The 72,089-nt window shown below is 36.2% G+C and overlaps 2 protein-coding genes and 1 pseudogene across 5 annotated transcripts; 2 read left to right on the top strand and 1 right to left on the bottom strand.

The window, feature by feature from the left end:
* The first annotated feature begins 2,668 nt into the window (after positions 1–2,668).
* LOC111450512 (beta-amyrin synthase-like) lies at positions 2,669–56,745 on the top strand. Of its 4 annotated transcripts, XM_023090693.1 has the most exons (16): positions 2,671–2,938; positions 3,744–3,950; positions 4,019–4,297; positions 4,387–4,638; positions 4,828–5,016; positions 5,111–5,224; positions 5,394–5,513; positions 5,578–5,700; positions 5,780–5,878; positions 5,969–6,028; positions 6,124–6,170; positions 6,266–6,668; positions 6,767–6,850; positions 6,924–7,019; positions 30,729–30,774; positions 56,611–56,745. In XM_023090693.1, the coding sequence occupies exons 1-15, from the start codon at positions 2,738–2,740 to the stop codon at positions 30,741–30,743; spliced, it is 2,289 nt and encodes a 762-aa protein (XP_022946461.1). In that variant the 5' UTR covers positions 2,671–2,737; the 3' UTR covers positions 30,744–30,774; positions 56,611–56,745. The 4 variants fall into 4 exon arrangements, with proteins under 4 accessions (XP_022946462.1, XP_022946464.1, XP_022946461.1 ...); XM_023090692.1 differs by lacking the exon at positions 56,611–56,745 and having other exon boundaries at positions 2,672–2,938; positions 6,924–7,034; positions 30,744–30,796; XM_023090694.1 differs by lacking the exons at positions 6,924–7,019; positions 56,611–56,745 and having other exon boundaries at positions 2,669–2,938; positions 30,633–30,781.
* On the bottom strand, positions 43,944–44,527 carry LOC111450831 (uncharacterized mitochondrial protein AtMg00810-like). Its single transcript, XM_023091122.1, has 2 exons — positions 44,200–44,527; positions 43,944–44,119 (listed from the first exon to the last, which is right to left on the bottom strand). Exons 1-2 carry the CDS (start codon positions 44,525–44,527, stop codon positions 43,944–43,946), a joined length of 504 nt encoding a protein of 167 aa, XP_022946890.1.
* LOC111450513 lies at positions 52,764–56,760 on the top strand (annotated as a pseudogene).
* Positions 56,761–72,089: the final 15,329 nt, after the last annotated feature.

A 72,089-nucleotide genomic window follows, 5' to 3' on the forward strand; every position in this document is an offset into this window, starting at 1 on the left:
AGCGACCTTAAATTAAGTAGAAAATTTCGGGTTGTTACAAATAAACTTCAGGATCGAACTAGAACTAGGGATGTAACACCTAAAATAAGAATAAGCTGCCCATGTAACACCTAAAAATAAGAATAAACCAACCATATAACACCCCAAGGATCCAAGGAAATGAAATAATGGATTTAAAAAAGTCATTTCAAAGACATAATCAATAATTAAAGGAGTTAAAAAGGCCTTTGGAGATGGATTAGAAAAGAAAAGGCAAGGAAAATGTCATTTTTCTCATTTTTAAGAAACTTTTAGAATCTTTTAATTCTTTGTAGAAGTAATTTCAAGATGCTTGAAGAGAAGAAATGACCAATGAGAGTTAAATTTAAAAAAAAAAAAAGTTCAGATTCTTTTAGAAAAAATATTAAAATAATAAAAAGTAGCATATTACAAAAATGCCTATAAAGTTCTACTTAATTACATAATTGCCATTGAGGAAAATCAGTTTGGATTCTATAACGTTCATTATTATCTGTATCATCCCATTCAACCCATTAGATTGAGCTGAAATTTGAATATGTTTGAGAAAACTCGTAGTTTCTTAGACAGATAAATGCATTCAAAAGATGTGTTTCTTATATTCTTAGGTTCTTAAACCTTAATTAAAACAATTTCGAACCATAGAGAGTGTATTCTTAGATTATAAATCCATAATCATTCCCTAATCATTCCCTAAAATTAGCGGATGTGGGACTTCCATCATCCAACACTTTCGAACCATGGAGAAGATGTGTTTCTTACATTCTTAGGTTCTTAAACCTTAATTAAAAAAAAAATTCGAACCATGGAAAGGGTATTCTTAAATTATAAACCCATGATCATTCTCTAAATTAGCCAATGTGAGACTTCCATCATTCAACACATAAATCATACCTTCAATTTCTGACCGATTTAGGCGATTCAAAAGCTTATAGCAAGAAAACAATAACGTTTTGAGCAACTTTTTCTAAAGGACGCAGGACCGAAAAATGCCCCAAACTTGTCGTATTTGAAGATTGAAATCGATTTTCTATACTTTTTTCCAAGAAACCTCAAGCCCTTTCTTTCCTTTTCTTTTCCTTCTTTTATTTTTCCCTCTTAGCTTCTAGAATGGTAACCCATTAATTATCTATTTAGGTTAAGCATAGAAAAGTACTAAAATACCCCTCGACCATTGACTTTTCCTTTTTTATTATTTTATTTTTATGTTTTTCATGAGTCCTTGGACATATTTTAAGAGCTTTTCTCTTCTACTGCATCATAAAATTCATCAATTTGAAAAATGAATGGAAAAGTTAGGAAAACTCATACTTTCATAGCCTCCGTGTTACATCTAACATGTAAATTTTTGAGAGCATGATAAAGAGCCTTAGCCTTATAGTTACTACACCTTAGTCCAGGATCTGACGTTTGGTGTCAGTGAGGTGGTATGGGTTGACTATTACTACATGGAGACAGTTGGGGAACAAACTCTTAATTGTGAACTTTACTCAATTGATAAGGCTCTACTTATTATAGAGAGATGTGTTGTCACCATCTATGACGATTGACATAATAAACAATACTATTGTGGGAGCTTTGATTGTGCTTAATGGCAAGTCCGTTTGGTATTATTGTGAGAGCTTTAAATAATGTATAGTAGCAAACTTGTTAGTTACTATTGAGGGAGCACCGCTTAACACTCAATAGTAGACATTATGGAGCCTGTTGAAATTGAAAAGATTAGGGTTTTAAAGACTTAATGCTCAATAGTAGGCATTACGTGAACCGATATCATAAAAATATTCAATTCTATGGTTGTGCAAACTAATTGTTGGGATATGGAGCATGCTCCCTAATTATATTAAAAAGCTGAGATATATACTGTAGATATTTATATATATTAGGTAGTATATCTGTTAAAACTATATATAGTAAATTGAAACCAATATATATCCTTAGGCACAACTTTAAACGTACTTTCTGCATTCTCTGTATTCTCCCTTGCAATACATACATGAAGTATCAATATAAACCTTTAGCCAATATTTCTCATTGCATTTTTTCTCTCCTATTTTTTTGTGTTCATCTAGATCGAGTGTGTGCATTATTATACGATCCTAACAACTGATACGAGGCGAAATTCACCACGATCTGTGAACTCATATGAAAAGCTCAAATATTGGAATTGAAAAGTTTGATAGATCCAATTTCAGTTTTTAGAAAATGCAGATTACATATTAAAGACTATCCACACCAAAAAGATCTACACCAAAAAGATCTTCACGTATTTAATAAATTATTTTGGAAAGTAATAGAAGCATGCAACTAATTTGTGGACTAATAATTGAGGGCTACAGACCAATTCTGTCGATTCAACATAAATGATGGTTGTGTTGGACATTGAATTTATTAGGAGTAGGTGGCAGTTATAATTAAACCTTCCACTTTTGAAAATAAAAAATAAAAAATAAAAATGCATCATTTTAATAATGTATGCAAACGGAACCAACATAGAACATTAGAACTGTTTAGAGACTAAATTCTTTTTTTTTTTATAATTTTTCTAATAATTCATTGATTTTTTTTTTTTGAATTATAATGAAAATATTGATTATTTTCTCTTGATTTTATTTATATGTGAAAATATTGACGTTGATACAGAGGCACATAAAAGTAATCTACTCGTCTCTATAACAAAAAGACATTTGTGTGGAAAGGCTCAATTTCGAGAGTGAAAATGTGGAGACTTAAGCTGGGGGAAGGAGCAAACGATCCATACTTATTCAGCTCCAATAACTTCGTGGGAAGACAAACATGGGACTTCGAAGTTGATGAAGGCACTCCAAAAAAGCGAGCTGAAGTGGAACAAGCCCGCCAAAATTTTTATAAGAATCGCTTCAAAGTTCAATGCAGCAGTAACTTTTTTTGGAAATTTCAGGTTTTCTTTAATGATTGCATAACTCATTTAAGTATTTATCTATTTTAAGTTTTAAACCTTTTTTAATCGTGTTTTACTTTCCTAAGTTTAAATCTAAATGGGAATAACTACCGTGTTTAATTATTTAATATTTTTTTTCCGACATCAAATATAGATTCATAGGTTTAAAAAATATGAAACTTAATTGATTGTACCTCCTCTATCTTCCTACCCTCTGCATATTCCTTCAGCTGACCAACTGCTTACTATCTTCCTACCCTCTGCATATTCCTTCAGCTGACCAACTGCTTACTCACCACTCGTTGCATCAGCTAGAGAGGAGAATGAAGCAATTTTTATAAGGATATGGAAACTTTTTCCTAACATACGCGTTTTAAAAACTTTGAGGGGAAACCTAGAAGGAAAATCTCAAAGAAGATAATATCTGCTAGCGGTAGACTTGAATTGTTATAAATCGTATTAGAGGCAAATACGGGGCGATGTGCCAGCGAGGAGACTGACCCCATAAGGGGTGGACACGAGGTGGTGTGCCAGCAAGAACGCTGGACCTTGAAGGGGGTAGATTGGTGGGAGTCCCACGTTGTTTGAAAAGGGGAATGAGTGTCAGCGAGGACGCTGGCCCCGAAGTAAGGTGGATTGTGAGATCCCGCATTCGTTGGAGAGGAGAATAAAATATTCTTTATAACTGTATGGAAATCTTTCCATAGTATACGCGTTTTAAAAACCTTAAAGAAAAGTTCGAAAAAGAAAATTTAAAGGTCGGAAATGAAGTTATAATAAGTTATTGAATATTACGAGAATGCAGGTTCTAAGAGAGAGAAATTTCAAGCAAACAATTCCAGTAGTGAAAGTGGAGGAAGGAATAGATGGGGACGAGAAAGTAGCATTAATTAAGAAGGAAACAGTGACCATTGCACTGAGAAGAGCCACCAAGTTCTTTGCAGCCTTACAAAGCCACCATGGCCATTGGCCCGCTGAAAACTCTGGCCCTATGTTTTACTTCCCTCCACTGGTACTCTTCCTTTTTCTATTCATTTTATCTAATATAATTCTATCACAATATTACCCTTTTCTTTTCAGGTATTTTCGTTGTATATTACGGGACATCTCGGCATTATATTCTCAGAAGAGCACCGAAAGGAAATCCTTCGCTATGCATATTGTCATCAGAATGAAGATGGTGGATGGGGATTGCACATTGAGGGACAAAGTTGTATGCTTTGCACTGTTTTTAACTATATTCAACTCCGTTTGTTGGGGGAAGAACCTGACAAGGATGAGTGTTTTAGAGCTCGAAAATGGATTCTAGATCATGGAGGTGCTATTTATATACCTTCCTGGGGAAAAATTTGGCTCTCGGTTAGTACTATTTATATACGTCTATACTATTTTATTTGAAACGGCGTATCTCAAATTTAACGAACTAAACTTGTAATTTAACTATGTAGATTCTGGGAGTTTACGAGTGGGAGGGAGCAAACCCTATGCCTCCAGAGTTTTGGCTCTTAGGAAAATTACTTCCGTTCATTCCTCAAAGTTTGTTTTGCTATTCGAGATTGACACTTCTTCCCATGTCGTATTTATTTGGGAAGCGATTCGTTGGAACTCTCACCCCTCTCATTCTTCAGTTACGCCAAGAAATCTATACTCAACCTTACAATCACATTAAATGGAGTCCAACACGCCATTATTGTGCAAAGGTACGTTCCTAAACCATTCAATCCTCCCTACAAAAATGCTGAGTAAAGAGATTATAGAATTTCTACACACAAATCAATATTCATCATTTCAAAAGGTTTGAGATTTCTATGGGTAGAAATTGATTATTTCCATTTCAAGTACGGTATGAGACTTTGATTATTTTGATTGAATTGGATATGATCATGTAGGAAGACAAATGCTTTGAACGTTCATTGTTTCAGAAGCTCACATGGGATGCTATTCAATACTTTGGAGAACCCATTCTTAATAGCTCGGCCTTTAAAACGATAAGAAATAGAGCTCTTCAAGTAGCTAAATGCCATATTGATTATGAAGATCATAATAGTCATTACATTACCATTGGATGCGTTGAAAAGGTTAATTTCATACTTCTTTTTTCTTTTATAGTTAATAACATTATATGAATAAATGTAATTGAGCTAATATGGTGGAGGGGTATTGAACATGCAGCCATTGTTTACACTTGCTTGTTGGGTTGATGATCCTAATGGAGAAGCTTATAAGAAACATCTTGCTAGAATCAAAGATTACTTATGGATTGCTGAAGATGGAATGAAGATGCAAGTAAGCATTAATTAAATACTTCGCTAATTATAAATAAATAAATATAATCTTTGGTCTTAAAATGTCAATTTCAATCCAACATTTAAATCGATTTATGACACATTGTTATAAATATACATAGCAAATAATAAGAGAAATATATAAAGGACTAATATATGTATATGAGCAGAGTTTTGGTAGTCAATCATGGGATGTTGCTTTTGCCATTCAAGCAATTCTTGCAACAAATCTCCATCATGAATTCTCGGAGACCCTTAAGAAAGGGCATGACTTCGTTAAACAATCACAGGTACTAAATTTTTTTAATTTGAATAAATATTTTTTATATTATTTTAATGTATTCTAATATAAAGGTTAGAGAGAATCCTTGCGGTGATTTTCGAAGTATGTATCGTCACATATCAAAAGGTAGTTGGACATTCTCTGATCAAGATCATGGATGGCAACTTTCTGACTGTACCGGAGAAAATTTACTGGTATTTTATTTTGTTTTCATAGTTTTCAAAAAAGATATTAAAATACTAATCTCTCATATGTATATAAATGACGTGTCAGTGTTGTTTGAAATTTTCGACGATGCCTTCCAACATCGTAGGAGATCCAATGGAACCACAATGGTTTTTTGAAGCTGTGAATGTCCTACTATCCCTCCAAGTAAGGGTTGTAATTTCGAATTTGAGTTAGAATTATCTTTTTCTTGTCAACTTAGGGATGAATTGCCGAATTTTGTTGTCAAATAAATAGGCAAAAAATGGTGGAGTTCCAGCTTGGGAGCCTACCGGAGTTGTACCATCGTGGTTTGAGGTAGCTGAAGCCTTATTCCATATATAACAATTTTGTGAAGCAATACTTAAATACATAATAAGTCATCACAACTAATTAATATAATTATTTTTCAGCTATTGAATCCAGTGGAATTTTTAGAATACACGGTATTGGAGCTCGAGTAAGTAGACAATTTAAGAATATTACTTGAAACATATTACATACGGATAAATGACATTAAACTGATTATTATTTGTTTTGTTTTGGTAAAATTAGATACGTAGAATGCACGTCATCGTCGGTACAAGCACTTGTTCTGTTTACGAAACTATTTCCAAATCACAGAAAAAAAGAGATAGAAACGTTTTTAAGTAAAGCAGTGATATATATGGAAGAAACGCAGAAAGAAGATGGATCGTGGTATGGTAATTGGGGAATTTGTCACATTTATGCAACATACTTCGCTATAAAAGGATTAGTGGCAACTGGAAACACTTACCATAATTCCTCAACCATACGAAAAGGTGTGGATTTTCTTCTTAAAATTCAATGTCCAGATGGTGGATGGGGAGAGAGTCACATTTCATGTACGCAGAAGAAATACATTCCTCTTCCAGAAAATTCTTCCAATCTCGTTCAAACTTCCTTTGCTTTAATGGCTTTGATTCATTCTCAGCAGGTTTGTTTTACTCTCTTTTACTTTATAATTTTACTCTCTTTTACTTTATAATTATGTAAAGCATATATATAAAATAAAGAAATGATGTATGTATGTAGGAAAAGAGAGACCCAACTCCTCTTCACCGTGCAGCAAAGCTATTGATTAATTCTCAACTGGAGGATGGTGATTACCCTCAACAGGTATGCTATTGTAATGTGTATTTTGGTTAAACTATAACTTTTATGATACTAAAAGAGAGTTATTTGTATGCAGGAGATAGGTGGAGTATTTCTGAACAGATGCATGCTACACTATGGACTGTATAGGAACGTATTCCCATTGTGGGCACTTGCAGAGTTTTGTAATATGGTTTCATTGCCATAGTTTCATTGCCATAGTTTCAACGAAATTAAGGGCGAGACCAATCGATTATACAATGAAAGCTTGTAATAAGAGATAAACAATGTTCATGTGGTATATGAAATTTCATAAGAGAATTTTATGGGGTACAAAATGTATGATATAGCTATGCATTACTGTACGAATTTGTAAATGCCCCAGGTCACTTCTCTGTGGCTTCATGACTCCCGTACACCCTCTTGCCTATATTAGCGACATCATTCACCTAAAAAAATGTAGAGAGATGATTATAAGAATACTCTGTAATCACCTCTGGTAGACTATTTTCATATCCTTAACCTGGTAAGTATCTATGGCCTTTACTTTGGGTTCTAGGGAGTACATACTAGGTCCTAAATCATTATTTTATACAACGTAGGTGGCTTACATTACTTATGCAGTGAATGATCAGTGTTCTAAATTGAGGTACGACCTCATATGTAAAACTGAGGGGTCAATAGGGTTGGATCTAAATCTGTAAAGCTCTCTAAACATCATTCGTGGAGGGTAGCTAACAACCCTTCCATGGGATCATACCACCAATAAAATTTGGGGGTTGCGATCCCCTGTGTGTCGGTCAGTTACGAGGTTAACTTATGTGGTCCACGCTCTCCAGCTCAGGAGCGAATTTACGACTTAGAGGTCCTGTTTAGGAGACCCTTAGTTATCTCCACTAGGTCGGGCACGAGTCACACTACCCTGTTCGACTAAGCCTAGCTCGATTGTAACAAAAAAAAAAAAAAATTGTTGTAACATTCCTCAATCCCGCACTCATAAAACTTCCTCCTCATTCCTCCCCTAAAAAAAAAAAATCAAATTTCTTCTTATATACCATAAAAGTTTTCCACACATCTTAGCACCATAGAAATTCTCCATGAGTTCTGATTAGTAATGGAATGATTGTCTTTAAGAAGAGATCGTCACAGTTGAAGCACCACGGTACAAGTGGAAAAGAATTCAAGGGACAAAGGCAAGCTAGTTCAGAATTAGATAGAAACTTTGGATAAGGCCAACCAAGTAAGTGATCTTACAATCAGCTCGGGTGGAAGACTTGTCTTATATATGACGACACGTGCCTAGTGGTCCTTGCACGTGTCATTTATGCTTTATATGTTGATGTTTGATATTATGATGACGGTATTTGATGATGATATGATGACGATGACATAATGATAAGGATGTATGATATTATAATGACATTATTTGATGAAGATATGATGATGATATTATGATGATGTTGTATGATGATGACATGATGACGATGTCATGAGGATGATGTATGATATTATGATGACGTACATGATGATGATGACGACATAATGATGATGATGTGTGTTAATATGATGACGTAAGATTGTATGATGATGAGATGGTCTAGCATGATATTATTCCATATCAAGATGATGTGATGTATTGAATGTCATGATGCATTATGACGATGATATATTTTTCTAAAGATACAGCCCTAGTTGAAGTTAATGATGATGAGCGTATGAAGACCAACACCTACATGTTACTTAGAGTAATATATGAACGGTGTATAGGGTTGTGTTACGAAGATGATTTAAAGATGAAAACTATAGGAACCTCATGCATTTTGTATATATATATACATTGGGATACTTCCCCATTTATGATGATGAGTATGAATGCGTACGCTATGATGATGATGATCATCATCATACCTCGCATGACTCTCAAGGGTCTGCTGACCTCTGAACGTTGCTACGGTCAACTAACTCGATTATGATGGGTCTAGGGGGTGCGAACCGCCAAGAGATCCACGCTTGCATGTGTGGTTCGTGTGTAGAGAAGTACTATATATCCAATTTTTTTTCAGACTGGAGATCACCCTTATCATGGTTTTTAAATGATAGGTCCCTACATCATGAGTTTTTTGTGTTTTCATTTCCCAACCCCAATAATGGGGTCACTTGCTGAGTATTTTTTAAAATACTCAAGCCGTGTGCTACTTCTATTTCAAGTAAAGGCAATACATCCTTGTAAGGCTGACGATGACATCACAATTAGAGACCATGTCACATGCATAGGGTTGTTGTACTTATTTTCTTACGCTTAGGTTAGAATATGGTGTTTTGAAGTTTAACGGTTATTTATTTTATTTAGTATTAAGTTGGATCATTTAAAAGATGTTTTCGAACACATAAGTCCATAGTAGCATTTTAAGATGAAGTTTATGTTTTATGATGAAGTTTTAAACGTTTAATTTCGCATATGAGTATAGATGATGACGACGGTAGAGACTCTTGGTAAGTGAAAATCTAGGGTCGTTACAGTATTGTGAGATCTCACATCTATTGGGAAGGATAACGAATCATTCTTTATATGGGTATAGAAACATTTCCCTAGCGTTTTAAAAACCTTGAGGGAAAGCCCAAAAGTGATGGTGTTACTATAACACGTACGGAAGCAATTTGGATCTCACGCACTTTAAGTACATCAATTATAGTAAATTAGCTAGCATGTTTAAAAGCATTAAAACTCAATGAGTTTGAATACTAACATTTCGTAGTTCAAAATTCCTTTTTCCTCACGAACCAGTTTCGAATCACCACTAGTGTCTTCCCAACTATTCTCCGGCCTTAGAACGGGATTGTGGAATCCGACGAGTGACTAAACTTGATAGAAATTTAGTATATGTAAAGAGAGAGTTTTGAGAGATTTTCTCAAAGTTTTTCAAGCAGAATTTAATTGTACCTTAGTCACTCTATTTATAGAGTCATATTTGCATGTTCATGCAAACTTGAGATTACCAAATTTTGACACTCAAAATTCCATTTAAATTTGTGGGATTACGTGGCAAGCATGCAAGTTTGAGTTAACTAAATTTTAACACTCAAAATTCCACTGAAATTTGTGGGGTTTATTTGGCAAACATGCATATGTTTCGTTAAACCAAATTTTGACACTCAAAATTCCACTCAAATTTGTGGGATTATGTGGCAAACATGCAAGTTTGGTTAAACCATATATTCACACTCAATATTCCACTAACTCAAACATAGACTTTTCTATTAAGCGAAGTCAAAATGCTTTATTTTAATTCAACAATTAATTTAAATAATTAATTTCAAATCAAAATAATATTAAAGGGTTAATTAAACAATTTAATTAATATTTAACATTAAATCAAATGTCAATCCCAATCAACTCCGGCACATATTGATTATGAATCCCTCTTCATAATTAAAATATTTAAATCTTATTTAAATATCTCCAATTCTCTCTTTTTGTTTAATTCCTAATTAAAACAAAATGCGTTAAATATATCGTATATCTTTAGCCCATATTTCTTAATTTGAATTCAAACACTTCGAATTCACTCGTCACACTATTCTAAGGTTTAGTCCGATATGAGCTAGTAGGGGGGCCTAATGGACCTACAGATCATGGGCTCCAACGATCCGAGATTAACCGGCTAAACTCATTAACCTTGTTAACCAGCATTCGTTAACTACTAGGACACTTCACTATAGTCTAGTAGTTGCACTGCCCTCACTATAGCTATATTTATGTCTATTTGATATAACCATGATTAGTAAGTCGATCCTTCACAGGTTGTTCGTAACTAGAGCTGGGTCATTTTACCGTTTTTACCCCTAAAGTTACTTCTTGTTCCTTAAATCCCACTGATCCTCTAATGAACAATTGGTTTGTGGTCCAACCACTAAACCAAATCCCTCTCGGGCCAATGAGAGGGTGGGACCCCTTGTTCAAGACCTCGAATCAGTATTTAAGGGAACAACTGTTAGGATCGCACAACAACGCACACACTTGATCTAGATGAACACTAAAGAACAGGATAGAGAAAATGCAAGGAGAACTCTAGCTAAAGAATTTATATTGATGACTTCAAGTATGTACAGTAGGAGAGAATACAGAGAATACAGAAAGTACATTTTTAAAGCTCGGACCGGATATATATATATATATAGAGTTCAATTTGCTATATATAGCTTTACCAGATTTAACCATCTATTATATATAGCTATTTACCATATATAGCTTTACCAGATATAGCTTTACCAAATATAGTTTTACCGGATATAACCCATGACCAAGCTATAAATAAGCAGCAGGCTCCATAACCTAACAACAACCTCCCTACTATCCCTACAAGCGCATAGGAGTGAATTCTATCTTGCACCCTATGTCCCCAGCTATTCACCCAGTCTTACTCCTGAAATGGGAGGCTTATTGAGTCGGAGAACTCGGGCTACTCTCACCCATGCAAATCTAAGGATAATTTTGAATAAATAGGAGTTCATAGTTAGCTCAGGATTAAGATCGAGTTACGTGGGTCATCGAATGAAAAAATCAGTCTCAACAGTAAACGACATTATAAAGTGAGAGTGGTTTTCTTCATGATCCGATCTTATGCAGTACTCATTGCATAGGATGCCCCCACTCACATGTCTCCACATGTACAATTTAGTGATCACATTGTTTATATCATATACAAAAGTGGGCCGCATCCATAATGTCCCTAGGATAAGGTACTCAGGCTTATCCCTGTACTATAGATCATTTTAACTATATACTTGAACTTGATTCATTCTTATGTCTCTACATATAGTTCAAGTACATACTATAGCTAGAGTGTTCTTAGTTTATTGGATTTAGATTAATGATCGTAAAATTAACTTTATTCAATAACAATCTTTACTGAATAAAACATCAATAATAACTTTATTGAAAAATAGAATATGTTTTTGTTTACAAACTATGAGTTTTAGGACATAAAATCCAACAAAAGGGATATCACAAAAAGGACAATATTTGCCAATGGTGGGCTTGGGTCGTTACATTGACGATCCCCGAATCGGAGTGGAGCCTCGACGATACGGTATCGAAGTAGAGAGAAAAGTGAAGGTTCTGGTGACACTAATCACACTACTCAAGCTCAGAGGGCTACCTTGTTCATGGTTATCATGGTGTCCTACTAGGTTTTCTAGGGTAGGTCTTGATGGCTTAGACATGGATTCACTCATCAATAGGATTTTCATGCAAGACCTCTCAAACTTGTCATGGTCTAGATACACCGTCTTCTAGAGATATCTTTTTCTAGGTGTTTTTCTAGTCGATTAGTCTCTAGTGCCCTAGTCTAAGTTCGTTGTTCCTCCCGTTCTCAAGAAAGAAAATACAGGAAATCACTTGGTAGAATTAACATGCAATAGTTCATGCAACATTAACACACATGTTCGATGGGAAGATAATGTACATCTTCACCCGGAGCGCAGATTTCACAAAATCCCCTTCCTTCTTTCATGTACATACAATATCATAATCTCAACCTAAAGTAAATTTCATAACCGATCGATTCAAAGTAAATTTAATTTTCTTATTTTAATCTCTTTCCATAACATGTAATATATTCCATTAGGTCCAGCTTCCAGGATAGTGGTTTAATAGCATGCGGTTGAGGATTGTTGGAAGAGTCCCACGTGGCTAATTTAGGGCATGATCATGGGTTTATAAATAAGGAATACATCTCCATTGGTATGAAGTCTTTTGGGGAAGCCGAAAGCAAATCCATGAGAGCTTATTCTCAAAGTGGACAATATTATACCATTGTGGAGAGTTGTGATTTCTAACATGGTATCAGAGCCCCCTTAACTTAGCCATGTCAATAGTATCCTCAAATGTCGAACAAAGAAGTTGTGAGCCTCGAATGTGTAGTCAAAAGTGACTCAAATGTCAAACAAATGGTGTACTTTGTTCGAGGACTCTAAAGAAAGAGTCGAGCCTCGATTGAGGGGAGGTTGTTTGAGGGCTTCATAGACCTCACAGGAGGCTCTATAGTGTACTTTGTTCGAGGGGAGAATTGTTGAGGATTGTTGGCAGGGAGTCCCACATTGGCTAATTTAGGAAATGGTCATGAGTTTATAAGTAAGAAGTACGTCTCCATTGTTATGAGGCATTTGGGGGAAGCCTAGAGCAAAGTCATAATAGCATGTGCTCAAAGTAGACAATATCATATCAATTTTGAGATCAGTGGTTCCAAAAATTATGAAATTTCCTTGGTGGGTAGGAGGTTCGCCACACGCATTTTTCACACTTGAGTAGAACGCGCAGAAATGTTGCACAATCGTGGGTCACGGCATCGGGTCGAAGTGGATGGGTTAGATGCGGGCGGTCGGATGTGGTTCTTATCGCTTGAGTATCGGTCGCCCTTTTGCCACGTGTTGTCCGCCGCGCTCCTCTCTACGTTGGGTGATGCATGGTTGTGTTTTTCTCTCCGTGCGATACAACATTTTTCATAAGGTGTTAAGATTTCGTGTTTAAACCATTTTCTTTGGATTTTTGTGAATTAATGCACACAACTCGGATCGATTTCGCTTCTTCACCAAAGTCATAGAGTTTTAGTTCACCTACGCCGACATACTTTTCTTATAATTTTTACGTGAACTCAAGATGAAATAAGGATTTCCAAAGTTACGAAAGAGCTCACGTTTCTTGTTTTTGATTGGTACACCCGTTCTTCGATTGGACTCTGATTTTCGTCTTGAGTTTTCTTCAAAAACCTATATAGATCCGCTTTTACTTCATCACTTCATAGATTCAAGGTCTATCACTCCAGAAATGCTTCATATCTACATAAAATCAAAATGAAAAGGTCATAACAGTAACTTGATGTGTTTTTGGGTTTCTTGCCTGAATGAGTGAATCCACCACCCAAACTTTTCTTCTAGCATCAAGAATAGTCTCGATTCGAAGTTCTCTTGCCTTGGATCAATCTCCAATGACAGACTTGGGGGCAGTTCTTCACTTCCCCGCTTCTTCTCCCTTCCAAAACCTTAATATCTTTCTTCTTCTCTCCTTTTTTTCTCTTTCTTGTTATGTCCAAACCCTACAAAGGAACAGGTGCATAATGACCTTTTTTTTTTTTTTTCACAACTATCCCGAGCATGTTTTCCTTCTTCAACGACTTGAGTTTCGGTCTTTTCGGCCTACAATAAAATCTTATAATTCTAATTATACATTTTTTTAATTTTTAGAAAGGGAAGCAACGAGTCATTCGTACCTACTAAACTCGGGTGTTACAAAATATACACACACACATACACATACATACATATATATTCTTTTAAATTAGACATAAATGTTTCAACTTTTGCTTCTCTTCTTATCGTTTTCATTAGTTATTTGAATTGATATTCACATGCAATAATTTAAAATAAAGTTTAAACGTATAATTTTTCTCAAAACGTAAAACACCTGTAAAAGGACAAGGAACTAAGCAGTTTCAAAGCCCTAACAACTTTCTAACAACTTTCTATTATAAGGATCAACACCTTTGAATAAGGTTTAGAAAAGAAAAAGTAAGCAAAAAGGTCATCTTTTTAAGAATTTTTTCAGATTTGAGGCACAAAGAAGAGAAAAGTGACCAAAAAGTGGTAGAAAAAATTTAACAAAAGTTTTGATTTTTTTAGAAAAAATAATCAAATATTTGAAAAATAAATTAGAAACTATACTTGGAAGTTCAAGGTATTTACAAAAATGCTATTGCCTTATCTAGAAAGTTTAAGAATGACCCATTTAGAGTCGATCCAACTTTTAGGGAGAACTGCCCGTCCACGTCACCCAAAATTTGAACTACAACAAATAGACATGTGGAACTTAAGATCCAACGGTTGGAATTAAGAATGATGTAGATAAAGGGCTTTTCAGTATCTTTGATTCAAAACCAACTCGATTCTAGAGATTTCCATGAGAACCAACGCTTGGGCTATAAATAAGGAAGCGTGGAGGAACATCTTGGAGAAGAATAGAAGCTTGAGAGTGTCTAAATCAACATAATTGAGCTTCTACTTTATGGGTATTTAGGAAAGATTCGAGAGCTAAAAAAAATTGTCCAAATATATTTGTCAATTCGAGTTCCATGGTCGATGTAGGAAGTTCTTGTTTTTTTTTTTTTTTTTTTGAAATCCAATTGAAAGTTATAAGAAAATTCATGAAAAGCGAAAAGCTCATGATCGAGGGTAATCAAAGAAACACTTATCAAGTCTGATTTATTTATGTATTTGGGGGAAACTCCAAATTCTTAACACACGGTCCATCAAGCTTCAATCAAAGGATACCATAATTTTCATGACATTGAGAGGAGAAGGATTCGTGAAGAATTCGAGGAGTGAGGAGCTCTCTATCAGGTTGCTCAATAAGTCCTAAAATTTGTAGAGAAAGATGTATGGATATGTGAGGTTCAAATGAGAAATTGGAGGTATCCACTAAAATTCATTCTTCCAAAATGATTTCTTAAGCTTGACAAGATAAGGAAGAGGTTTCATGAAAAAATCGAATCCTAAATACGTCTCGTTCGTCCCACTACATAAAGTTATTCGACAAACTTTAACTACTTTTATCTTGAGTTTTGGTTCACAAAAATGTATGAAACCAAATTAAAATTGGTCTACGATCCTACTGAGAGAATCAAAAGAAATAGAGAGAGAATATCGAGAATATTGATGACAGAATCAAAAGAAAAAAAAATACAGGCAGAAAATGAAGGAAGATTTGGGAGTAAAAATCCATTAAATATTGGCTAAGAATATCTATAAACTCAATTAAAACACAGGAATAGAATAAAATGAAAAACATAGAGGGAGATCTCGAAAATAAATGGTTGATATCCGTGAATATAATAACAAACCTATATTCTCATTTATAAAATAATTCTCAAATATATTATGAAATTATAGTATCAAATAGTATGTAAGTAGAAATAGGAATATTAAATCTAAATTGAAAGATTAAGAATTTTTTTAAATACTTAATAAAATTTAGGAATTAAAATTAGGGAAAGTAATTTGGTAAACCTGTTGAATTAGATGAAGCATCTTGAATTGGATGAAGCAACTTGACATAAGTGGGAACGAATTCGAGGAACGAATGCAAGCTAATTTGGAGTTAGATAGAACTTAGACTAAGGTCATCCAAGTAAGTGATTGTACGGTTGGCATGGTTAAATTTCATGTTGACACGTGGCCCGTTGTTTCGTATGTGTCATATGTATATTGATATGTGTATATACATGATAAATCATAACAATTAATTAATTTGATTATTTTGTTGTATCTTAACCTTTTCGGCTATTGAATCCAATGGAATTCTTAAAACACACGACATTGGAGCTCGAGTAAGTAGACAATCTAAAAACATTGCTTAAAAAATATTACATGGAGATAAATTGTATTGGACTGATTATTATTATTTGTTTTGTTTCCCTTGTGATGAATAATGAAATGGGTGAAATTAAATGTGTAGAATGCACATCATTATGGATGCAATGATGCAAGCACAGAAACTGTTTCCAAATTACCGAAAGAAAGAGATAAAGACATTTTTAAGGAAAGTAGTGAAGTATTTGGAAGAAACACAGAAAGATGATGGATCGTGGTATATAGAAATTGGAGGATTTATCACACTTACGTACCATAATTCCTCAACCCTACCAAGAGGGGTAGAGTTTCTTCTTAAAATTCAATGTCCAGATGGAAAGTTGGGGAGAATCACGTCTTTAAAGAAAAGAAATACATCCGCTTTTCTTAATAATTCTTTCAATTTTATTCAAACTTCCTTGGCCTTAAATGAGTTTGATCCATTCTAGGAAGTTTGTTTTACTCTTTCATTTCAATTATTACTTAAAGCTTTTATATATATATAATCAACAAATGGTGTAGGTAAGAAAAGAGAGACCCAACTCCTAGTGATCGTGTGATTAATTCTCAATTGGGGAATGATGAGTACCCTTAACAAATTGGTTATTGTAATGGTTAAACTATAACTTTTATTATATTCATAATTTGTTAAATTAAAAAAGAGAGTTATTTATATGGCAGGAGATAACTAGGGTATTTATGAACACATACATGCAACACTATGGACTATACAGAAACGTATTCTTATTGTGGGTACTTGCTGAATTTTGTAATAAGGTTTAACCCAATTTATGTAAACCATTAATTTTTCATGCTTTTAGCTTTTGTACCATTACATCTCCCTCTACTCTTTAAGTTTTAATGGGACATATGTGTTTCAACTTGTAATTCTTTTTTATCTTATAGTTTCTATTAATGAAAATATATATAAAAAAAAAAAGTTAAAGGTTTGACTTTCCACCTCCCATTTGTTCCACTTAAATAATAGAATCTCACCCCTCAAGTAGTTATTTATGCTTCAATTATTTGTTTTGGTGTACTTGGATCAAAGGTCATATCCAATATTTGATATCAGAATTAGGTTCTAGATAGATGCCATCATCATACAAAGTCACCAGAAGAGATATTACGACGATAAAGAGCGAAAAGGAGGAGACTGCAATGCTCCAATACCCATTACTCACAAAGAGTAACTACGCAACATTGACAATAAAGATGCGAAACTTAGCACAAGGCGAGTGACACACAATCAAGCATGGTGACTATGAAATAATTCTAGTGTATTTGTGAAAGAGATGTCGAGAGTGGAGAGACAAAAAACACCGAATTTATCTGTAAAAAACCCTCTTCTATGACTTCTCTCTTTTTTCTTTTTGTTCTGGTCTGACTTTACAATAAAAAAAATAATTATTTAGAAGCTTTTCTAAATCTAATTATAGCTACTTATAAAAAGCCATCCTAGCCAGACTATTAGCCTTTTCTTTGACAGTTAACTTTTTCAATTTAAAATCTACTTAACTAAATGACATTGAATGTTTATCAACAAAACTCTTCCATAAACTTAAATGCTCCTTTCATCTGTCATGTCAATCATCTTTTTGTATTTGTCGAAAAGTACTATTGGTAGCGGTTTTGTAAAGATGTCCGCAACTTGATCCTGACTTGCCACATGCAGCAATTCCACACTTCCTTCCTTCACATGATCTCGAATAAAGTGAAAACGAACGTCAATGTGTTTGCTTCTTTCATGGTTCACTAGGTTCTTTGCCAACTCAATCGTTGATTTGTTTTCAACTTGAATCACAGTTGCACCTCGTTGCTTTAGCTCCATCTTCCTCAACAAATTTCTAAGTCATATCGCGTGACACACACACCAAGATGCTGCCACATACTCAGATTCACATGTCAAGAGTGTCACTATCGGTTGTTTCTTTGAAAGTCAAGTAAATGTTGTGTTGCCCATAAAGAATACATAACCCGATGTACTTTTTCGATCGTCTATGTCTCCGTACCAATCACTGTCAGAGTATAACCAACTAACTTGTAATTATCTGTTTTCGAGTAGAATAACCCAAGTGATATCGTTCCTTGGATGTACCGTAGGACTTGCTTCAACGCCTTCCAATGTGAATAAATCGGCTCCTCCATGAATCGGCTTATAATGTCGACATTTAACGAAAGATCTGGCCTTATGCATGTAAGATAGCGAAGGCTTCCTACCAGACTCCGGTACCTATTTGCATCTACTCGTTCTCCTTCATTGTACTTTGAGAGTTTTGTACCTGGTTCCATTAGTATTGATACCGGGTTGCAATTTTCCATCTTGTACTTCTTCGAGATCTCCTTTGCATATGTCTCCTATGATATAAAAATATTTGTCTCTCCTTGTTTAACCTCCAAACCAAGGAAAAACTTCAACAAGCCCAAATATGTCATCTCAAATTCTCGTGTCATTGTGCTTTTAAACTCTTCTATCATCTCATCATTGTTGCCTGAAAAAATGAGGTCATCGACATAAAGAACAACAAGTATTACATTTCCTCCACTCTTCTTTGTGTAAAGTGCATGCTCGTGGGGACATTGCTTGTACCCATTCTCCTTGAAGTATGTATCAATACAAGTATTCCATGCTCACAGTGCTTGCTTTAACCCGTAAAGCGCATTTTTCAATTTTAGTACCTTCTTCTCTTCTCCAACTTTCATGTACCTGGGTGGTTGTTCGAGGTAGAATTCTTCTTCAAGCACACCATTCAAGAATGCCGACTTGACATTCATTTAAAAAATCGGCCATTTGAATTGAGCCGCTTGGGAAATGGAGCAATCGGATTGTCTCCATTCTTGCAACGGGAGCAAACACTTTGTCATAGTCGATTCCCACCTTTTGCTTGTATCCCTTCGCAACAAGTCACGCCTTGTACCCCTCTATCTTGCCTTGAGCATTCATCTTTTTCTTGAACACCCACTTCACACCAATGAGCTGACTTCCTACCAGTAATTCTGTTAACTCTCATGTATTGTTGCGATGAATCGCTTTAATCTCCTCATCCATGGCAGTTTGCCACTTCTTGTCTCGCACTGCCTCTTCAAAGCTAATATTTTCAGCATCTGCCAGAAGACATACAAGGTATACCTCATTTGTTGAATCATACTAGTCTCACAAACTTCACATTTTGGGTTGTCGTGGTTCATCTTCATCATCGGAAATTTCTGAGTTTGTTGCTATACTTGTTGGTGCAACGACTGATGATTCTCCAACTTCGATATTAACTTCCGTTGAATTATTCCAGTCTCATTCGCTTGCTTCATTTACTTGCACATCACGACTCACCATCACCGTCTTACTTATCGGGTCAAGTAGCTTGTATTCTTTTGTCTTCTCATCATACCCAATAAAAATATACCTTTTGCTTTTGTCTTCGAGTTTCGTTCTTCGTTGATCCGGTATGTGAGCATAAGTCACACTACTGAACACTTTGAGATGAGAAACTGTAGGCTTTTGTCCGCTCCAGGCCTCTTGTGGTGTTTGACCATCTAACTTCGCATGTGGACATCAATTTTGCACATAGATGGTGCATTGCACGACTTCTACCCAAAATTCGTTTGGCATTCTTTTGCTCTTGAGCATTGACCGAACCATGTCTAGAATGGTCCGGTTTTTTTCTCTCGGCCACACCATTTTATTGAGGGGTGTACAGTGCGGTTAGAAATCGCCTTATGCCTTGCTCCTCGCAATATTCCATGAAAGTCGTCGAAGTATACTCATCGCCTCTATCGGATCGTACAGCTTTGATGTGTCTACCAGTTGCCTTCTTCACCATCACTTTGAACTTTTTGAACACCTTGAATGCCTCAAATTTTTCTTTCAGAAAATAAACCCAAGTTTTTCGTGAGTAATCATCGATGAAGGAAATGAAATACTTTTTACCGCTGAAAGACTCATGGGTAATTGGTTCACATATATCTGTATGAATCAACTTGAGAGATTGTTTAGCCCAAAATTCAGCTTTCTTTTGAATTGAGGTTCTCGCATGCTTGCCGAGCATGCATTCTTCACAAAATTTTCGTTCGTAGTCCATGTTGGGTAGCCCATGCACCATATTCTTCTTTGCTAACTCTTTTAGGCTGCCATGATGTAGGTGACCAAAGCAAAGATGCCATAGTGATGCCTTGTCTTCTACGTCGACTCGCAAACAATTTTCTCGTATGCTTCTTAAATGCAGTTTGTACATCCAATTTCTTCCTATTTCGACTCGAGCAACCAAGCGCCTTTGCTTGTTCTTCAGGTGTAGCAGGCAGTCTTTTAAGAATATCGAGTAACCTTTCTCTGTGAGTTGCCCCATACTCAATATGTTGGTCTTGAGGTCTGGTACGTAATAAACATCTTGGATTGACCCCATTAAACCATCCTTTTGAAAGAAATGTATCGTACCTCGACCTTTGACCTCCACTTTTGACGCATCTTCAAATGACACATGACCATCTTCAATCTTTTGCATCTCTTTGAATAGATACTCGCGACCACACATATGGTTGCTTGCCCTTGAGTCGAGGTACCACAGCGTGTCGTTGTTGATGTTGTCTTCATTTTGAGCCATCAAGAAAAGATCTTCATTTGTTATGTCTTCCAAGGCTAGGTTGGTTGTTCCTTCCACCTTTCTATCGGCTCGACATCTTTTGCGAAATGCCCCACTCTACCACAACTATAACAATTGTCGAAGTTACAATCATTCACATAGTGACCATATTTGTGACATTTGTAGCACTGAATGTTGGAATAAATTGACCGGTCGCCTCTTCCTCGACTACGTCCTCTTTCACGCCAATTTGCTTGGCTCGACTATCCCTTCTCCTTATAGTATCCTTCATGACTTCTGCCTTGACCATCGCGACCATTTCGATGACTTCTACGGCCACAACCTCTACCTTGAAAATTTTGAGAGTAGAGTACCTTTTCATCTTTGATTGACGCCTTGGTTTGAAGTATTTAATCGAGTGTTTCCTCCTTCTTCTTACGTTGCTCGTGTGCCTCAAGAGAACCGGCGAGCTCATCGACCGTGAACGTCGCTAGGTCCTTCGACTCTTCTATCGCACATACAATATTCTCAAAGTTGTTGATTAATGACCTCAAAATCTTCTCCACAACACGCGTCTCGGCTAACATTTCTCCGTTTTGGTTGAGTTGGATTACCACGGTCTGTACACGTGATGTAGTCAGATACACTTTTTAACTCCATCTTCATGCTCTCCAACTCACCACGAAGAGTTTGGAGACACACTTGCTTGACTCGGTAGTAGTTGCACTGGCAATCTTCTCAAAGCTCGACTCGTCAACGGCTCGGAACAACATGTATAATGTCGCCTTATCCTTTCATCGCACCTCTTTTAACGCTTTGTTTTGTGCCACCGTATAACCCGTGGTATCTTTTGGTTATTCGAAACCTTCTCCGACCACCTCTCATGCATCTTGAGAGCCGAGAAGAGCTTTCATTTGAATGCTCCAATTCTCGTAGTTTGTCTTCGTTAGTTGCGGTAGCGGCATTTGACCCGTCATACGCCATTGGCTCTGATACCAATTTGTGAAATAATTCTCGCATATTTGTGAAAGAGATGTCGTCTCTACTTTGACTTTACAACATAAAAAACAACGCCATATTCCTGTAAAGGCTTGAAAGAGATGTGGGTGTGGATCAAGTCAACGACAACTCAACGCTTGTCATCAGGGCGTCGGCCAGGGCGTCGGCCACGGCCTCTTTGTGGAGGAGTGAGCGAAGTCTGCTCGAGATGGACCCTACGATGTGTTTATTTTTGCACTTTGCATTTTCTTCTACTCGAACCTGAGACCTGTGTGTTGTTAGGTCGACGCTCTAACCACTTGAGCTATTCAACTTGATTGTTGAAAGGTTGGCTCCTTCGCAATGATATACACCAATGGCTTCAACCGGGCTCTGATACCACTTGTTGTATTTTGATAATCGGCCAGGGAAATCCTTCCTTTTCGGTGAGAGGAAATTGTCGACAGGAGGTTGTTGGAAGAAAAATAAAATGCATAAAATAACAAGGAGAGAGAATGACTGAAATTTTGACTGAAATCCGGTTGTGAAATCTTCTGAACAGATTTCCTATTTAAATATAACCTATCCTAAAAATGGCCGGAGAGTGAACTGAATCGGTGCCACTTCCTACAAAATTGCCGTCTAAAACTTCATTAATCCATTCGACGTGTTTGTCAAATGGTCAAACGGAGAATCAATGTAATCGTGTGAATCTAAATAAGGAAAAACTCAGGTTTTATCTAACAAAGGAAGCAAAGGTGTAGATCTTGAAGAGTGAGTTCGAGATTATCTATATAAAGAATAGTAAGCCAATAGACGACTTTGCCATGAACTTGACGACAATCGTCATCGGTATTTGTTCATTAGGTGACAAGGTGGAGGAGATCTTCGTCGTTAAGAATTTCATTTAAGTTTTGCCTCCAAAATTCATGCAGATTGTTACCTCCATTGTGTAGTTCGACGACCTCAAGAACATGTTGGTTGAGGAGGTCGTTGGTTATGTTAAGTACAAGAGTAGATACTTCGTGGCTAGACGATAGATAGAAGAAGAAGCATATCTTACTTACACACGAGGAATGACTCGCACGGAAGAAAAAGAAAGATGTGGTTTATTCTTCTTTTTCAAGTACGAAAAGAACACGACAAGCACAACAAGGAAAGTAAAGGTTGTAGTCGTAGCAGAGGAAGTCGTGACAATACCTCAAAAATCCATGACGATGCCAACCCCTAGAAGGATAAGATCATGATCAAGTATTATGCTTATGAAAAATACTGGCATTATACGACAGAGTGCTGCAACAAGGAGCAAATTGAGGAGGCAAACCTCACAATCACTGATGATGAAGAGCTCGCGTTGATGTTGGCTGAGAAAACCCCCAACCTTTTGATGCTCAATGAAGAAAAGGTTATGGAAAACCTCCTTGCAAATGGAGAAGAACAACATGTGGTACCCAGACAACGAAATGAGCAACCACGTGGCCAAAGATCGAACAAAGTTCAAGAACTTGATGAGAAGTTCATCAAAAAAAAATGAAGCTTTATGACAAATCAATTATATAGATCCAATGCAAATGATCCATGTTGTTCCAATGTGTAATACCAAGCGGTTAATGTTGTATTTCGATAATCGGCCAAGAAAATCTTTTTTTCGGTGAGAGAAAATCGTTGACTGGAAGTTGTTGGAAGAAAATAAAACACTTCAAATAACACAGAGAGAATTGTTGAAATATTGAATGTGCTTAAGATCAGGTGTTGGAATCTTCTGAACAGATTTAACTATTTAAATATAATTTATCTTAAAAATTGTTTTGGGAGGGGCCAACTAAATCTGGGACATTTTCTACAAAAATTTCCATCTAAAACTTTGGTAATCCATTCGAGGTGTTTGTCAAATGGTCAAACGGATGTACTCAATCAACTAATGAAATCGTGTGAATGTAAATAAGGAAAAACTTTTTATCTAACCATTAAAGGAATAAATAATGATATTAATAAAAAAAACACGTTTCGTTGCAGCTTCGTACACTGCTCGCAGCTGAAAAGTACAAACGAGTTAGACGGCGAAAGACAACGCTGACCAGTGTGGTTTCGAAGCCATCTTCGAAGAAGAGAGGGATGTGGGTTGATTGCGTGAAGGGGTTAAAACGCTCAGGGTTGTGGAAGAAGATGCTGTCGGAGTGAGACCAAAACCCACGTTCGCCGGAGAAAACTCGTACCTAATCCAAAACCCAAAATCTCGTTTCTGATGAAGAGGGACGTTGATAAGGCTTGAAAACTTACCTCGTGTATGTGCAGTCGCCGGTGGTCCCTTTCGTGGTGTGGGTTGGTGTTTTTGATGTCGGGTTTGTGGGATTGCTCTCACCGAAAAAGCTTTCAAATTCTCTCTCTCTCTCTATCATTTCTCCCTGTGTTTCACCCTTGCAGTGGATCTAGAGCGTGTTGCCGAAGGTGTGAGGGTGTGAGGGTGTTTGGTGTTTTGTGGGGGTTGAGAGGGCGTGTGTCTGAGTGAGGTGCGATAATTCTAGCGTTCGCTTAAATTCTTGCGAGTCACCGGCGATCGTGCTGATATTCCTTTTATACGACCATTACATTCATAGTTGTATGTACGTTGATGACTTGATTATCACTTGTACAAGTGTGGAAGACATCAAATAGTTCAAGCAGCAAATGATGAAAGAATTTAAGAGGATTGATCTCGATTATTCACGTACTACCTCGGTATTAAAGTAGACCAAAGGAAAGATTGTATCTTACTAAAGCCATTGACTTATGCTAAGAAGGTGTTGTAGCAATTTAAGTTGACAGAGTGCAACCTGACCAAGTATCCTATGGAAGCAAAGTTATAACTTGGAAAAGATGTTGAAGGAAGCTCGATGAATTCTATTAAGTACAGAAGTTTGAGGTACTTGACTCGTGCTTATCTAGACCTTTCATATGTTATTGGAATGGTGAGTAGGCACATGGAAAAGCCTACAATGATGCATCATCAAATGGTTAAGCCGCAGATGATTAAGCCTTTTTTCTGTTGTGTGAAGGGAACCACAAACTACAGGCTCGGCCAGGTTCGAAAGAACTATGATTTATTTAGAGTGATTTAGCTAGAGACATTGACCAAAAAAAAAAAAAAAATGAAAAGTATAAGTGTTCAAGGTTCTTAGTACATAAAACTCTCCCCTCGAGTTATTTGTTATGCTTCAGTTATTTGTTTCGGTATACTTCAATCGAGAGTCATATCCAACAAAGGCATCTAAATGATTTAAATCTTGGACACTCTAGACTAGCTCTCGGTGCTAATCTAATTATAGGGGCACTAGGGTTCAATTCTCTAATCACATCTCATGATGCTCAAGTTCTTGGTCTACTAGAAGTGTCCTAGTCTTGGTCATAGTAAAACCGTCAATCTCAATTCATTCATGAATACTCAAGCAAGGATATAAAACATTTAATCATCTGAAGTATAGTTCTCAATCTCAATTAAGAGTTCCTAACATAGCAGAATCCGTATTATATAGTATACGGTTCTAAAATCTTTTGATAGGGCATTTCAAACATTCTCATATAACACATATATCATGCTTATTATTTGATCTCATTACAACGTCCTAAACTGTATATTCTTGTTATATAAGGGGTTCATGCTCACGTGCTACCATATCCTAGTGATCCATACAAGTACTGTTCAAAAGAATTTTAAATGGCTACTTACATGTTTGTATGAGCCTTTGCTGCTCATATTCTCAAATTTTCTATGCCTAACGCGTGTCACTATTTGCGTGCGCCCTACAACTTGTTAACTTGGTTTCGAATCGTCCCTATTTTAACTGTGTTCATATTTTCAAGCGTCATTTATTCACAAAATTTATGCAAAATGATGTCCTAATGCAGTTAAAACAAGTTTTAGAAGCATTGCATCTACTTAATTCTCGGATCTTAGGAAATAGTATCTAAAAACTCGTAAATCATATTCTCGGTTCTCCTTCGAGAATTGATTTGATTCCAGTGACTCAAAAGTTCAAATCTATAGACAATAACGTCTTGAGCAAATTCTTTTAACGATGTCGACCAGAAAATGCCCCAAACTCGTCGGATCTGAAGATGGAAAACGATTTCTTCATTTTTTTCTCCAAGAAATCCTTAGCCCTCTCTTTCCTTTCCTTTTCTTACTTTCTTTTCTTTCCTCCCACGTCATTTCTAGAATGGTAACTCATCAATTACCTATTAAGATTAAACACAATAAAATTACTAAAATACCCTTTCGACTGAGACTATTGACTTTGATTTTTTTTTTTTTACTATTTTATATTTTCTGAGTCTTTGAGTATATCTCAAACTTTACTCTTCTATTACATCGTGAAATTCAGTCCCTAAAGCCTTTAGTAAAATCCGTCGATTTAAAAAATAAAAGGAATAGTTAGGAAGGATCGTTCCCTTCTTGGCCTCAGCTAGCTTCAGTGCTACTGAAAATATTTTTATTTTGTCTACTTTAGAACATATTTTCAAATTTTAACATAAAGAAAACATGTTTTTAGTAATGACTCGGTTGGTTTAAGTCTACAATATCGGATTGATAGAAGAATTTCAGTGGCTTCCATTAATATAGACCAAGTTTGATCTTGTTTTCTTTATCTATTTTTCTTTATTTATATAAAAAGTTTCACAATTTCTTTTTCTTTTCCTTTAGTAGAATGGTAGGGAAGAACAAGGTTATTTACTTAAAATTTGAGTTATTTCAAACCCACTCTAAGTTAAAATAGTTTGGGATCGATTACAAAAAGTTTGAAACCGTTGTTTATAGTTATTATAAAATATTATATTTAACAAAAGAAATATAGTTATCGAACTATGCAACTAATTTGTGGGCTAATAATTGAGGGTCATAGTCGAGTTACCAATTCAAGTAAAATAATGGATGTATTGGACATTGAATTTATTAGGGTGGGTGGTAGTTATAATTAAACCTTCCACTTTAATAATTAAAAAAAAAAAAAAAAAAATTACTCGATAAATACATCTCCATAACTATTAGTCTGAACATAGAAATTTGATCAATTATAGTGTCAAATACTTTTGAAAATTTTATCAATTATAATGTCATAAATACTTTTGAAAAAACTCATATATTAAAAGAAATGATTTTTTTTTTTTAGAAAAAAGTTTAAATACTCATTAATACATATTATAATTCATTCCATTTTTTTTTAAAGTATAATAGAAATATTGATAATTTTCTATGTGGATATACATGTAATACCTTCATCTATATATAGGTGGAAGAAATTTGTATGGAATGGTGTATTTGACAGAGTGAAAATGTGGAGGCTTAAGTTGGGAGAAGGAGCAAATGATCCTTACTTATTCAGCTCCAATAACTTTATGGGAAGACAAACGTGGGATTTCGAGCCCGATGAAGGCACTCCAGAAGAGCGAGCTGAAGTGGAAGAAGCCCGCCAAAATTATTACCATAATCGTTTCAAAGTTCCATGTAGCAGTGACCTTTTTTGGAAATTTCAGGTGGCTTTAAATCATTTCAAATATTTATTTATTTTAAGTTTCTAACTTTAATGATCCTATTGTACTTTCCTAAATTTAAATCTAATTTATTTAGAAATGGAATTATAATAAGTTATTGAATATTATGAGAATGCAGTTTCTAAGAGAGCGAAATTTCAAGCAAACAATTCCAATAGTGAAAGTGGAGGAAGCAATAATTAATAAGGAAACAGCGAGCATTGCACTGAGAAGAGCCACCAAGTTCTTTGCAGCCTTACAAAGCCACCATGGCCATTGGCCTGCTGAAAACTCTGGCCCTATGTTTTACTTCCCTCCACTGGTACTCTTCCTTTTTCTATTCATTTTATCTAATATAATTCTATCACAATATTACCCTTTTCTTTTCAGGTATTTTCGTTGTATATTACGGGACATCTCGGCATTATATTCTCAGAAGAGCACCGAAAGGAAATCCTTCGCTATGCATATTGTCATCAGAATGAAGATGGTGGATGGGGATTGCACATTGAGGGACAAAGTTGTATGCTTTGCACTGTTTTTAACTATATTCAACTCCGTTTGTTGGGGGAAGAACCTGACAAGGATGAGTGTTTTAGAGCTCGAAAATGGATTCTAGATCATGGAGGTGCTATTTATATACCGTCCTGGGGAAAGATTTGGCTATCGGTTAGTACTGTATATATACGTCCATACTATTTTATTTGAAACAGTGTAACTCAAATTTAACGAACTAAACTTATAATTTAACTTTGTAGATTTTGGGAGTTTACGAGTGGGAGGGAGCAAACCCTATGCCTCCAGAGTTTTGGCTATTAGGAAAATTACTTCCTTTCATTCCTCGAACTTTGTTTTGCTATTCGAGATTGACACTTCTTCCTATGTCGTATTTATTTGGGAAGCGATTCGTTGGACCTCTCACCCCTCTCATTCTTCAATTACGCCAAGAAATCTATACTCAACCTTACAATCACATTAAATGGAATCCAACACGCCATTATTGTGCAAAGGTACATTTCTAACCCATTCAATCCTCCCTACAACAATGCACGAGTAAAGAAAATCAATATCGATCCTTTCAAAAGGTTTCAGATTTGTAGAGGTAGAAATTGATCATTTCTATTTCATTTACCGTATGAGACTTTGATTACTTTGATTGAATTGGACATGATGATGTAGGAAGACAAATGCTTTGAACGTTCTTTATTTCAGAAGCTTGCATGGGATGCTCTTCAATACTTTGGAGAACCCATTCTTAATAGTTGGGCTTTTAAAACAATAAGAAATAGAGCCCTTCAAATAGCTAAACGTCATATTGATTATGAAGATCATAACAGTCATTACATTACAATCGGATGCATTGAAAAGGTTAATTTCATACTTCTTTTTTCTTTTAGGTCATAATTATAGATAATAATATTATTATTAATAAATATAATTGAGCTAATATGGTGGAGGGGTATTGAACATGCAGCCATTGTTCACACTTGCTTGTTGGGTCGATGATCCTAATGGGGAAGCTTACAAGAAACATGTTGCTAGAATCAAAGATTACTTATGGATTGCTGAAGATGGAATGAAGATGCAAGTAAGTATTACCCATTATTAAATACTTCGCTAATTATAAACAAATAAATATAATCTTTGCCTTAAAATATCAATTACAATCCAACCTTTAAATGGATGATTTATGAAACTTTGTTATAAATATACATAGCAAATAATAAGAGAAATATATAAAGGACTAACATATATGTATACGAGCAGAGTTTTGGTAGTCAATCATGGGACGTTGCTTTTGCCATTCAAGCAATTCTTGCAACAAATCTCCACCATGAATTCTCGGAGACACTTAAGAAAGGGCATGACTTCATTAAACAATCACAGGTACTAAAATTCTTTAATTTCAATAAATATTTGTTTATATTATTTTAACGTATATTCATATAAAGGTTAGAGAGAATCCTTCGAGTGATTTTCGAAGTATGTATCGTCACATATCAAAAGGAAGTTGGACATTCTCCGATCAAGATCATGGATGGCAAGTTTGTGATGATACTGCAGAAAATTTATTGGTATTTTATTTTATTTTCATACTTTCCATAAAAAGATATTAAAATTTAAATCAATTTACTAATCTCACATATATATATAAATCAAATGATGTGTCAATGTTGTTTGATATTTTTGACCATGCCTTCCAACATAGTAGGAGATCCAATGGAACCACAATGGTTTTTTGAAGCCGTCAATATCATACTATCCTTTCAAGTAAGGATTGTAATTTCGAATTTGATTTATAATTATCTTTTTCTTGTCAACTTAATGATAATTGGTGAATTTTGTTGTGAAATAAATAGGCAAAAAATGGTGGAGTCTCAGCTTGGGAGCCTACCGGAGGTGTACCATCGTGGTTTGAGGTACCTAAGGCCTTATTTGATAATTATTTTCTCAAACAATCATTAATAAAATTAAAGAGTGGAGACAGCTCATTAATATCATTAATTTGTTTTATCTTATACTTTTTTTAGCGACTGAATCCAGTAGAGTTCTTCGAATACACCATATTAGAGCTTGAGTAAGTAGACAATCTAAGAGTACTATATGCACGTAAATTGCATTGGACTGATTATTATTTGTTTTGTTTTCCTTGTGATAAATTATGGGATGGGTAAAATTAGATACGTAGAATGCACGTTAGCGTCAATCCAGGCACTTATTCTATTTAAGAAGCTATTTCCAAGTCATAGAAAGAAAGAGATAGAAACGTTTTTAAGTAAAGCAGTAAAGTATTTGGAAGAAACGCAGATAGAGGATGGATCATGGTATGGAAATTGGGGAATTTGTCACATTTATGCAACATACTTCGCTATAAAAGGATTAGTGGCATCTGGAAACACTTACCAAAATTCCTCAACCCTACAAAGAGGTGTGGAGTTTCTTCTTAAAATTCAATGTCCAGACGGTGGGTGGGGAGAGAGTCACATTTCATGTAGAGAAAAGAAATACATTCCTCTTCCGGGGAATTCTTCCAATCTTGTTCAAACTTCCTTTGCTTTAATAGCTTTGATCCTTTCTCAACAGGTATGTTTTACTCTTTTACTTCAATTATTATAAGTACGTAAAGCTTTTATATATATAATAAAGAAATGGCGTATGTATGTAGGAAAAGAGAGACCCAACTCCTCTTCACCGTGGAGCAAAGCTATTGATTAATTCTCAACTGGAGAATGGTGATTACCCTCAACAGGTAGGTTACTGTAATAGGTGTGTTTTGGTTAAACAATAACTTTTGTTAAATTAATAATTCATTATATTAAAAAAGAAAATTATTTATATGGCAGGAGATAAGTGGAGTATTTATGAACACATGCATGCTACACTATGGACTATACAAGAACGTATTCCCATTGTGGGCACTTGCAGAGTATTGCAATAAGGTTTCATTGCCATAGTTTCAACAAAATTTATATAACATGCTTCCAGGTTTTTTTCATTACATCTCCATATACTATATAAGTCATAGCCCAAAATTTGAGACTCGAAATTAAGGGCGGAAACAACCAACTATACAATGAAAGCTTGTAATAATAAGAGAACCAACAATATTTTATGAAATTCTTTTTTGCAATGTAAACCATCTTTTTTAGATTTTTGAGTTAGGTTATATGGCATGCTTATTTATAGTTTAGTCTTTACTAATATTTGGTAAATGACATATAAAGTAAAATGTCATAAATAGCAAATAGATATGTACGGTAAAAAGCTATATATAGTAGATGGTTATATATAGTAGATGGTTATATCTGGGAAAACTATATATAATAAGCTAAACTATATATATATATCCATTCGGGCATAGCTTTGAAAATGTACTTTCTATATTCTCTGTATTCTCTCTTACTGTACATATCTGTAGTCATCAATATAAATCCTTTAGCCAAAGTTCTCCTTGCATATTCTCTATCCTGTTCTTTGTGTTCATCTAGATCGAGTGTGTGCGTTATTGTGCGATCCTAACAACTGGTATCAGAGCTAGGCAGAAGTCACCACGATCTGTGAAGATGGAGAGTTCAAAGATAGGAATTGAGAAGTTCGATGGATCCGATTTTGGTTTCTGGAAAATGCAGATTGAAGATTATTTGTATTAGAAAGGTCTTCATGAACCCCTATTGGGAGTGATGCCGGATACCATGACCACGGAGTAGTGGAAGCTCAAGGATCGAAAAGCCTTAGAGCTGATCCGGTTGACGCTATCCAGAAACGTGACGTTTAACATCATCAAGGAGAAGACAATGTTAGATCTGATGAAGGCGCTGTCGAATATGTACGAAAAACTGTCGGCTATGAACAAGGTATATTTGATACGAAGATTGTTCAATCTACAGATGTCTGAAGGTGGATCTGTTGTTAACCATATAAATGAATTCAATATGATCATAAGTCAACTGAGTTCAGTGAAAATTAATTTCGAGGATGAAATTAAAATATTGATTTTGATGTCATCTTTACCCGAGTCATGGGATATTGTTGTTGCCGCAATCAGCAGTTCTCGAGAATCTGATAAACTGAAGTTTGATGAAATTCAAGATGTAGTTCTTAGCAAAAGTATTCGCAAACAGGAAATTGGAAATTCATATGGTAGTGCTTTAGTGTTGACCAATGGGGAAGAAGTAAACCGAAGGGCTCAAACAAAGGGCAATCAAAATCAAAGAACCGAGAAAAATCTCCAAATAGACCAAACATAATTGTTGGAGTTGTGGAGAAAAATGTCACTTTCGGACAGATTGTACAAGACCAAAGAGGAAGCAGAATCACAAATCTGAAGATGATGATGATTCTATAAATTAAGCAGAAGATATTGGCGATGCTCTAATCCTCAGCGTGGACAGTTTGATTGAATCCTGGATTTTGGATTCAGGTGCATCTTTTCATTCGTCTCCAAATAAAGAGTTGTTCCGGAATTTTAAGTTTGGAAATATCGAGAAGGTATATCTTGCCGACAACAAAGATTTGGAGATTAAAGAAAAAAGGAGATGTCTGCATAAAAACTCCGGCAGGAAATCAGTTGACATTAAAGGATGTTAGATATATTCCTGGTCTCAAGAAGAATCTAATCTCTATTGGTTAGTTGGACAACACAGGTTATGCAACAAAGTTAAGGAAGAGTTCGTGGAAGATTATGAAGAGTGCTACAGTGGTAGCACGTGGCTCAAAATCTGAAACTTCTACACCACTGCAGGGTGTATGAAAATAGCTACTGTTGCTGAGAGTGCTTCAAATTCAAGTCTATGGCGTCTTGGACATATGAGCGTGAAAGGAATGAAGACGCTAGCTGCAAAAAGAGTTTTAGAAGGTTTGAAATCTGTTGATATGGGTTCTTGTGAGAACTGCGTTATGAGCAAGCATAAACGAGTTAGCTTCACAAGGACTGCCAAGAATTGAAGAAAGTGCGGTTGGAAATGGAACCAGATGTGGAGCATGGTTCCAAGACCACGAAGCAAGTGGGAGTTGAGTTCGAGTTGCAGGGAAACTCACCTAGTGATGTTGTAGCAGATACTCATGAAACTCCTGAGACTACTGCTGAGGAACCAGATGTAGAGCAAGGTTCCGAGACCACGAAGCAAGTGTGAGTTGAGCTTGAGTTGCAGGGAAACTCACCTAGTGATGTTGTAGCAGATACTCATGAAACTCTTGAGACTACTGTTGAGGAACCAGATGTGGAGCAAGGTTCCGAGACAATGAAGCAAGTGGGAGTTGAGGTTGAGTTGTAGAAAAAATCACCTAGTGATGTTGTAGTAGATACTCAAGAAACTCCTGAGACTGCTGCAGAGGAACCAGTGGTAGAGCAAGTGACACCTGAATCGGTGTTGAGAAGATCATCTAGTACTATCAGAGTACCGAATATGTATGTACCTTCATTACACTATTTGTTGCTGATGAAAGAGAACTAGAGCCCTTTGATGAGGCCCTACAGTTGGAGGATACAACCAAGTAGGAGAAAGCCAAGGATGATATGACGTTTAGGCTTTAAAAATGCGTTGTACTAAGGCTGAGTACGTGGCAATAGCTGAAGCTGGAAAGAAGACAATATGGATGACTGACTATCTAGAAGAATTGGGTGAGAAGCAGCACGAATAGATTCTTTATAGTGATAGTCAGAGTGTCATACAGTTGGTGAGGAACCCGGTCTATCATTTAAAGACAAAACACAGAAGATGATACCATTTCACTTGTAGGTTAGTGAAAGATGGTGATGTGTTTGGAGAAGATAGAGGGTGAAAAAAAAAAATCCAACAAACATGTCGACAAAATGTGTTGATGTTGGAATATTGAGGTTGTGCAAAGCCTCAATTGGTATGGTGCCATGAAGATGCTCGTGGTGGTTTGAGAATGAAATTCTTGGTTGACTAGATCAGTCTCCAAGTGGGAGAATTGTTAGGTTATAGAGCCTTCTTATTTATAGCTTAGTCAACAGTTATATATAGTAAGCTATATTTGGTAAATGACATAAGTAAAATGTCATAAATAGTAAATAGCTATGATGATAGATAGTTATATATAGTAGATGGTTATATCTAGTAAAGCTATATATAGTAAACTAAATCATATATATATCCATAACTTTGAAAATGTACTTTCTATATTCTCTGTATTCTCTTACTGTACATATCTGTAGTCATCAATATAAATCTTTAGCCAGAGTTCTCTTTGCATTTTCTCTATTCTGTTCTTTGTGTTCATCTAGATCAGTGTGTGCGTTGTTGTGCGATCCTAACATTTTGTAACTTAATGCACACAACTCGGATCGATTTGGCTTCTTCCCCAAAGTTGTAGAGTTTTAGACCACCAACACCGATATACTTTTCTTATAATTTTTACTTGAACTCAAGACGAAATAAGAACGTTCTAAGTTACTAAAAAACTCACGTTTCCTGTTCTTGATTGGTACACCCGTTCTTTGATTGGACTTCGATTTTCGTTCGAGTTTTCTTCCAAAACCTATACAAATCCTTTTTTAGTTCATCACTTCATAGATTTAAGGTCTATCACTCAATAAACGCTTTGGATCTACTTAAAATCAAAACGAAAAGACCATAACCATACCTTGATGTGTTTTCAGGTTTCTTGCCCGAATAAGTGAATCCACCACCCAAACTTCTCTTCCAACCCCAAGAGAATTCTCGATTTGAAGTTTTCTTGCCTTGGATTAGTCTCCAATGGTGGACTTGGGGTGGTTCTTAAATTTTCCCTTCTTGTCCCTGTTAAATAAGAGCTATGATTTCCTTAGATTTCGTTAGTTGTTTTTTACTTTTAAAAAATCTGAATTAACGCTCCCCATTGAATGGAAGAGCGTAATTTTTGCTGGCCATTTTGGCCAACTTTGGGCACAAATTTTTGCCCACTACTTTCCATTTTTATGATTAAAGTTGTTATTTAAAGTATTCAACTGAATGGAAATCAAATCGAGTCTTCAGCAAATCTCTCTCCTTTTACTTTCCGTTATTTTTCTTTCGAAGAAATTTTCGTTCGGCCAGTTTTTTTGTCGACGCTTTTCTCCCAATTTCTAGAAGTCAACAAGTGGTATCAAAGTCAGGTTGAAGCCATCGGTGGTATATCATTGCGGAGGAGCCAAGTTTATCAATAGTCAAGTTGAATAGCTCAAGTGGTTAGAGCGTTGATCTAACAATACACAAGTCTCAGGTTCGAGTAGAAGAAAATGCAAAGTGCGAAAATACACACATCGTTAAAGGTAAAGTCCATCTCGGGCAGGTCACTCACTCCTCTAAGACGCCGTCGTGTGTTGGCATCTCCATCATTGCCATAAAAAGGTCAATGACGAGGGGAGGATTGGTTGGCGTTTTGCCGCGCGCGCCACATATTATGGTCTGTGCCCCCAGAGATGCTATAGTGTCTCTCTCCACCAAAACGCTTTGGCCTGGTGGTAGGGAATTAAATTTCGTCGGTCGTCCCCGATCACCTCGAGGAAGCCCTAGAAGTCTCACGGGGGGGAAAGGAAATGTGGGAGGAGGGGGTCACCCACCTGAGTTCATCAGCAAGGGAGGTGAGCACCGCAAGCTGACCGACGTCTACTTCCATCCCGAGGCTCAAGGCTAACCTTGTGAGCCTGGGTCAACTCGATGAGGCCGCTTACTTCATTTTCATCGAGCGCGGGCTACTCAAAATCTACGATGATCGAAAACAGTTGCTCACGCAAGGTCGGCGCATGACAAACCGTCTTTAGGTGGCACGCAAGGTACGGGCACTTATACTTTCCTACTCTAGAAAAACTACAGAAGGAGGATATGGTGCACGGTTTGCCGGCAATCAAAGGTGCACCCCCTTTCTGTCTCGGACATCCTACCGCGCCGATGAGCCATTGGAGCTTGTACATGGCGATACCTGCGGGTCCATCAAGTCGGCGACTCCAAGCGGTAAGACCCTCTTCCTCCGTGAGCCTGGGTCAACTTGATGAGGCCGCTTGCGCTACTCAAAATCTACGATGATCGACAACAGTTGCTCACGCAAGTTCGGCGCATGACAAACCGTCTTTACATCTTGGAGTTAGAGAGCACTTATACTTTCCTACTCTAGAAAAACTACAGAAGGAGAAGATGGTGCACGGTTTGCCGGCAATCAAAGGTGCACCCCCTTTCTGTCTCGGACATCCTACCGCGCCGATGAGCCATTGGAGCTTGTACATGGCGATACCTGCGGGTCCATCAAGCCGGCGACTCCAAGCGGTAAGACCCTCTTCCTCCGTGAGCCTGGGTCAACTTGATGAGGCCGCTTGCTTCATTTTCATCGAGCGCGGGCTACTCAAACTCTACGATGATCGACAACAGTTGCTCACGCAAGTTCGGCGCATGACAAACCGTCTTTACATCTTGGAGTTAGAGATGGAGCAATCCGTCAGTCTCTCGGCCAAGACCGAAGAGGTATCTTGGAGGTGGCACGCAAGGTACGGGCACTTAAACTTTCCTACTCTAGAAAAACTACAGAAGGAGGAGATGGTGCACGGTTTGCCGGCAATCAAAGGTGCACCCCCTTTCTGTCTCGGACATCCTACCGCGCCGATGAGCCATTGGAGCTTGTACATGGCAACCTGTGGGTCCATCAAGCCGGCGACTCCAAGCAGTAAGACCCTCTTCCTCCTGTTGATCGATGACAAAAGCTGCTTCATGTGGCTGATCCTGCTGCAAGCGAAAAGTGAGGCGGCAGAGGCAGTTAAACGCATTCAAGCGCGAGCGGAGGCCGAATGCAGGAAGAAGATACGCGTGTTGTGAACAGACCGAGGTGGAGAATTCACCTCAACAAGTTTCGGTAAGTACTGCGATGAGTTCGGTATACAACAATAACTAACAACACCCTACTCCCCCCAACAGAACGGAGTGGTGGAACGCCGAAATCAGACCATCATCGAGGCAGCAAGGTCTTTGCTGATGACGACCGTTTATCTCCTCAATTGGTTGCCAACCCGAAGCTTCAATGGGAAGATGCCATATGAGGCCTGGTACAATAAAAAGCCAACGGTACATCATTCCCGAGTGTTCGGCTGCGTCGCATACATGAAGGTAGCGCATCCCCACCTCACCAAGCTCGATCCTAGCGGGCTGAAGGTCGTCTTCATCGGCTATGAACCCGGGAGCAAGGCGTACAGACTCTATAATCCTGCAGGGAGGTGAGCTCACGTGTCTCGCGACGTCATCTTCGACGAAAGCACCTTCTGGCAGTGGAACGACGTGATCGAGGTAGACCAGAATCCAAATCAATTCACGGCAGAGTACCTCGTTACCGAACCAGAAGAAGGAGGAGCGCAGCATCGGGAATTGTCACCGCTGCCAGCAGCTGCAACTCCTGAACTAGTGGAGTTTGCAACACCACGAACTGCGGATTTGACGCTGGATACCAATCACAATGATGATCTGGCGGCCAGGTACCGGAGCTGTCAGCAGCTGCAACTCTTGAACCAATGGAGTTTGCAACACCACAGACTGCAGATTCGACACTGGATGCTGATCACGATGATGATCTGGTGGCCAGGTACCGAAGGATGGACGACCTAGTGGGAGGAGGTGAACCACCTAGACTAGCAGCGTGCGAGCTCGAAGAAATGGCCGAACTGCATGCCATCAGCATAGATGAACCGAACACCTTCGCTGAAGCAAAAAGGAACCCATGCTGACCGAAGGCAATGTAGGAGGAGATGACATCCATCACCAAAAACCAGACGTGGAGTCTGGAGGATATGCCGCCGGGACACCGAGCCATAGGGCTCAAATGGGTCTTCATGAAGCGCAACAAAAAGGGAGAAGTTGTGAAGCACAAGGCCCGTCTGGAAGCAAGGAGTGGACTTCGAAGAGGTATTTGCGCCGGTGGCAAGGTTAGAATTCGTCCGCCTTTTGCTGGCAATCTCGGCACATTGCTCTTGAGAGGTCCACCACATGGACGTGAAGTCCACTTTCCTTAACGGAGAGCTGAAGGAGACCGTCTACGTCCGACAACGACCTGACTTCTTAGACAACGACAACCCGGGTAAGGTACTGCACCTGCACAAGGCACTCTAAGGGCTTCGACAAGCACCACGAGCCTGGAACACGAAGCTCGACAGTACCCTACTGTCACTGAAGTTCAAGCGCTGTGCCTTTGAGCATGGCATGTACACGCACGGCCACGGCGAGCAGCGACTGATTATGGGAGTGTACGTCGACGACCTCATAATCACTGGAGGCGACATGGAAGTCCTCAGAAGGTTCAAGAGGGAGATGTCAAAAAACTTCAAGATGAGCGATCTCGGCTTACTCAGTTACTACCTCGACATTGAAGTGCAACAGAGTATTACCGGCATCACCATCTGCCAAAGTGCGTATGCGAAGAAGCTGCTGGACACAACTGGGCTTGCAGACAGTAACCCTACAAGAACGCCAATGGAGGCCTGGCTCCAACTAAGGAAGGCCGGCACTACGACGATAGTCGACGCCACCAATTACCGCAGCATTGTCGGGAGCCTGCGCTATCTGGTAAACACACACCTTGACTTTGCTTACTCAGTTGGATATGTGAGTAGATTTATTGAAGCACCTCGGAGGAGCATCTTGTGGCTATCAAGCGCATCCTGCGCTATGTGGTTGGAACCAGTGGTTGGAGTGTGAGATACAGCGCAGGGAAAGGAAAGACGAAGCTTGAGCTGGCCGGCTACAGTGATAGTGACATGGCCGGTGACGTTGATGATCGTAAGAGCACCAGCAGGATGATCTACTTCCTCTCTGGCAGCGAGATCTGCTAGCAATCAACAAAACAAAATGTAGTTGCTTTGTCTTCCTGCGAAGCATAATACATCGCCGCTTCGACGGCGACAACACAGGGGGTCTCGCTTGCGCAACTGATGGAAGAACTCATCGGAAGAGAAAGCGATCCACCAATCCTATACGTGGACAACAAAGCTACGATCTTCTTGATCAAAAATCCAGTTTTGCATGATCGGAGCAAGCCCATAGAAATCAGATTCCACTACATCCAAGAATGTACAGATCGAGGACTCATCAAGATTGATTTCATCCGAACAAAGGAATAGCTTGGAGACATTTTCACCAAGTCCCTGGCGCGGATAAAATTTAAAGAACTACGCTCAAAGATCGGAGTTCAAATAATAAGGTAGATATATCACAACTTTTAGGAGGAGATTGTTAAATAAAAGCTATGGTTTCCTTAGATTTCGTTAATTGTTTTTTACTTTTCAAAAATTTGAATTAACCCTCCCTGTTGAATGGAAGAGCTTAATTTTTGCCCATTTTGGCTTTGGGCAAATTTTGCCCACTATTTTCCATTTGTAGGATTAAAGTTTTATTTAAAGTATTGAACTGAATGAAAATCAAATCATCCCATCTTCAACAAATCTCTCTCTTTTTACTTTCAGTTATTTTAGGTTCGAATAAATTTTCCTTCGGCCAGTTTTTTCGTCTACGCTTCCCTCCCAATTGCCAGAAGTCAACTGTCCCTTCCAAAACCCTAATATTTTTCTTCTTCTTCTCTCTCTTTTTTTCTTTTTCTTGTTGTTTCCAAACCCTTTCGACCCTCAAGTAGGAATAGGGGAAAAATGACTTTTTTTTTTTCCACGAGCATGTTTTCCTTCTTCAATAACTTGAGTTTTGGTCATTTCGGCCTACAATAAAATTTTATAATTTTATAATTATACATTTTTTTAATTTTAAGAAGGAAAGTAACGAGTCATTCGTACCTACTAAGTTCGGGTGTTACAAATATATATATATATATATATATATATATATATATATACACACATACACATACATACATATATATTTTTTTAAATTAGACATGCACATTTCAACTTTTGTTTCTCTTCTTCTTATCGTTTTCAACAGTGATCTGAATTGATATTCACATACAACAATTTAAAATAAAGTTTAAACATATAATTTTTTTCAAAATCAACCTTAAAACACATGTAAAAGGACAAAGGACAAGGGACTAAGTGACTTCAAAGCCCTAACAACTTTTTATATAAGGATCCAAGACCTTGGAATAAGATTTAGAAAGGAAAAAGAAAGCAAAAAGGTCATCTTTCTAATTTTTTAGAATTTTTTCGGATTTTTAATTCTCTATATGAAATGAATTTAAGGGAGAAAGAAAATGAGTGACAAAAAATGGGTAAACAATATTTTAAGAAAAGTTTTAATTTTTCAGAAAAATAATAAAATATTTAAAAATTAAATTACGAAACTACACCTGAAGTTCAAGATATTTACAAAAATGCTATTGCCTTATCTAGAAAGTTTAAGAATGAACCATTTAGAGTCGATCTAACTTTTAGGGAGATCTTCCCGTCCACGTCACTCCAAATTTGAACCACAACAAATAGACATGTGGAACCTAAGATCCAACGGTTGGAATTAAGAATGAATTAGATAAAGGGCTTTTCAGTATCTTTGATTCAAAACCAACTCGATTCTAGAGATTTCCATGAGAACCAACGCTTGGGCTATAAATAAGGAAGCGTGGAGGAACATCTTGGAGAAGAATAGATGCTTGAGAGTGTCTAAATCAACATAATTGAGCTTCTACTTTATGGGTATTTATGGTGTGTCACTCTCATTTTCATAAATTAAGAGGTTCTAGTCCACCAAATTTTCTCGAACCGATCCTACATGTTCTAGATAAATTTCCAAACAAGTTTGATGAAAGATTAGAGAGCTAAAAATTGTCCAAACATAATTGCCAATTCGAGTTCCATGATCGAGATAGGAAGTTCTTGTTTTTTTCTTTCTTTTTTGAAAAATCCAATTGAGGCTATGAGAAAATTCATGACTCGAACTTATGCCAAACTTATTATGGGATGATGAGAAGTATTTTTTAGGAAGACCATGAAAAGCAAAAAGCTCATGATCGAGGTTAATCAAAGAAATACTTATAAGGTCCGTTTTTTTATGAATTTGGTGGAAACTCCAAATTCTTAACACATGGTCCATCAAGCTCCAATCAAAGGATACCATAAGTTTCATGACATTGAGAGGAGAAGGATCCATGAAGAATTCGAAGGGTGAGGAGTTCTCTATCGGGTTGTCCAATAAATCTCAAAATTTGTAGAAAAAAAGGTATGGATATGTGAGGTTCAAACGGGAAATTGGAGGTATCCACGAAATGGTTTCATGAAGAAATCGAATTCTAAAGACGTCTAGATCGTCCCACTAGATAAAGTTATCTGGCAAATTTTAACGACTTTTATCTTGAGTTTTGGTTCCTCAAAAGGTATGAAACCAATCTCTACTTCTTCTTTGCAACGTCATCTTGAGGTTCCATGAAAAATCAATTAAAAAAAGAGGAAACATAGAGATGAGAAAAAGAAAATATTTGGATGAAAGAATGAATGGGAATGAATTCGAGGAACGAAAGCAAGCTAATTTGAAGTTAGATAGAATTTCGACTAAAGTCATCCAAGTAAATGGCTTTACTATTGGCATGGTTAAATTTAATGTTGACACGTGTCCTATAGTTTCGTACGTGTCATATATATTAATATATGTGTATATACACGATAAATCATAGCAACTAATTAATATGATTATTTTGTTGTAACTTTTAAGCTATTGGATCCAGTAGAATTTTTAGGATAATTAGAGAGTTTTGTAATAAGGTTTCATGGTCATAGTCTCAACCCAATTTATGTAAACCATTAATTCTTCATGCTTTTAGCTTTTGTACCATTACATCTCCATCAACTCTTAACTTTTAATTGGACATACATGTTTCAAGTTTTGATTCATTTTTATCTTATTGTTTCTATTAATGAAAATATATGAAAAAATATGGTTAAAGGTTTGATTTTCCACCTCCAATTTCTTCGACTTCAATAATAATAATAATAAACTAAGATAGTTAATAAGCTTGACTCAATAAAAATAGTTATTAACTTAAACACGTTTAATAAATTTGTTAGTGTTTTCTCCGTGTATATACTCTATCACATATATGTTATATTCACAACAACAAAAGAGCTAAAAGACATAAGTGTTTAAGGTTCTTAGAACAAAAAATCTCTCCCCTCAAAGTTATTATTTATGCTTCAGTTATTTGTTTTGGGTTACTTCGATTAAGGGTCATATCCAACATTTGATATCAGAATTAGGTTCTGGACAGATGTCGTTAGCATACAAAGTCGCCAGAGGAGATATGACAATGATAAAAATTAGAAATGAGGGGACTACAACGCTCCAATACTTATTACTCACAAAGAGTAATTACGCAACATGGACAATAAAGATGCGACACTTACAGGCACAAGGCGTGTGGGACGTAATCGAGCATGGTAACAATGTTGAGGAATGTAAGGACAGAATGCCTTTTGATGTCATCTACAATGCAGTCCTAGGGCATGTTGGCAGAGAAGGACTCGACAAGGAAATCGTGGGAGATGCTACAAACAATGCATGTGGGTGTGGATCGGGTCAAGGAAGCAAAGGTGCAGATCTTGAAGAGTGAGTTCAAAGTTATCTGTATGAAGGACGGTGAGCCAATAGACGACTTTGCCATAAACTTGACGACAATCATCATCAGCATTCGTTTGTTGGGCAACAACGTGGAGAAGATCTCCGTCGTTAAGAAGCTCATTCGAGTTGTCCCTCCGAGATTCATGCAGATTGTTACCTCCATTGTGTAGTTCGATGACCTCAAGAACATGTTGGTTTTGGAGGTCTTTGGTCATGTTAAGTTCATGAGTAGATACTTCGTGGCTATGACGACAAATAAAAGAAGAAGCATATCTTACTCACACATGAGGAATGGCTCGCACGGAAGAGAAAATACATATGTGGTTGATTCTTCTTTTTCAAGTACAAAAGAACACGAAAACCACAGTAAGGAAAGTAGAGGTTTTAGTCATAGTAAAGGAAGTCGTGACAATACCTCGAAAATCCCTGATGATGCCAACCCCAAGTAGTATTAGAGCATGCTAAGTGTTATGCCTGTAAAAAATACTGGCATTATACGATAGAGTGCTGCAACAAGGAGCACATCGAGGAGGCAAACCTCACATTCACGAATGATGAAGAGCTCAATTTGATGTTGGCTGAGAAAACCCTCCAACCTTTTAATGCTCAATGAAGAAAATGTTATGGCAAACCTCCTCGCAAATGGAGAAGAACAAGTGGAAACCAACATGTGTTACCCAGACAACGAAATGAGCAATAACATGGTCGAAGATCGAGCAAAGTTCAAGAACTTGATGAGAAGTTCATCGAAAAACTAAAGTTTTTCGATCAAATCAATTATATAGATCCAAGACAAATGATCCATGTTTTTCCAATGTGTAATACTCAGCCGTTAAAGGAATAAATAATGATATTAATAGCAAAAAAAAAACATGTTTCGTTGCAGCTCCGTACGCTGCTCACTACTGAAAAGTACAAATGACTTAGATGACCAAAGACAACGTTAACCCGTGTTATCTTTGACTGAGCTAATGTGAGGAAATGAGGAAAAAAACCAAAGAAATTGTTGGGAGAAGAAAATGACGGAAAAACAAACAGAGAGACAATATTTGCGTTGAAGACCGGATACCTTTTTGTCATTTAATTGGCATATTTAAATAACAATATATCCTAAAAACAGAAAAAATAAATGGCAACTGAATTAAAGCCCTCGACGTGGCTATTCCACTCACCTAATTTGTGTGGCATAAACGAAGAAAGAGGGATCTTTAACAAAAAAAAAAAAAATAATAATAATACCTTTAACCAAACAATAGGGATTTATCTAACAATCTCCTCTAAAGCCCTATAGTATATCTACCTTATTGTTTGAACTCTAATCTTTGAACGAAGTTCTTCAAATTTCACCACTAGAGATTTGGTGAAGATGTCTTCAAGCTGTTCCTCTGTTCGGATGAAATCAATCTTGATGAGACCCCGATCTGCACATTTCCGGATGTAGTGGAATCTAATTTCTATGTGCTTGCTCTAGTCGTGCAAAACTGGATTTTTGATCAAGGAGATCGTAGCTTTGTTGTCCACATATAACATTGGTGGATCGCCTTCTATTCTGATGAGTTCTTCCATCAGTCGTGCAAGTCAGACCCCTTGTGTTGCTGCCGTTGAAGCGGCAATGTACTCTCCTTCGCAAGAAGATAAAGCAACTACCTATTGCTTAGTTGATTGCCAGCAGATCGCGCCGCCTGAGAGGAAGTAAATCATCCCGTTGGTGCTCTTATAATCATCAACGTCATCGCCCATGTCACTATCACTATAGCCGACCAGCTCAAGCTTCTCCTTTCCTCTCCCTGCGTAGTATCTCACACCCAAGCCTCTAGCTTCGGCTACATAGTGTAGAATGCGCTTAACAGCCACTAGATGCTCCTCTCTAGATGCTCCTTTCTAGGTGCTTCCATAAACCTACTCACGTATCCAACGGAATAAGCAAAGTCAGGGCGTGTGTTAACCAAATAGCGCAGACTCCCAACAACGCTGTTGTAATTGGTGGAGTCGACTGCCGTCGTAGTGCCGACCTTTCTTAGCTGGAGCCGAGCCTCCATTGGTGTTCTTGTAAGGTTACTGTCCACTAGTCCAGCTGTGTCTAGTAGCTTCTTCACGTACGCACTTTGGCAGATGGTGATATCGGCAGTATTCTGTTGCATTTCGATGCCGAGGTAATAGTTGAGCATGCCGAGATCGCTCATCATGAAGTTCTTTGACATCTCTCTCTTGAATCTTCCAAAAACTTTCATGTCGCCTCCAGTGATTATGAGGTCCTAGACGTACACTCCCACGATCAGCCACTGCTCGCTGTGGCCGTGTGTGTACATACATGCATAGAGGTACATCGCTTGAACTTCAGCGACAACAGGGTAATGTCGAGCTTCGCGTTCTAGGCTCGTGGTGCTTGCCGAAGCCCGTAGAGTGCCTTGTGCAGACGCCGTACCTTGTCGAAGTTGTCGTTGTCCAGCAAGCCGGGTGTTTGTTGGACGTAGATGATCTCCTTCAGCTCTTCGTTGAGAAAAGCGGACTTCACGTTCATGTGGTTGACCTCTAAAGAGCAATAAGTCGCAATCGCCAGCAACAGGCGGACGGATTCCAACCTTGCCACCAGCGCGAATACCTCTTCGAACCTTGCCACCAGCACGAATACCTCTTCGAAGTCCACTCCTTGCTTTTAGACATAGCCTTTCGTGTTGGGTTTTATGTCCTAAAACTCGTAGTTTGTAAACAAAAACATATTCTATTTTCAATAAAGTTATTATTGATGTTTATTCAGTAAAGATTGTTATTGAATAAAGTGAATTTTACGATCATTAATCTAAATCCAATAAACTAAGAATACTCTGGCTATAGTATGATTACTTGGACTATATGTAGAGACATAAGAGTGGATCAAGTTCAAGTATATAGTCAAAATGATCTATATTACAGGGATAAGGCTGAGTACCTTATCCTGGGAACACTATGGATGCGGCCCACTTTTGTATATGATATAAGCAATGTGATCACTAAATAGTACATGTGGAGATATGTGAGTAGGGGCGTCCTATGCAATGAGTATTGCATAAGATCGGACCACAATGCAATGAGTACTGCATAAGATCGGACCATGAAGAAAAATCACTCTCACTTTATAATGTTGTTTACTGTTGAGACTGATTTTTTTCACTCGACAACCTACGTAACTCGACCTTAATCCTGAGCTAACTATGAACTCCTGTTTATTCAGAATAATCCTTAGATTTTCATGGGTGAGAGTCGCTCGAGTTCGCCGACTCAACAAGCCTCCCATTTCAAGGGTAAGACTAGGTGAATAGCTAGGGACATAGGGTGCAAGATAGAATTCACTCCTACCCACTTTTAGGGATAGTGGAGAGATTGTTCCCTTAAGTACGGACTCCAGGCCTTGAATAAGGGGTCCCACTCTCTCATTGGCCTGAGAGGGATTCGGTTTGGTGGTTGGACCACAAACCAATTGTTTATTAGAGGATCAGTGGGACTTAAAGAATAAGAAGTAACTTTAGGGGTAAAAACGGTAAATTGACCCAGCTCTAGTTACGAACAACCTGTGAAGGATCGACTTACGAATCATGGTTATATCAAATGGACAGAAATATATCTATAGTGAGGGGAGTGCAACTACTAGGCTGTAGTGGAGTGTCTTAGTAGTTAACGAATGTTGGTTAACAAGGTTATTGAGTTTAGCCGGTTAATCTCGAATCATTGGAGCCCATGATTTATAGGTCCATTAGGTCCCCCTGCTAGCTTATATCAGACTAAACCTTAGAACAGTGTGACGAATGAGTTTGAAGTGTTCGAATTCCAATTAGGGAATATGCACCACATATACACGATATATTTAACCGCACTTTATTTTAATTACGTATAGGGATTCATAATCAATATATGCCGGAATTGATTAGGATTGACATTTAAATTAATGTTAAATATTAATTAATCATTTAATATTGTTTTAATTTAAAATTAATTATTGAATTAAAATGGAGAAAGTCAAAATGTTGACTCTACCTCGTGGAAAAATTTCATGTTGGAGTTAGTGGAATATTGAGTGTCAAAATTTGGTAATCTCACATTTGCACGAACATGCAAATATGACTCTATAAATAGAATGATCAAGGTACATGAAAATTTTTCTTGAAAACTTTGAGAAAATCTCTCAAAACTCTCTCTTTACCTATACTAAATTCCTATCAAGTTTAGTCCCTCACCGAATTCCACAATTCCATTTTAAGGCCGGAGAATAGTAGGGAAGACACTAGTGGTGGTTCGAAATCGATTAGTGACTCTCTCTTTACCTATACTAAATTCCTATCAAGTTTAGTTCCTCACCGGATTCCACAATTCCATTCTAAGGCTGGAGAATAGTAGGGAAGACACTAGTGGTGGTTCGAAATCGATTAGTAAGGAAAAATGAATTTTAACTACAAAAGGTTAGTATTCAAACTCATTGAGTTTTAATGCTTTTGAGCATGCTAGATAATTTACTATAATTGATGTACTTAGAGTGCCTAAGATTCAAATTGCTTCTGCACGTGTTATAGTAACACCATCACTTCGCCACCAGACGGGCCTTGTGCTTCACAACTTCTCCCTCCTCGTTACGCTTTAGTTTTAACACTCATTTGAGCTCCTTATGGCTCGGTATACTGTTGCTTTTAGACATAGCCCTCCACGTCTTATTCTTAGTGATGGACGTCAAGGTTCCGTTTTGCTTCGGTAAAGGAATTCGGTTCATCCGCGCTGATGGCATGCAGTTCGGCCACATCTTCTTCGAGCTCACGCACCACTAGTCCCAGTGGTTCACCTCCTCCTAGTAGGTTTTCAATCTTCCGGTACCTGGCCACCAGACCATCATCTTGATCAGCATCCAGCGTCGAATCCGCAGTATGTGGTATTGCGAACTCCACTTGTTCAGGGGGAGTAGCAGGAGTTGTGGTTGGTGGCCTTGCTCCTGGGTTTGTAGCCGATGAAGACGACCTTCAACCCCTTGGGATCGAGCTACGCGAGGTAGGGATGCGTGATCTTCATGTATGCGACACAGCCGAACACTCAGAGATGATGTATCGCTGGCTTCTTGTTGTACCAAGCCTCGTGTGGCAAGCTCGGAGAACACAGAGTTGGCCCTGGTCATATGGTTTGTTGCTCCTTTGTCGAGGACCCATTGTCGGTGCTCTTGTTTCTCGCCGATTTGAACGAACACTCGTTCCTCCTTCAGCGCTCCTCAGTCGGTCCTCTTCATCGAGATCTCTCGACCCCTCACCGACGAGGCTCACTAGAGCAGTTTCACCATCGATTACTTTTGTGGATTTGGAATCGAAATTGGGGACGTTGGATAAGATCAATGCGCTCACCATGAAAAGAGCCGAGTCTTTCCGATACTCGATCATTTCTCCTTCCTCCACGACTCGATGGCGTGCCACAACCCTTGCGCCAGTAGGTTGACGCGCATCAACGAAGCCCACTCGTTGTAGTTGGACCACCTGTAAGTTGATGTGCTTCACAACTTCTCCCTCTTTGTTACGCTTTAGTTTTAACACCCATTTTAGCTCCCTATGGTTCGGTATCCTGTTGCTTTTGGACATAGCCCTCCACATCTTATTCTCAGTGATGACGTCAGTGTTCCGTTTTGCTTCGACGAAGGAGCTTGGTTCATCTGCGTTGATGGCATGCAGTTCGGACACCTCTTTTTCGAGCTCGCGCACCACTAGTCCCGGTGGTTCACCTCCTCCTAGTAGGTCTTCAATCCTCCGGTACCTGGCCGCCAGACCATCATCTTGATCAGCATCCAGCGTCAAATCCGCAGTATGTGGTATTGCGAACTCCACTTCTTCAGTGGGAGTAGCAGGAGTTGTGGTTGGTGGCCTTGCTCCTGGGTTTGTAGCCGGTGAAGATGACCCTCAACCCCCTGGGATCGAGCTACGCGAGGTAGGGATGCGTGATCTTCAGGTATGCGACACGGCCGAACACTCAGAGATGATGTACTGCTGGCTTCTTGTTGTACCAAGCCTCGTGTGGCAAGCTCGGAGAACACAGAGTTGGCCCTCGTCAGCATCGAGTACTGCACAGAGGCAGTCGTCTCCTTGATCATTCGCTCGATGACGACTTGACGTCCGTCTTTGCAGCACCAGCCTCTTGGTGGTGGTGATGGAGACGCCAACACTCGACGATGCCGTGGAGGAGTGTGTGAGCCTATTCGGGATGGACCCCACGACATGTGTATTTTTGTGCTTTAGTGCATTTTTACTACCTTGAGAACCTGAGACTTGTGTGTTGTTAGGTCGACATTCTAACCAATTAAGCTAATCAATTTGGCTTTGATAAACTTGGCTTCTACACAATTATATACCATGGATTAACTTGGCTCTAATACCACTTGATGTCTTTTGACTGAGCAAATTGTCGTGAGAGTAAATCATTTGACGGAGGAGAAATAGCCAAAAATTTGTTGGAAGAAAAAGAACAGAAACGGCAAGAAAATAACAAAAATAGGAATAGAACGGAAGCTTTGGGATTTACGCTAAAAAAACATGATGATTTGTTTCTGATTATATTGAGATATTTAAATAACAATTCTAGGTCGCCGCTGGACCCATACATGATTTTCTTGTAGTCTTGTTGGGATCAGGTCTTATTTTAGGAAGTATGGGAGTACTATTATTTAATAACTCCATTTATTCTGCTTTTTCGTTGGGACTGGTTCTTGTTTCTATATCCTTATTCTATATTTTAGCAAACGCCCAGTTTGTAGCTGCCGCGCAACTCCTTATTTACGTGGGAGCTATAAATGTTTTAATCATATTTGCTGTGATGTTCATGAAGGATTCAGAATATTCCAAAAATTTGAATCTTTGGACCATTGGGAATGGAGTTACTTTTCTGGTGTGTACAAACTAAACGTGCACCTAAACTTGGCCCAAATAGCCAGCTAATGGTAATTCATGAAAGAAAATATTCAAGTAACTAATTTAACTAATAACGTGGAAAAACTAAATAATGAAAATCACTGGTTTTTATCTAACATTGGTCTCACAGAAAAAGCTTTCGAATTCTCTCTCTCACCTGTGTTTCGCCCTTGCAATGGATCTGAGCGTGTGTTCGAGTGAGGTGCGATAATTCCAGCGCTCGCTAAAATTCTTGCGAGTGACCAACGACTGTGCTGATATTTTTTTATACGACCATTACATTCATAATTGTATGTATGTTGATGACTTGATTGACACTTGTACAAGTGTGAAAGACGTCAAAGAGTTCAAGCAGCAAATTATCAAATAATTTGAGATGATTAATCTCAGGTTATTCACGAACGACCTCAGTATTAAAGTAGACCAAAAGAAATATTGCATCTTACTAAAGCAATCGACTTATGCTAAGAAGGTGTTGTAGCAATTTAAGATGACAGAGTGCAACCTGACCAAGTATCCTATGGAAGCAAAGTTATAACTTGGGAAAGATGCTGAAGGAAGCTTGGTGAATTCTATTAAGTACGAAAGTCTGAGGTACTTGACTCATACTTGCTGGACCTTTCGTATGATGTTGGAATGATGAGCATGTACATAGAAAAGTCTACGATGAGGCATCATCAAATGGTTAAGCCCTTTCTCTGTGGTTTATTGATAGTGATTTAGCTAGAGATATTGACCGGAGGAGGAGGAGGAGGAGGAGGAGGAGAGAGAAAAAAAACGTAGGAATGACATTTTATCTCAACAGAAATTTGATCTCTTGACAATCTCAAAAGCAATGAACCGTGACGCTATCTTCCTGTGAGGCTGAAATCATGGTAGCAACTATGGCATCGTGCCAAGCATTGTGGCTGAGAAATTTGTTGAGCGAATGGACAAAAAGTGAACTCAAGCTGGTAACTCTCTATGTTGACAATAAATCTACGATTGCATTAATGATGAATCTTGTATTTCACGGACACAACAAACACATTGCACTCGCTTCCACTTCATCCGTGAGTGTATCGAAAAGAGACAAATCGTTGTGGAGTTCATACGCACCCAATGTGCGTTTACTCTCACCAAAACCCTAACAAGGGTTAATTTTGCAGAGATGCGAGAGTTGTTGGGAGTGAAGAATCTCGATCAAAGTCAAACTTACCGAGGAGATTGTGAGTCAATAAGCATAACTTAGTCAAAGAAATAACCAACTTATGGAGCAATTAATTGTCAAGTTGTGGAGCAAGTTTAGTGATTTATTTAAGAGAACTTGCTAACGAAGAAAGTTTAGAAAATTTGCTATTTCTTTCTCCAGTATAAATACTCATTAGATGTATGCTCTATCACAAAAACAAAAGAATTGAAAGGTATAAGTGCTTAAAGTTCTTAGTACATAAAAATTCTACCCTCAAGTTGTTCGTTCTGCTTCAATTATTTGTTTCGGTATACTTCGATCAAGAGTCATATCCAACAAAAGCATCTAAATGCTTTAAATTTTGGACACTCTAGGCTAGCTCTTGGTGCTAATCTGATTATAGGGGCACTAGGGTTCAGTTCTCTAATCACATCTCATGATGCTCAAATTCTTGGTCTAATAGAAGCGTCGTGATCTTAGTCATTGTAAAACCGTCAATCTTAATTCATTCATGAATGCTCAAGCAAGGATATAAAGCATTTAATCATCTGAAGTATAGTTCTCAATCTCTATTCAAAATTGCTAAATTCGTATTAGTATACCATTCTAAAATCTCTTGCCAAGGGCATTTCAAACATTCTCATATAACACGTATATCATGCTTATTATTTGATCTCATTCCAATACTCTAAACTGTATATTCCGGTTATATAAAGCATTTATGCTCACATGCAACCATATCCTAGTGATCCATATAAGTATTGTTCAAAAGAATTTTAAATGGCTACTTACATATTTGTATGAGCCTTTGCCGTTCCTATTCTCAAATTTTCTCTGCCTTATGCGTGTCACTATTTGCGTGTGCCCCACACTCATTAACTTGGTTTCGAATCTTCCCCAATGCACATCTTTGGTTTTTTTCTCGCTATTTCTGTACCGAGACGCATCCTATTTTCCTTTGAATTTCCTAAATTCTAGAATTCGGGGGATTTCATAAGTTTCCTAATTGCTTCTAATTTTCATCGGTTGGAAAACATAAGCACATTTAAAATATGGACGATTTCTTAAAACTTACTGTTTTGAACGTTAAACAAAACTCCAATTTTTCAAGTGTCATCTCTCATGGATTCCTTCCCAAAATTTATTCAAAATGATGTTCTAATGCAATTAAAACAATTTTTAGAAGAATTGCACCTATCATACTCTCGGTTCTCCCTCGAGAACTTATTCGATTCCAGTGACTCAAAAGTTCAAATTTATGCCCAATAACGCCCTGAGCAAATTCTTTGAACGATGCTGCTCCACCAGAAAATGCCCCAAACTCATCAGATCTGAAGATGGAAAATGATTTCTTCATTTTATCTCCAAAAAAATCCTTCGCCCACTCTTTCCTTTCGTTTTCTTACTTTCTTTTCTTTCCTCCCTCTTCATTTCTAGACTGGTTACTCATCAATTCTAAACACAATCAAATTACTAAAATACCCTTTGGACTTAGACCATTGACTTCGATTTTTTTTTTTTTTCACTATTTTATATTTTATATTTTATGAATCTTTGAGAACTTTACTCTTCTATTACATAGTGAAATTCAGCCCCTAAAACCTTTAATAAAATTTGTCGGTTTAAAAAATAAATGGAAAAGTTAGGAAGGCTCGTTCGTTTCCTGGCCTAAGTGTTATCGAAAATATTTTTATTTTGTCCACTTTAAACATATTTCAAATTTTAAATAAAGAAAACACGTTTTTAGTAATGTCTTAGTTGGTTTAGCTCACAAATTCTTTTTTGTTTCCTTTTTCTTTTACTTAAAATTTGAGTTATTTCAAACCAACTCTAAGTTCAAATGGTTTGGAATCAATTACAAAAAGTTTTATTTGAAAACGTTATTTACCGTTATTATAAAATATTATATTTAACAAAAGAAACGTAGTTATCGATTATAACGTTGCTTCCAAAAGTCATTTTAACCGATTATTTTGAAAAAGAAAAGAAGCGTTCAACTAATTTGTGGGCTAATAATTGAGGGCCATAGTCGAGTACAGTCTATTCAAGTAAAATGATGGATGTGTTCGACATAGAATTTATTAGGGTTGGGTGGTAGTTATAATTAAACCTTCCACTTTAATAATTAAAACAAAAAGAAAAAAAAATAATACTCATACATCAACATAAAAATTATAGTATGTCATAAATACTTTTGAAAAAACTCATACATTAAAAGAAATGATTTTTTTTTTTTTTTAAAAAAAAAGTTTAAATACTCATTATACATATTATAATTTATTCATAGAAATATTGATAATTTCCCATGTGGATATAAAAATACTAATGTCGGCCATGGACGTAAACGTAATACCCCTCATCTATATATAAGTAGAAGAAATTTGTATGGAAAGGCACAATCGAGAGAGTGAAAATGTGGAGACTTAAGTTGGGAGAAGGAGCAAATGATCCGTGCTTGTTCAGCTCCAACAACTTTGTGGGAAGACAAACGTGGAATTTCGAGCCTGATGAAGGCACTGCAGAAGAGCGAGCTGAAGTGGAAGAAGCCCGCCAAAATTATTACCATAATCGTTTCAAAGTCCAATGCAACGGTGATTTGTTTTGAAAATTTCAGGTTCTCTCTTTAAAATACTGTTTTTTTTATAAGGAATTTACTCTAATTTTCTTTGATAGTTTCTAATTGAGGACAAAGTTCACTAAATATATACATAAAAATTTAAATGGAGTTATAATAAGTTATTGAATATTATGAAAATGCAGTTTCTAAGAGATAGAAATTTCAAGCAAACAATTCCAATAGTGAAAGTGGAGGAAGCAATAATTAATAAGGAAACAGCGAGCATTGCACTGAGAAGAGCCACCAACTTCTTTGCAGCCTTACAAAGCCACCATGGCCATTGGCCTGCTGAAAACTCTGGCCCTATGTTTTACTTCCCTCCACTGGTACTCTTCCTTTTTCTATTCATTTTATCTAATATAATTCTATCACAATATTACCCTTTTCTTTTCAGGTATTTTCGTTGTATATTACGGGACATCTCGGCATTATATTCTCAGAAGAGCACCGAAAGGAAATCCTTCGCTATGCATGTTGTCATCAAAATGAAGATGGTGGATGGGGATTGCACATTGTGGGACAAAGTTGTATGCTTTGCACTGTTTTTAACTATATTCAACTCCGTTTGTTGGGGGAAGAACCTGACAAGGATGAGTGTTTTAGAGCTCGAAAATGGATTCTAGATCATGGAGGTGCTATTTATATACCTTCCTGTGGAAAGATTTGGCTATTGGTTAGTACTGTATATATACGTCTATACTATTTTATTTGAAACAGCGTAACTCAAATTTATGAAGCTAAATTTATAATTTAACTATGTAGATTCTGGAATTCCAGTGGGAGGGAGCAAACCCTATGCCTCCAGAGTTTTGGCTGTTAGGAAAATTACTTCCTTTCATTCCACCAAGTTTGTTATGCTATTCTAGATTGACACTTCTTCCTATGTCATATTTATTTGGGAAGCGATTCGTTGGACCCCTCACCCCTCTCATTCTTCAATTACGTCAAGAAATCTATACTCAACCTTACAATAACATTAAATGGAGCCCAACCCGCCATTTTTGTGCAAAGGTATGTCCCTAAACCATTCAATCCTCCCTACCACAATGCATTAGTAAAGAACAAATCAATATTCATCCTTTCAAAAGATTTTCATTTCATGTACTGTATTAGACTTTGATTATTTTAATTGAATTGGATAGGATGATGCAGGAAGACAAATGCTTTGAACGTTCATTATTTCAGAAGCTAACCTGGGATGCTATTCAATACTTTGGAGAACCCATTCTTAATAGTTGGGCTTTTAAAACAATAAGAAATAGAGCCCTTCAAATAGCTAAACGTCATATTGATTATGAAGATCATAACAGTCATTACATTACAATTGGATGCATTGAAAAGGTTAATTTCATACTTCTTTTTTCTTTTAGGTCATAATTATAGATAATAATATTACATTAATAAATATAATTTAGTTAATATGGTAGAGGGGTATCGAACATGCAGCCATTGTTTACACTTGCTTGTTGGATTGATGATCCTAATGGAGAAGCTTATAAGAAACATGTTGCTAGAATCAAAGATTACTTATGGATTGGTGAAGATGGAATGAAGATGCAAGTATGTTTTACCCATTATAAATAAATATTATATTTAGTAAAATCACAAGTTTCCATCCAACATTCAAATAAATTTTTATGAAACTTTATTATAAATATACATATAAAGTACTAAGAGAAATATATAAAGTACTAACTTATACATATATATACGTACACGAGCAGAGTTTTGGTAGTCAATCGTGGGATGTTGCTTTGGCCATTCAAGCTCTTCTTGCAACAAAACTCCATGATGAATTCTCAGAGACACACTTAAGAGATGACAAATTCTTTAATTTAAATAAATATTTGTTTATATTATTTTAATGTATACTCATAAAGGTGAGAGAGAATCCTTGGGGTGATTTTCAAAGTATGTATCGTCACATATCTAAAGGAAGTTGGACGTTCTCTGATCGAGATCATGGATGACAAATTTCTGATTGTACTGCATAAAATTTACTGGTATTTCATTTTCATAATTTCTATTAAAAATATATTAAATTTTAAATAATATATTAATTTCTTATATATATATATATATAATTGACGTGTCAGTGTTGTTTGATATTTTCGACAATGCCTTCCAACATCGTAGGAGATCCAATGGAACCACAATGCTTTTTAGAAGGAGTCGATATCATACTTTCCCTTCAAGTAAGAATTGTAATTTCAAATTTGCCTTAAAATTATCTTTTTCCTGTCAACTTAACCATGAATTGCTGAATTTTGTTGTGAAATAAATAGGCAAAAAATGGTGGAGTCTCAGCTCGGGAGCCTACCGGAGTTGTACCATCGTGGTTTGAAGTAACTAAGGCCTTATTTGATAATTATTTTCTCAAACAATACTTAAATACATGATAAAAAAAAATGGTGACAACTAATTGATATCATTATTTTGTTTCATCTTATACTTTTAGCTACTAAATCCAGTAGAGTTCTTCGAATACACGGTATTGGAGATCGAGTAAGTAGACAATCTAAGAATATTACTTGAAAAATATTACATATGAATAATTGGCATTGAACTGATTATTATCTATTTTGTTTCCCTTGTGATGAATAATGGATCGGATAAAATTAAATATGTAGAATGCACGTCATCGTCGATACAAACACTTGTTCTGTTTACGAAGCTATTTCCAAGTCATAGAAAGAAGCAGTGAAGTATTTGGAAGAAACACAGAAAGAGGATGGATCGTGGTACGGTAATTGGGGAATTTTTCACATCTATGCAACATATTTTGCTATAAAAGGATTAACGGCAACGGGAAGCACTTACAATAATTCTTCAGCACTAAGAAGAGGTGTGGAGTTTCTTCTTAAAATTGAATGTCCAGACGGTGGGTGGGGAGAGAGTCACATTTCATGTACGCAAAAGAAATACATTCCTCTTCCAGGAGATTCTTCCAATCTTGTTCAAACTTCATTTGCTTTGATGGCTTTGATCCATTCTCAACAGGTTTGTTGTCTTTTACTTCAATTATTATAAGTGCGTAAAGCTTATATATAATCAACAAATGACGTATGTAGGAAAAGAGAGATCCAACTCCTCTTCACCGTGCAGCAAAGCTATTGATTAATTCTCAACTGGAAAATGGCGATTACCCTCAACAGGTTGGTTATTGTAATATGTGTGTTTTGGTTAAACTATAATTTTTACTTTATTGTTATATTAAAAAAGAGAGTTATAGCGGTTGAATAAAAAATAGCGGGGATTTCACGCAAAAATCCGAAATTTGAGATTTTCTCTTCTTAGCCTGACAAAAGAAAGGTTCGGTCCGAAAAGAAAGAGACCAACAATAAGAAATAGGTAGAAGTTACCGAGTCTTTGATAAGAGAGAGAGGGCTTTACCTCCTTTATTTATTCAAAGACTGTAAACTCCTTCAATCAGGGCGTCAGGGATGGTGTTCCATTGCAGAATTTATTTGTAATGGCAGGAAATAGCGGGAGTATTTATGAGCACATGCATGCTACACTATGGATTATACAGGAATGTATTTCCATTGTGGGCACTTGCGGAGTATTGTAATAGGATTTCATTACCATAGTTTCAACTAAATTTATGTAACACGCTTTCAGCTTTTTTTTCATTACATCTCCATATACTATATATGTCACTCGAGACTTGAAATTAAGGGTGAGACCAACCGATTATACAATAAAAGCTTGTAATAAGAGATAAACAATGTTCATGTAGTATATGACATTTCATAAGAGAATTTTATGGGGTACAAAATATATTATGTAGCTATGCATTACTATACGAATTCCTAAATGCCCCAGGTCACTTCTCTGTGGCTTCATGACTCCCGTACACCCTCCTGCCTAGATCAACGACATCATTCACCTAAAAATTGTAGAAAGAGATGATTATAAGAATATTCTGTAAGCAACCTACTTGTATGCTATTTTAGCATCCTTAACCTTGTAAGTTTTTATGGCCTTTGCTTTGGGTTCTAGCGAGTACATATTAGGTTCCAAATCATTATTTTATACAACTTAGGTGGCTTACGTTACTTATGCAGTGAATGATCAATGTTCTAAGTTGAGGTACGACCTCATAAGTAAAACTGAGGGGTCAATAAGGTTGTATCTAAATCTAAAGCTCTCTAAACATCATTCATGGAGGATTGCTAACAACCCTTCCACGGGACCATACCACCAATAAAATTGGGTGGTTGCGATCCCTTGTGTGCCGATCAGCTACTAGATCAACTTATGTGGTCCACGCTCCCTAGCTCAGGGATGGATTTGCGACTCAGAGGTCCTGTTTAGGAGACCCTTAGTTATCTCCACTAGGTCGAGCACGAGTCACACTACCCTGTCCGACTAAGCCTAGCTCGATTGTAACAACAAAAAAATAATAATAATAATAAATAAATAAAAAGAAAAAAATGGTTGTAACATCCCACAATCCAAAAAAACTCTCCTCATTCCCCCCTTAAAATAAAAAATAAATAATAAAAAAGTAGGGAAGGAAAGATGGTCTTTAAGAAGAGACATCACAGTTGAAGCACCTCGATAGAAGTGGAAAAGAATTCGAGGGGCGATGGCAGGCCAATTCAGAATTAGATAGAAACTTTGGCTAAGGCCAACCAAGTAAGTGGTCTTACAATTGACTCGGTCGAAAGACTTGTCTTATCTATGACGACATGTGCCTAGTGGTCCTTGCACATGTCATTTATGCTTTATATGTTGATGTATGATATTATGATGACGTTATTTGATGATGATATGATGATGATATGATGACGATGGCGTAATAATGATGATGTATGATATGATGATGACGTTATTTGATGATGATATAATGAGATGGCATAATGATGATGATGTATGATATTATAATGACATTATTTGATGATGATATGATGATGATGTTGTATGATGATGACATGATGACAATGTCATAATGAGGATGATGTATGATATTATGATGACGTACATGATGATGATAAGATGATGACAACGACATAATGATGATGATGTATGTTAATATGATGACGTAAAATTGTATGATGATGAGATGGTTTTGAAGGGAATGAACTCTTCATCCACGTAGCGGAAGCATTAGGAACTGTTTTGATTTTATTAAGAATTAAAAGAAAAGCAATAAATACGATAGCAAAAACTCTACCTTTGTAGAAACCCTAGCTTGGAAGACTTCTTGAAGTATTCCAACCATGCAAACGTTCTTCATATTCTACAAGTTCTTCCTTGCTATGACTCGAACTCAAGGCCAAGGTTTTTGGGAGACTCTTGAAAGAATATCTTAAAAGGATTGGAGAAGAAGAGTTTCGAGAATTCTCTAGAGATGTAATTTCATTCTCCAGAAAGAGTGGGAGAGATTCGTATGTTTTGGCTCAACCCGAGGATCCTATTTATAGGGACTCTAAGAGAATATTTGTCAAGTAATATATTTACATATTTTTACATATTTAATATATTAGAATAAATACCTTATACAAATCATATTAAGGTAGGTATTATAAGAAATCCTAATATATATTTAATTAATTTAAATCTCATTCAAATTCTAGATATATTTTTATTTATTGTATCAAAATACTGATTTAATATTTAATGGTATCAAATACAATAAATATTTTTTTTTCTTTTTAATATATGTAATATATTAAATATTAATTTCAACTCTTCAAATTAATATATTTTCTCCATTTATATTTAACATATCTAATATATTAAATATTAATTTGAACCCTTCACATTAAATATATTTTTTCTATTTATTTAATATATCTAATATATTAAATATTAATTTGACATTTCAAATTAAATTTATTTTTCCATTTGTATTCAATATATCTAATATATTAAATATTTTCTTGAACCTTTTAAGTTACTGTGAGCTAACAAGGAGACTTTATGGACCTATAGATTATAAGCTTCAATGATATAAAATTAATTAATTAAACTCTTTAATTAATCAATTTCCATTCATTAACTATAGGTCATTGCAATATAGATCTAGGGTTGCACTCTTATGCACTGAAGGACAAGTTATGTCTATTGATATAACCATTACAAGCAAGTCGATCCTTCATGAGTTGTTCATAATTATAGCTGGGTCAAAAGTCCGTTTTACCCTTGTAATTACATCTTTCACCTTAAGTACCATTGATTTTCTAATGAACAATTTATTTATGATCCAATCATAAACCAAGTCCCTCTCGGGACAATGAGAGGGTGGGGCTCCATTGTTCAAGTCCCAAAATCAGTACTTAGAAAACAACTATCTACTTTCTTTATATGGAAATGAGTGAATTCCATCTCATGATATTATGTTCTAACTCCCTATTTAGTCAAGTCTCCAAAATGGTAGGCATATTGAATCGGCTAAAGAGTCGTTCTCACCATGTAAATTAAAGGACAAGCTCTCACAGACAGGAATTCATAACTCAATCAGGATTAAGATCAAGTCGCATATGATCATCATGTGAAATATTAATCTTCTCAATTAACGGATTTATAAAGAGAGATTAGATATTTCTTGGTCCAGTCTTATACAAACTCATTGTATAGGATACCCCTACTTACATGTCTCCACATGAACGATTTGGATCAAATAATTTGTAACGATTACAAAGTGGGCCGTATCAATAATGTTACCAGGATAAGACACCACACCTTATCCATATACTATAGACTCTTTAGGTTAGTACTTGAACACGATTCTTTTGTATGTCAACCATATACTCTTTAAGATTACATTAATAACTTTGGATTTTCATACGATGGATAAAAATTAAATTTCAAATAAAATAATAAAAATTATTGTTAAAAATTAAATAATTAATACGAGGCTTTAGGGCATAAATCCCAACAAGTTTAGCATGATGTTATTCCATATCAAGATGACATGCATGTATTGAATGTCATGGTGCATTATGACGATGATTTATTTTTCTAAAGACACAAACCTAATTGAAGTTAATGATAATGAGCCTAGAAGACCAACACCTACATGTTGCTTAGAGTAATATATGAACGGTGTATAAGGTTGTGTCACAAAGAGATTTAAAGATGAAAACTATAGGGACCTCATGTATTTTGTGTGTACATATACATCGTGATATGAACCAAGAGACATCAATCATACAATATGCTTCAATGAAGATTTGAAGAAAAGATTGTCAAAATTATCAAAAGATGTTTCAATTCATGCTACATTGAAGAAGAATAAAGTTTGATTGTTGTAAATTTTGGGTGGGTTATAATTTAGAGTAATTTAGAGTTATTGTATTTTAAGACTTGGAAAATATATCAAAAGAAGCATTTGTGCTTTTCTTTAGCCAATGGCTAAGTTTCTTTGCAACTCTATGTAGTTTAGGTTGCATGTAGAATCATTCAAGCTCGACATGATCAATCTTGCTTGTGGAGTGATTCGAATCTCAATCAAGTGTTCTTGTCTTGAGATATTTGATCAACAAGAATCATTGAAGCTAGACATGATCGATCTTGCTTCTGGAGGGATTCGAATCTCAAACAAGTGTTCTTGCGTTGAGATATTTGATCAACAAGAATCATTCAAGCTAGACATGATCGATCTTGCTTCTGGAGGGATTCGAATCTCAAACAAGTGTTCTTGCGTTGAGATATTTGATCAACAAGAATCATTCAAGCTAGACATGATCGATCTTGCTTCTGGAGGGATTCGAATCTCAAACAAGTGTTCTTGCGTTGAGATATTTGATCAACAAGAATCATTCAAGCTAGACATGATCGATCTTGCTTCTGGAGGGATTCGAATCTCAAACAAGTGTTCTTGCGTTGAGATATTTGATCAACAAGAATCATTCAAGCTAGACATGATCGATCTTGCTTCTGGAGGGATTCGAATCTCAAACAAGTGTTCTTGCGTTGAGATATTTGATCAACAAGAATCATTCAAGCTAGACATGATCGATCTTGCTTCTGGAGGGATTCGAATCTCAAACAAGTGTTCTTGCGTTGAGATATTTGATCAACAAGAATCATTCAAGCTAGACATGATCGATCTTGCTTCTGGAGGGATTCGAATCTCAAACAAGTGTTCTTGCGTTGAGATATTTGATCAACAAGAATCATTCAAGCTAGACATGATCGATCTTGCTTCTGGAGGGATTCGAATCTCAAACAAGTGTTCTTGCGTTGAGATATTTGATCAACAAGAATCATTCAAGCTAGACATGATCGATCTTGCTTCTGGAGGGATTCGAATCTCAAACAAGTGTTCTTGCGTTGAGATATTTGATCAACAAGAATCATTCAAGCTAGACATGATCGATCTTGCTTCTGGAGGGATTCGAATCTCAAACAAGTGTTCTTGCGTTGAGATATTTGATCAACAAGAATCATTCAAGCTAGACATGATCGATCTTGCTTCTGGAGGGATTCGAATCTCAAACAAGTGTTCTTGCGTTGAGATATTTGATCAACAAGAATCATTCAAGCTAGACATGATCGATCTTGCTTCTGGAGGGATTCGAATCTCAAACAAGTGTTCTTGCGTTGAGATATTTGATCAACAAGAATCATTCAAGCTAGACATGATCGATCTTGCTTCTGGAGGGATTCGAATCTCAAACAAGTGTTCTTGCGTTGAGATATTTGATCAACAAGAATCATTCAAGCTAGACATGATCGATCTTGCTTCTGGAGGGATTCGAATCTCAAACAAGTGTTCTTGCGTTGAGATATTTGATCAACAAGAATCATTCAAGCTAGACATGATCGATCTTGCTTCTGGAGGGATTCGAATCTCAAACAAGTGTTCTTGCGTTGAGATATTTGATCAACAAGAATCATTCAAGCTAGACATGATCGATCTTGCTTCTGGAGGGATTCGAATCTCAAACAAGTGTTCTTGCGTTGAGATATTTGATCAACAAGAATCATTCAAGCTAGACATGATCGATCTTGCTTCTGGAGGGATTCGAATCTCAAACAAGTGTTCTTGCGTTGAGATATTTGATCAACAAGAATCATTCAAGCTAGACATGATCGATCTTGCTTCTGGAGGGATTCGAATCTCAAACAAGTGTTCTTGCGTTGAGATATTTGATCAACAAGAATCATTCAAGCTAGACATGATCGATCTTGCTTCTGGAGGGATTCGAATCTCAAACAAGTGTTCTTGCGTTGAGATATTTGATCAACAAGAATCATTCAAGCTAGACATGATCGATCTTGCTTCTGGAGGGATTCGAATCTCAAACAAGTGTTCTTGCGTTGAGATATTTGATCAACAAGAATCATTCAAGCTAGACATGATCGATCTTGCTTCTGGAGGGATTCGAATCTCAAACAAGTGTTCTTGCGTTGAGATATTTGATCAACAAGAATCATTCAAGCTAGACATGATCGATCTTGCTTCTGGAGGGATTCGAATCTCAAACAAGTGTTCTTGCGTTGAGATATTTGATCAACAAGAATCATTCAAGCTAGACATGATCGATCTTGCTTCTGGAGGGATTCGAATCTCAAACAAGTGTTCTTGCGTTGAGATATTTGATCAACAAGAATCATTCAAGCTAGACATGATCGATCTTGCTTCTGGAGGGATTCGAATCTCAAACAAGTGTTCTTGCGTTGAGATATTTGATCAACAAGAATCATTCAAGCTAGACATGATCGATCTTGCTTCTGGAGGGATTCGAATCTCAAACAAGTGTTCTTGCGTTGAGATATTTGATCAACAAGAATCATTCAAGCTAGACATGATCGATCTTGCTTCTGGAGGGATTCGAATCTCAAACAAGTGTTCTTGCGTTGAGATATTTGATCAACAAGAATCATTGAAGCTAGACATGATCGATCTTGCTTCTGGAGTGATTCGAATCTCAAACAATGTTCTTGTCTTGAGATATTCGATCAACAAGGTAATCCGAATCTTATTCCCCTTGTAAATTTTGGGTGGGTTATAATTTAGAGTAATTTAGAGTTATTGTATTTTAAGACTTGGAAAATATATCAAAAGAAGCATTTGTGCTTTTCTTTAGCCAATGGCTAAGTTTCTTTGCAACTCTATGTAGTTTAGGTTGCATGTAGAATCATTCAAGCTCGACATGATCAATCTTGCTTGTGGAGTGATTCGAATCTCAATCAAGTGTTCTTGTCTTGAGATATTTGATCAACAAGAATCATTGAAGCTAGACATGATCGATCTTGCTTCTGGAGTGATTCGAATCTCAAACAAAGTGTTCTTGTCTTGAGATATTCGATCAACAAGGTAATCCGAATCTTATTCCCCTTGTATTGATTCCTTATCGTATCATTTGGTATCAGAGCTTCAGGCTCAAGATCGGATATATGTTTCCTTTGCGTTTCTTCTCAATTTGATTTTTATTTATTTTCATCTTTTTAGTTTTTAATCGACCCAAAGTTCAAAATTCAATCTTTGCTCTATTTAAAATTTTGAGAGGTGAGAATGAGAGCTTCATTTGTGTAAATGAGTACAAACAGAGTGGCCTAAAATTCCTTGAGCGTATACACGTGAGAGAGTGTTGTGAGGTCCTTTGTATTTTCATAACTTATTTTTTGCAGCAAAGTTTCACAAATAGATTCGAGGACGAATCCTCTTGAAGAAGTGGAGAATGATATGAACCAAGAGACATCAATCATACAATATGCTTCAATGAAGATTTGAAGAAAAGATTGTCAAAATTATCAAAAGATGTTTCAATTCATGCTACATTGAAGAAGAATAAAGTTTGATTGTTGTAAATTTTGGGTGGGTTATAATTTAGAGTTATTGTGTTTTAAGACTTTTTATTTAATTTCGGTTACATTTACATAATGGCTAATTATGGCCATAAAGTGTGAATGTTACAACTTTTGGAATGCCTTTAATAGTTTCATTTTGAGGCTATATAAAGCCATCTATGTTGTATTTGTAATAAGACTTAGAAGATATATCAAAAGAAGCATTTGTGCTTTTCTTTAGCCAATGGCTAAGTTTCTTTGCAACTCTATGTAGTTTAGGTTGCATGTAGAATCATTCAAGCTCGACATGATCAATCTTGCTTGTGGAGTGATTCGAATCTCAATCAAGTGTTCTTGTCTTGAGATATTTGATCAACAAGAATCATTGAAGCTAGACATGATCGATCTTGCTTCTGGAGTGATTCGAATCTCAAACAATGTTCTTGTCTTGAGATATTCGATCAACAAGGTAATCCGAATCTTATTCCCCTTGTATTGATTCCTTATCGTATCATTATGATATGAACCAAGAGACATCAATCATACAATATGCTTCAATGAAGATTTGAAGAAAAGATTGTCAAAATTATCAAAAGATGTTTCAATTCATGCTACATTGAAGAAGAATAAAGTTTGATTGTTGTAAATTTTGGGTGGGTTATAATTTAGAGTAATTTAGAGTTATTGTATTTTAAGACTGGGAAAATATAGTAAAAGAAGCATTTGTGCTTTTCTTTAGCCAATGGCTAATTTTCTTTGCAATTCTATGTAGTTTAGATTGCATGTAGAATCATTCAAGCTCGACATGATCAATCTTGCTTGTGGAGTGATTCGAATCTCAAACAAGTGTTCTTGCGTTGAGATATTTGATCAACAAGAATCATTCAAGCTAGACATGATCGATCTTGCTTGTGGAGTGGTTTGAATCTCAAACAATGTTCTTGCCTTGAGATATTCGATCAACAAGGTAATCCGAATCTTATTCCCCTTGTAGTTGATTCCTTATCTTATCACATCGGGGTACTTCCCATTTATGATACTGAGTACGGATGCGTACGCTATGATGATGATGATGATGATGATGATGATCATGCCTCATGACACTCAGGGGTCTTTTGACCTCCGGACGTCGCTACGATCAACTAGCTCGATTATGATGGGTCTAGGGGTGCGAATCGCCAAGAGATCCACGTTCGCATGTGTGGGTCCTGTGTAGGGAAGTACTACACATCTTTTTTTTTTTTTTTTTCTTTTTGGACTAGAGATCACCCCTATGATGGTTTTAAAATGATAGGTCCCTAAATCATGAATTGCTTGTGTTTGCATTTCCCGACCCCAATAGTGGGGTCACTTACTGAGTATTTCTTAAAATACTCAAGTCGTGTGCTACTTCTATTTCAGGTAAAGACAAGACATCCCTATACATCTGACGACGACATTGCAATTCGAGACTATGTCACATGCATATGGTAGTTGTACTTATTTTCTTAGGCTTATGTTAAAATAGGGTGTTTTGAAGTTTAACGTTTATTTGTTTTATTTAGTATTATTACGTTGGATCATTTAAAAGGTGTTTTCGAACATGTCAGTCCATAGCAGTATTTTAAGATGAAGTTTATGTTTTATGATGTAGTTTTAAACGTTTAATTTTGTATATGATTATAGATGATGATGATGGAAGAGACTCTTGGTAAGTGAAAATCTAGGGTCATTAAAGTATTGTGAGATCCCATATCGATTAGGGAGGAGAACAAAATATTCTTTATAAAGGTATAGAAACCTCTACGTAACAGAGCATTTTAAAAATCTTGAGGGGAAGCCCAAAAGAAAAATCCCAAAGAGTATAATATTTGTTAGCGGTGAGCTTGAGTCGTTACATCGAGGATCCCAAAATCGTAGTAGAGCCTCGACAATACGGTATCGAATTAGAGAGAAAATTGAAGGTTCTGGTGACGCTATTCACACTACTCAAGCCCGAAGAGCTACCTCGGTTTTTCATGGTTACCATGGTGTCCTATTATGTTTTCTAGGTCCAGTCTTGATGGCTTAGAAATGGACTCACTCATCAATAGAATTCTCGCGCAAGACCTCTTAAACTTGTCGTGGTCTAGAATACTGGGGCCTGGACCTGCTTGGCACCCTTTCGCGACCCTAAATGCACCGTCTTCTAGAGATATTTTTTTCTAGGTCTTTGTCTAGTCGATTAGTCTCTAGCGTCGTAGTCTAGGTTCATTGTTCCTCCCTATCCTAAAGAAAGAAAATACAGGCACACAGTGGAATTAACATGCAACAATTCATGCAACATTAACACACATGCTTGATGGGAAGATAATGTACATCTTCACTCGGAGCGTAGATTTCACAAATTTTTTTCCCTCCGTTCATGTGCATACAATATCATAATCTCAACCTAAAGTAAATTTCATAATTGTTCAATTCAAAGTACATTTAATTTTCTTATTTTAATCTCTTTCCATAACTCAGTAATCTATTCCATTAGGTCCAGCTTCCTAGGATAGTGGTTTAGTGGTTTAATAGCATGCTGTTGAGGATTGTTGGGGGGAGTCTCACCTTGGCTGATTTAGGAAATGATCATCGGTGCATAAGTAAGGAATATATCTCGATTGGTATGAAGTCTTTTGGGAAGCCCAAAACAAATCCATGAGAGCATAATCAAAGTGGACAATATGATATAATTGTGGAGAGTTGTGATTTCTAACGTGGTATCATAGTCATGCCCTTAACTTAGCCATATCAATAGAATCCTCAAATATCGAACAAAGAAGTTGTGAGCCTCGAAGGTGTAGTCAAAAGTAACTCAAGTGTCAAACAAATGGTGTATTTTGTTCGAGAACTCTAGAGAAGGATTCGAGCCTCGATTAAGGGGAGGTTGTTCGAGGGCTCCATAGGCCTCATGGGAGGCGCTATAATGTACTTTTTTCGAGGGGAGGATTGTTGAGGATTGTTGGGAGGGAGTCCACATTGGCTAATTTAGGGAATGATCATAGGTTTATAAATAAGGAATACATCTCCATTGGTTTTTATCAATCCTCATATCCATGTAACTTCAATACGTAACCTAAGCTTAACGTTCCATGAACATATCTTACTCCTATCATTACTTTAAGTTTAGTGCATCCTTCTCGTATCATATCTCAAACATATCATTGAACACATCGTACCGTAAGTATTATCATACAATTCACATATGATATAACATATACACATCATATCATAAGCATATTGATCCATAAACAATTTACATATCAATATATATGACACGCGCAGAAGCATGAGCCATGTGTCAGCATCAAATATAACTATGCCGATAGTAAGGTCACTTACCTGATTAACTTAGTCTGGTGTTACCGATTTATCCTTGAGAAAGTTCAATTTTTTTTTCTTCCTTTGTTGTAATAGCTCTAAATAAATAAATAAATAAATAAATAAACAAAGAAAAAATGATTATAAAAAAAAATAAGTTAAAAATTTTTTCTTTTTCTTCCTGTGCTGTAATAGCTCAAAATAAATAAATAAATTAACAAAGAAAAAAAGGATTATAAAAAAAAATAAGTTTAAAAAAAAAAAAAAAACCTTACTCACTTCTCTCACTGACCTCACATCCCACCCCTATCTCTCCTCAACGAACAAGCCATAATATCTTCCAGGAGAAATAAACAAACATAAAAACAAAAACAAAAAAGTCATATTTGAGAAAAAATGAAAATTAGACGCAAATATAATTAAGGTTTGAGATTTTGGTTTGTTCTTACTGAAATCCTTTAGACTTCCTTATACTTTATAGTTAGCGTTACAATAAATAAGAATTAAGTCAGATCTCATTTTTCCTTATCCAATTAATTAGATTTTTATTAGCCTTTTAAATCTGAAAAGCCAAGTTAGAATAATAATATTTCAGCTAATAAACCACCTCAAATTAGAGAATTGATTAAAATTGGTCATGGATATCATTAAACCTCTAATCAAATTAAATTAAAAGAAAATAAAAGGAAAATAAAAGGAAAAACCGAATTAAAATAAAATAATATAGAATAAAAGAAGAAATACAGGGAGAGAAAAATAAGGAAATACATATGGAAGGAAAAGAAAAAGGAAAATTATATATATATATATAATTCTATTTTTACTACATATCTTATTTTCTATTATTTTCCATTCTTATTTTAAGGAAGATATTATATACACGTGTATATATATATACAAAAAAGAGTCTAAATCTCTAATGACCACATGAAAATCTTTAATCTAATGACCACATGAAGTCTAACATATGCATGGTAAAAGTTAGAGAAAATTTAACTTTTATTGATCCATAATTTATAATTATTTGGATACAATATTAGATAAAATATATTAAAAGTTTACAAACAAACATAAAATATATTAAAAGTTTACAAACAAACATAAATCCATCCATAATTATTCGGAAAAAAAAAATCTATAAAAAACAACCAGCGAAAATCGTAATATATTAACATAGTTAAACATTGTTATTAAAGACCTCTGAATGCCAACATTTCTTGAAAATTGATTACAGTAAAAAAAATATATAAAAAAATATATCATGAAATTAAATAAACAATAAAAATAATTACTTGAAAGATATGGTGTATAACAAAGTATATATATAAAGATTAGCCATTGAATCAAGAGTTCTCTCGGTTATTGGCTTCGGGCTACACAGCGAAGGTTGGGTAAAATGTGAATCCAACTGGTTGGTTTATAATAATTCAGGAAGCGGATTCTCATAGTCTCCAAATTCACTTAAATTTGATGTAAAATCTAGAAATATTTCTTTTGTGTTTGTAATTACTTGTCAGAGAAGAGGCTTTTTGACCAATAGCTAATCCTATTCTCCCCTTTATTGCTACTCCACTGTTCATTCTAGTTCCTACCACTATATATATATATATATATATTTTTTGGTTATATATCATATCTTTAAACTAATTATTTTTTATTTAATTTCATGATATATCTTTATATATATAAATGGTTTAACATTGTCACAAAATTAAATACCGCTAAATGTCAACATTTCTTAAAAATTGGTTAAACTAAGAAAAAAAATATAAGGATATATCATGAAATTAAATAAACAATAAAAATGATTAGTTTAAATATATTGTATATAACAAAAACAAATATCACTAAATGCTAACATTTTTTGAAAATTGGTTAAAGAAAGAAGAAATATAAGAAAATAAGAAAAAATAATTAGTTTAAACCTATTGTATGTATGTATGTGTATATATGATAGAAAGATATGATATATAACAAAATATATATATATATATAGTTCAACATTATCATAAAATTAAAAACCGCTAAATGCTAACATTTTTTAAAAATTGGTTAAAGTAAAAAAAATATAAGAAAATAAAAAAAATATATATATAAGAATATATATATATATAAAGCTATATATATATATATAAAGCTATATATATATATATATATATATATATAAAAAGCTATATATATATATATGTATATATATGTATATGTATTAAAAAAAAAAGAAAAAAAAAAAGAAAAGAAGCTAACCTTTCTTGAAAATTGGTTAAAGTAAGAATATAAATATTTTTATTGAAATATTTTTATTGAGTTCCTAAAGAAAAAAAAGAAAAAAATGAGTCTTTTGGACTGACCAAATTACCACGGGCAAACCCTATATAAGAAAAATTTCTTAATATATTTTATATATTTAAGTTTGGTTCGGGTCAACCTGAGGGTTTTGCCCACAAACTCAAAAATCGAACCGATTCAGTTCGGGTTCAGAAAATGAACCCAACCCTACCCGAAATGCTAATCCAACCCAACCCAACCCTTATAGTTCGGGTTGGGTTGGTCCAGGTTGTCGGATTGTCGGGTTGAATGTACACCCCTAACACTAGCTGATAAGATAAGAAATCAATACAAGGGAAATAAGATTAGGATTACCTTGTCGATCGAATATCTCAAGGCAAGAACACTTGATTGAGATTCGAATCACTCCACAAGCAAGATCGATCATGTCTAGCTTGAATGATTCTTGTTGATCAAATATCTCAAACACTTGTTTGAGATTCGAATCACTCCACAAGCAAGATTGATCATGTCGAGCTTGAATGATTCTACATGCAACCTAAACTACATAGAATTGCAAAGAAACTTAGCCATTGGCTAAAGAAAAGCAAAAATGCTTCTTTTACTATATTTTCCAAGTCTACCTTACAAATACAACATACATGGCTTTATATAGCCTCAAAATGAAACTATTAAAGGCATTCCAAAAGTTGTAACATTCATACTTAATGACCATAATTAGCTATTAGGTAAATGTAACCTAAAGTAAATAAAATGTCTTAAAATACAATAACTCTAAATTACTTTAAATTGTAACCCACCCAAAATTTATAACCATCAAACTTCATTCCTCTTCAATGTGACATGAATTGTAACCTCTTTTGATAATTTTGACAACATTTTCTTCACATCTTCATTGAAGTATATTGTATGAATGATGTCTCTTGGTTCATATCACCAGCCTTACCTAATCAGGTAAGTGGCCTTACTATCTGCATGATCATATTTGATGTTGACACATGTCCGTGGTTCTGCACGTGTCATATATATTGATATGAGTGAATTACTTGTGAATTAATATGCTTATGTTGTGTTATGCATATGTTACAATATGTGAATTGTATGATAATACTTACAATACGATGTGTTCAATGATATGTTTGAGATAAGATACGAAAAGTATGCACTAAACGTAATGTAGCTATAGAAATAAGATATGTGCATGAAACATTTAGGTTAGGCTACGTATCGAAGTGCTATGGATATGAGAGATTGATAAAAGAATATGGTTAGGTTATGGATAGAAAGGGATAAGATTATGATAGATTTATAGAACGATAGCGTTAGGATATGTTCCTATAACGATATGACTAAGGTACATTCATGTAACGATATGATTGTGACAAGTATAAGAATGTTAAGGCTATGATAAGTTGGGGTACGATATGACCACGAAGTGTTTACGATATGATATGATTATGATATGACATGTGAATGACGGATATATTTATATATATTGTGATATGATACGAAGATAATATGAAATATGTTATGGTACGAAATATGTGATAAATTAACATGTTTATGATATGATATATTATGATGCGATATGTTATAGTATGATATGTATATGATGAAAATTGTTATGTCTAGAAGCATGAAATGTTATGATATGATACATTTATGTAATTTGAATGATATGGTATGGTTGATATGCAAAACGACGAAATAGCATGAAATACAACCCCGACGTATGCATGAAAGATATGATAAACGATATGTGAAATGATAATGAAAATGAGAAAATGTTGGGACTTCATGCATTATTGTGTGTTCATGCATTATTGTGTGCTTATGCATTATTGTGTCCTCGTGCATTGGGAGATACCCCTTACCCTTCACGATAGTACGGACGCGTATGTTACGAGGCAGGAAAACGATCATTATGGTTATCATAATGCTGCGATGACCAAGTAGGAGAACGATTATTATGTTTATCATAATGTTGCGACGGTCAGGCAGGAGAACAATCATTATGTTAACCTAATGCTGTCGTGACGGTTACTAGTTCTAACGGGTGTTCGGCCTAAGGAGCTCCTAGAGTATGCTCGCCTGACAAGGAAAGTGGCCCAGCAGTGTGTGAACTGACTGGTGAGTTCATACTCGCACGTATGGGTTGTGTGTAGAGTATATGGTACACATCCAAGTACCCATTAGGATAGTACGGTAGGAAAATAGACTGAAAGGATAGGTCCCGTTATTGTATTCGCATGTTCTTGCATTTAACCCCCTGTTAGGATAGTACTATAGGAAAGTAGACTGAAAGAATAGGTCCCGTCATTGCATTCGCATGTTCTTGCATTTAACTCCCAATAGTGGGGTCATCTACTGAGTATTTCTTTAAATACTCAAGTCACGTGCTACTACATTTTTCAGGTTAAGGCAAAGCATTCTTGTACGACTGACGACGACATTGCAACTCAAGACCATGACACATGCATACGATAGTCACATCTATTTTTCTTAGATTTAGACTAGAATAGGATATTTCTAATTTAAACGTTTATTTATTTTATTTATAAAGGTGTTTTCAAAACAAGTAAGTCCATAGCTATGTTTTAAAATGAAGTTGACGTTCGATGAAAGTCTAAATAAAGTATTTTTACCTTCAATGTTCATGATATGCATGCTCACTTATATTAAGTAGAAATTTTCAGGTCATTACATTTGTATTCAAGTCAACCTATATGAACTATAACATGAAT

Source organism: Cucurbita moschata, unplaced genomic scaffold (assembly GCF_002738365.1).
Source record: "Cucurbita moschata cultivar Rifu unplaced genomic scaffold, Cmos_1.0 Cmo_Scf00012, whole genome shotgun sequence".
Classification (NCBI taxonomy): Eukaryota; Viridiplantae; Streptophyta; class Magnoliopsida; order Cucurbitales; family Cucurbitaceae; genus Cucurbita; species Cucurbita moschata.

Excerpts from the sequence above, each read along its gene's own strand:
- LOC111450512 (XM_023090694.1), top strand. The coding sequence starts at position 2,738 with ATGTGGAGACTTAAGCTGGGGGAAGGAGCAAACGATCCATACTTATTC. Across the intron at positions 5,225-5,393 it reads AAGATGGAATGAAGATGCAA|AGTTTTGGTAGTCAATCATG; the intron begins GTAAGCATTAAT and ends GTATATGAGCAG. Across the intron at positions 6,171-6,265 it reads TACACGGTATTGGAGCTCGA|ATACGTAGAATGCACGTCAT; the intron begins GTAAGTAGACAA and ends TGGTAAAATTAG.
- LOC111450831 (XM_023091122.1), bottom strand. The coding sequence starts at position 44,527 with ATGAAAGTTTTTGGAAGATTCAAGAGAGAGATGTCAAAGAACTTCATG. Across the intron at positions 44,120-44,199 it reads TTATTCCGTTGGATACGTGA|CCGAAGCTAGAGGCTTGGGT; the intron begins GTAGGTTTATGG and ends TACACTATGTAG.